The following is a 71,251-nucleotide window of genomic DNA, read 5'->3' as shown; positions in this document are numbered from 1 at the left end:
TTCCAGGTCAGCCTGAGCCAGAGTGAGACCCTAACTCGAAAAACCAAAAAAAAAAAAAAAAAAAAAAAAAGTCTAAGTGAGAAGCAAAAAGGCAAGCCATTGCTCCCCACAAATAACAGCCTACAGACCCTGTAGGAAACAAAGACTATGAACAGGTGAGCTGTAGAATAAAACCAGTGGCTAATGCATATGTTCAAGATGCCCAAGATGGCTGCGAAGGTGGCTCAGCGGCTAAAGGTGTGTGTTTGCAAAATGTGCCTCCCAACTTGTAAATAAGACAGAAGAAGAGAGGATAAAACAAGCAAAGAGTGAGCTTCCCTTTCTCAGGCAGGAGCACAGTGGGCATCAGCTCTGGGCTTGTCAGGGGGGTGCGCCTTGCTTGGCACAGCATGGAAAGCATCAGGCATCTTGTCAGTGGGCAGACCCGAGCCTAGAGCTAAGGTATCCCACTTCCAGAGACATCTTCTGGTGACGTCTGCACACACAGACAGCAGCTCTGTCACAGTGTGGAGCAAGGGACTTCCACGTGGCAGATGAGAGGACAACCAGACCTATGTCTGTGTTGCCTCATCTGAAAAGCAAGTTGTGGAATGATACAAAACTGAGATAGTTTATACCACTTTTTTTTTTTTTTTTTTTTTTTTTTTTTTTTTTTGAGATTGGGTTTCACTCTAGCTCAGGCTGACCTGGAATTTACTATGTAATCTCAGGGTGGCCTCGAACTCATAGCGATCTCCTACCTCTGCCTCCCAAGTGCTGGGATTAAAGAGTGCGCCACCATGCCTGGCAGTTTATACCAATTTTTTGTTTTTGTTTTTGTTTTTCGAGGTAGGGTCTCACTCTAGCTCAGGCTGACCGGGAATTCACTATGTAGTGTCAGGGTGGCCGCGAACTCATGTCGATCCTCCTACCTCTGCCTCCCCAGTGCTCGTATTAAAGGTGTGTGCCACCATGCCCGGCTTAGTTTATACCACTTTTGATAATCCAAATAAATATTGTTATTTATACATCTGTAAGTGGGCTCTGAGTTCCTGTGGGGTATGGAGAGTAGCTGAGGTGTCCAACCCTACTGTTTTAAAGTTTTATTTACTTATTACTATTATCATTATCACTTTGAGACAGGGCCTTATGTAGCTCAGGCTGGTGTCAAATTTATAGCATTCCTACTGCCTGTGTGTTTTACTTCCTTCCCCCCTCCTGTCTGGTATATTTATTTAAACAGTAAACTTGTGAAAAACTGTAAGGCATCTAACTGAAACAAAGCCAACCACATCCACACTATAAAAGTTTACAAGTAGCAAGGTGTGGTGGTGCATGCCTTTCATCCCAGTACTTGGGAGGCAGAAGCAGGAGGAGCACCATGAATTGGAGGCTAGCTGGATTACAGAATGAGTTCCTGGTCAACCTGGGCTAGAGTGAGACCCTACCTCGAAAACACACGCACACGCACACACACACACACACACACACAAACAAAACTATGATTAAGCTGGACATTGGCCCATGTGCCTATCTAGAGCTGAGCAGGGCAGAGAGAGGAAGATTGGCAGGGCTCGCTGCTCAGCCATCCTAACCAAAAAATGGCAAGTTCCAGGTTCAGTTTCAGTGAGACACTATGTCTCAAGGAGATAAGGCAGAGAACTGGCAAAAGAGGACACCACACCCTCCTCTGGCCTCCACAGCTGTGTGCACAAGCATGTGCACGTATACACACGTGTGCACCGCATGCACATACACACCAAACATACACACGGAAAACCACACAATCATTAATAGGAATAAGGAACATAAGTAGCTAGGCAACACTGATAATTTAAGACATATTCCATTATATTCTTTTTTGTTGTTGTCTGTTTTTTTCAAGGCAAGGTCTTGTTCTAGCTCAGGCTGACCTAAAATTCACTATGTAGTCTCAGGGTGGCCTTGAACTCATGGCGGTCCTCCTACCTCTGACTCCCGAGTGTTGGGATTAAAGTCGTGTGCCACCACACCCAGCTTTAAGTTGGTTTTAAAAGAAAACATTTATGGTTTAAAAAAATAATTTATTTATTTATTTATTTATTTATTTATTTATTAGAGCAAGAAAGAGGCAGAGAGAGAGGGGGAGGGGGGACAATGGGCTCACGGCAGGGCCTACAGCCACTGAAAACAAACTCCAAACACATGTGCCACCTTGTGCATCTGGCTTATGTGGGTCCTGGGGAATCAAACTGAGGTCCTTTGGCTGTGCAGGCAACTGCCTTAACCACTAAGCCATTTCTCCAGCCCCTATGGTTATATTTTTAACAAGAGTCCAGCCAAGCATGAAGGCTCACACCTTTAATCCCAGCACTCAGGAGGCAGAGGTGGGAAGATTGCAGTGAGTCTGAGGCCAGCATGAGGATAGAGTGAGCTTCAGGTCAGCTGGATTAAAGAGAGACCCTAACTCAAAACAATAAAACAATAACCAAAAGAAAATAAAAGCCAAAATACAATCAATTACCAAAGTTTGCTTTAATTTCAAATTTTTAATTTTTTTGTTTATTTTTATTTATTTCAGAGTGACAGAGAGAAGGAGGGAGGGGTAGAGAGAGAGAGAGAGAGAGAGAATGGGTGCACCAGGGCCTCCAGCCACTGCAAATGAACTCCGGACGCGTGCGCCCCCTTGTGCATCTGGCTAACATGGGTCCTGGAGAATCAACCCTCAAACTGGCGTCCTTAAGCTTCATAGGCAAGTGCTTAACCACTAAGCCATCTCTTCAGCCCTCAAAATTTTAATTTTAAGATGAATAATGAAATTAGTTTGGAGCTTTTCTTTTTTTCTTGAAAGGTTCCCAGAATGAGTCCGCACTGTGGAGCAATCTACTGTATTCTGTTGGGTCCAATGCCACGGGAAGTTCACCATGCAAGACAGTGAAGACACATGTGATTTTATTGTTTTTCTTTTTCTTTCCTTCCTTCCTTTTCCCCTCCCTTCCTTCTTCCCTTCTTCCTTTTTTTAAAAATTTTTATTTATTTGAGAGTGACAGACACAGAGAGAAAGACAGAGGGAGAGAGAGAGAGTGGGCGCGCCAGGGCTTCCAGCCTCTGCAAACGAACTCCAGACGCGTGCGCCCCCTTGTGCATCTGGCTAACGTGGGACCTGGGGAACCACAGCCTCGAACCGGGGTCCTTAGGCTTCACAGGCAAGCGCTTAACCGCTAAGCCATCTCTCCAGCCCCCTTCCTCCTTTTTTTTTATCTGTTACTTAGCCCTGGCTGACCTGATACTATGTAGTCTAGACTGGCCTTGAACTCATGACAGTCCTACTGCCTCAACCCTTCAATGCTGGGATTAGAGACACATACCACCAAACATAGCTCTTCAGAGGCCTTAACTTTTTTTATTTACTTATTTTTTATTGACAACTTCCATAATTGTAAACAATATCCTATGGTAATTCCCTCCCCAACTTTCCCCGTGAAACTCCACTGTCCATCATATCTCCTCCCCCTCTCAATCAGTCTCTTTTATTTTGATGTCATGATCTTTTCTTCCTATTACGATGGTCTTGTGTAGGTAGTGTTAGGCACTGTGAGGTCATGGATATCCAGGCCATTTTGTGTCTGTAGGAGCATGTGGTAAGGAGTCTTACCCTTTCTTTGGCTCTTAAATTCTTTCTGCCACCTCTTTCACAATGGACCCTGAGCCATGGAAGGTGTGATAGAGATATTTCAGTGCTGAGCACTCCTCTGTCACTTCTTAGCACTGTGGTGCCTTCTGAATCATTCCAAGGTCACTGCCATCTGAAAAGAGAAGGTTCTCTAACCAAAAGTGAGAGTAGCATTACTATATGGGTATGAATGTTAAGAGAAGTGCTTACTGGGCAGTTTAGGGAGCATAATATATACTTTTAGCCAGACACCATCAGATGTTACACCCCTAGGGCTCATGACTACTCCTGTTGTAGGTTTTCAGTATCAGGGATGTATTCCCTCCCATGGAGCGGGCCTCCAGTCAAATTAGAGGACAGTTGGTTTCCTTCATAACAGGCATGCCACTATTGCACCTGTTGGTTCATTTGGCCTGGCTGGTCAAATATAAGGCTTGCAATGTCCACTGTTGTGTATCTTCACTGATGATTTTTCTCTCTCCTATTGAACTGCATGCAGCGTGGCTTTTTCCAGCTTTCTGTCAGCTGGTCTACATAGAGGAGGTTTTCAGCTCAGATCCAGCAGGGCTTCTCAGTGGCCTTGCAGCCCAAGTATGTGGAGTCTTCAGCAATAGGGTCTTACCTATTCCTGGTGGGAAACTAAGGGCCTCAGCAATGGCCTATAATATTTTGGAGGCATCAGGGACCTCCCTGGTCAACAAATCACTGATCCCATCCATGGCACTGAAAATTTTCTAGTAACAATCTATGGCTCCTGTGTGTTACATTGTCCAAAAAAGTTGGTTTCCATATGACTTTTTTTTTCTTTTTAAAATTTTATCTCTTTATTTATTTGACAGAGAAAGAGGGAGAGAGAGAGAGAATGGGCATGCCAGGTCCTCCAGCCACTGTAAATGAACTCTAGACACATGCACCCCTTGTGCATCTGGCTAATGTGGGTCCTGGGAATTGAACCTGAGTCCTTTGGCTTTGCAGGCTCCATATGACTTATTTATATCCTCTTAGATTTTGATTAGCTCTCCTTCCACCTTTCCTTTACTCAATCTCTTCCCCTGACCTCATTTAGGCCTTTTCATCCCCATTAATCTATTCTTCTACTTACATATACATATATAATACCATCCTATTAAGTCCCCCTCCCTCCCTTTCTATTCCCTTTATATCTCCTTTCTAGTTTTCTGGCCTCTGCTACTGAGTTTTCTTCCTACTCACACAGAAGTCCAATCATCTGTAGCTAGGATCCACATATGAGAGAGAACATGTGACGTTTGGCTTTCTGGGCCTGGGTTACCTCACTTAGTATAATCCTTTCCAGGTCCATCCATTTTCCTGCAAATTTCATAACTTCATTTTTCTTTACTACTAAGTAGAACTCCATTGTGTAAATGTGCCACATCTTCATTATCCACTCATCAGTTGAGGGACATCTAGGCTGGTTCCATTTCACAGGTATTGTGAATTGAGCAGCAATAAACATGATTGAGCAAGTATCTCTAAGGTAATGAGATGTGTTCTTAGGATATATGCCTAGGAATGCTATAGCTGGGTCATATGGTAGATCTACTTTTAGCTGTCTTAGGAACCTCCACTGTGATTTCCACAATGGCTGGACCAGATTGCATTCCCACCAACAGTGTAGAAGGGTTTCTCTTTTTCTGCATCCTCACCAGCATCTATGGTCATTTGTTTTCATGACGGTAGTCAATCTGACAGGAGTGAGATGGAATCTCAACGTAGTTTTAATCTGCATTTCCCTGACGACTAGGGATGTAGAACTTTTTTTTTAGATGTTTATATGCCATCTGTGCTTCTTCTTTTGAGAACTCTCTATTTAGTTCCATAGCCCATTTTTTAATTGGGTTGTTTGATTTCTCATTAGTTTTTTGAGTTCTTTGTATATCCTAGATATTAATCCTCTATCAGATGTATAGCTGGCAAAGATTTTCTCCCATTCTGTAGGTTGTCTCTTTGCTCTATTAACAGTGTCTTTTGCCATAGAAAAGCTTTGTAATTTCATGAGGTCCCAGAGGTTAATCTGCGGTTTTATTGCCTGAGCAATTGGAGTTATATTCAGAAAGTCTTTGCCAAGACCAATATGTTAAAGGGTTTCTCCTACTTTTTCCTCTAGCAGTTTCAGAGTCTCAGGTCTGATGTTAAGGTCTTTGATCCATTTGGACTTAATTCTTGTGCATGGAGAGAGAAGGATCTATTCAGGGGCTTTTGTCTGAACAGACTTCCCGGCAGTCTTCTCACACATACACTTGAGCAATCTTCTAAGTAAAACATTCACATGGGGTGTTGAGTGTGCACTGTCTTTCATATTATTGCCTGCAATTCTCCCCTCGGTGCTCAGCATGTAATATTTCACTTCTGGTTTAGAAAAAGAGTTCATTATTCCCTTAGCCAACTCTTGACCAATTCTGCTCTTACAAAGACACAGAGCCACATGAAACTCTCTCAAAAACAAATAAGGCAGGCATGGTGGTGTGCACTTTTAATCCCAGCACTCGGGAGACAGAGGTAGGAGGATCACTGTGAGTTTGAGGCCACTGAGACTACAGAGTGAATTCCATGTCAGCCTGGGCTAGAGTGAGAGACCCTACCTTGAAGAAAAAAAAAAAAGACCTCAAAACCCCCCAATGGTATGCATGTTAGCACTGCCTTGCATGACATCTTCCTGGATGGTTGAACTCAGTTAACAACAGTAAAGTCTGCTTCATAGCAGCATCTCACTGTGTGAATACTCCTTTCAAGAAAAAAAAAAATGGGGCTGGAGAGATGGCTTAGTGGTTAAGGTGCTTGCCTGTGAAGCCTAAGGACCCAGGTTCAACTCTTCATATCCCACGTAAGCCAGATGCACAAGGTGATGCAAGCATGCATGGTTGCACATGCGCACAAGGTGGCACACATGTCTAGAGTTCTATTGCAGTGGTTGGAGGCCCTGGCATGCTGCCAACTCTCTCTCTCATAAAAAAGCCAGTCTATTGGGCTTGCCTTAAAAAAAAAAGTAAACCAGGCGTGGTGGCACATGCCTTTAATCCCAGCACTCATGAGGCTGGATTAAAGGATTAAAGGAGGATCCCCGAGAGTTTGAGGCCACCCTGAGACTACATAATAAATTCCAGGTCAACCTGGAATAGTGTGAAGCCCTTCCTTGAAAAAATAACAACAAAAGAAAAGAAAAGAAAAAAAAATGGGTGGGAGAGATGGCTCAGCAGTTATGAGCACTTCCCGTACAATATGAGTGCCTGAGGAGGCCCAAGAGACCGCTTGAGTTCATCCCCAAGACCCACATAAACAGCTGGGCATGTCTGTAACCCCAGTCCTATAGGGAAGCAGGGATCTGACGGTCGCCAGAACTCATGAGAAGCAGCAAGCTCTAGGAGAGAACTTACTGGCTCAAATAAGAAGGGGCAGCAGAGCAATGGAAGGGAACCTCGAGGTCAGCCCCTGCCCACAGCAGGCAGATGCACCCTGCCACAGACAGGGCATGGGGTGTCACATGGACACATATATCACATTACACACACACACAGCCACACACACACACACACACCAAACCCAAACTCCTTTCAAGACACTTACCATCCTTTCCCCATCAGAAGGTGAAGATGGCCTCAAGAATGCTCTGTCACAAACTCACCTGTGCCTCTGCGTCATAACAAAGTCTGGGTTTCCCTTTTTTTAAAATCACCTTTTTATATTTTACGTATGTATTTATTTATTAGAGAGGTAGATAGAAAGAGGTAGATAGAGGTAGAGATAGATAGATGATAGATAGATAGATAGATAGATAGATAGATAGATAGATAGATAGACAGAATGGTGCACCAGGGTCTCTAGACATGGCAAACGAACTCCAGGCACATGTGCCACCTTCTGCATCTGGCTTCTGTGGGTATTGGGGAATCAAACCTGGGTACTTAAGCTTCACAGGCAACTACCTTAATTGCTGAGCCATCTCTCCAGCCTCCTGGGTTTCTCTTCCTTAAAATGACCACTAACTAACAAAGCATGAGCCTCCCAGTTAGTAAACATGGATGGGGAGGAGACTCAAGAGTTACCACGTTCTTCTGTTCCCCCACAATGTTTAAAATGTCTTCTCTCTCTCTCTCTCTACCTCTCCCTCCCTCTTTCTCTGATAAATAAATAAATAAATAAATAAATAAATAAATAAATAAATAAAAATTTAAAAAAAGGGCTGGGATGGCTTAAGTGCTTAAGGTATCTGCCTGCATAGCCAAAGGACCCAGGTTCGATTCCCCAGGTCCCACATTAGCCAGATGCACAAGGTGGCACATGCGTCTGGAGTTTGTTTGCAGTGGCTAGAGACCCTGGCGCGCCCATTCTCTCTCTACCTCTCCCTCTCTCTGTCAAATAAATAAATAGATAAATAAAAATAAAACATTTTAAAATGTCTTAAAGATTGCTTGTGCTCCACATGGGCCACTCTTGCTGTTCTGGGACAGAGGAGCTGGTTGTCCATATGCAGAATGTACGCAGCCCTGGGGGCGCTCTATGGACCCTACCAGCTGAGTAGCTGAGAGATCCTTAATAACTCTCTTGAGCTTCCCCTAATGCTGTTCGGGCCACCACTGGCTGCTGGAGACCTGGAGCAGCTGACATCGGAAAGAAAACTTCTGAAACCAGAACTGTGTTGTGGATGGACCTGTGTGTGCATGTGAGGTTTTTATTTTAATTTAAAAAACTTTATTGACAACCTTCATACATATACACAATGTACCTTAATCATAATTTCCTCCCCCCATCTTCCTTTGTCTCCCTTCCTCTACCCCCCTCCACGGAATCCTTTCCAAGTAGTTCTCTCTCTATTTTGATGTCATTCCCTCCATCATATTACTTAAGTCTTGTGCAGCCACAGTGAGGTCGTAAATGTAGCCGCTACTTTGTGTCTGTAACACAGTATTGTAAGCATTCCTCTCCTTCCTTTGGCTCTTGTGTTCCTTCTACCACTTCTTTTGCAATGGTTCCTGAGCTTTTGGAGGATGTGATCAGCGGTCTCATTTCTCAGCACTTTGATGAATTTTGAGTCTCTCTAGCAGTCACTACTATCTGAAAATAGAAGCTTTCTACCAAAAGTGAGAGTAGCATTTATATATGGGCATAACCTAAATATTTAGAGGTCAATTTGGTGGTCGTAGATATATACATTTAGCCAAACAGTAGTAATAGTTTATCTTCCTAGGGCTTATGACTTCCTCAGCCACAGACTAGGTTTTCAGTATCAGGCATGAATTCCTTCTGATGGGAGTGGACCTCACATCCAATCAGAGAGCAGCTGGTTACCTGTAACAGGCAAGCCTCTAGTAGGCACATTTTTCCTGGCTAGCAAATTGCGTAGCTTGCAGGGTCCACTGCTGGTTAAGACTGTTGATGACTTCTCCCCCAATAGGCTGCAGAGCTCTTTCCAGCATCATGGTAGCTAGTCAACGGGGAGGGGATCTTCCAGCTCAACTCTAGCTTGATTTTGTAGTATCCTGTTACTAAAGCATGTGGAGTCTTCAGCAACAGGGTCTTGCCATCTAGTTCTGATAGGCAACCAATTGTCTTGGTAATAGAGCCAGGCGTGGTGGCGCATGTCTTTAATCCCAGCACTTGGGAGGCGGAGGTGGGAGGATCATCATGAGTTCAAGGCCACCCTGAGACTATGTAGTAAATTCCAGGTCAGCCTGGGCTAAAGTGAGACCCTACCTCAAAAACAAAACAAAATACCCCCCCCCGAAAAAAAAGAGTCTTGGTAATAGCCTGTATTTTGGGGAGAAGCTCCCTGACCATCAGCATCCCTGGCACTGGGAAGTTTCGATAAGCTTCTGGGCACATGTGAGTTTTTGTGTGTATGTGAGCGGGTGAGTGCAGGCGTATGTCTGTACGTTTATATGTGTGTGCACAGCCCATCAGAGCAGGTGCCACGGGGATGTGGCTAAGGCACTGTCAGTGCGAGGGCTGACTTACCTGATGCTCCAGGCGGGGAGCTGGCAGGCTGGGATGAGGGACATCGATGGCTTTGACCTTTAACCCTTGCAGAGAACTTAATGGTTGTGTTCAGATAATCAGACGGTCACGGGGGACATGCTCTGCAAGCTGATGACAAGGAAGCTGATGGGTGGAATCCACCTTGTGCCTCAGAAGGGGGCAGGGCAAAGGTCATTAAAATGGAATCTGCAGATGTGTCCAAGCCACCTGAGCCTGGCCTGGAGCTGCCACCTGAACATTCCTCTAACACGCCCACCCCAATAGCCCACAGGTACGCTCCTTCCGAAAGCCTGAACACAACCCAGTCACGTGGTGCGACATGTACACATTGGGTCTCTAGTCCTACCTATACATAGCTAGCTTGCCCACTTCCTTCCTTCTTTCCCTCCTTCCTTCCTTCCTCTTTCTCTCTCTTTCTTTCCTCCTGGTTCATAGATTTCACTCTGTAGTCTCAGGGTGGCCTTACACACACAGTGATCCTCTTGCCTCTGCCTCCAGAGTGCTGGGATTAAAGGTGCGTGCCACCACACCTGGCTCTGAATGGCCCTTTTGATCAGCTCTGTCCTTAGTGGGTGCAGGGGGAGGAAGCAGAGGCAGTCAGGAATAGCTTACAGGGTAGGTCTCAGCATCCAATTGCACTTTCAGCTCTCAAGGGCCACCTGAACTTCCATTTGGCCTGTGCGGTACTTGTATGGACAGGGTGCTAGAGACCTTGTTCACTGGGAACTGAGGACTGAGAAGGACACTTTCTTCCAAGCCTGAAGCCTGGCTGTGAGATAGACTGGAACCTTCTGGAATTCCATTTTTTCCCCCAAATCCTTTGCACATCCTTAGAGAGGCTATATGACTTGTTGAGTGGTGGGATGGCCTGGTGAGGCGGAATGAGGCACCTGTCCTCTCAGGCCCCAGTGGTAACATGTGCTTGGCATAAATGTCACATCTGGGGAGACATCGGAAGGAAGGGAGCCCTGGCAAGGATGAAGGTGCTGACTGGTGAAGGACAGAAGTTGGACTTGGGTGTTGGCACAGCTCAGTAGGGCCAGGATGACATTCTGGACAGTAAACAGTTGTGCCCACCTGGGAGACCCCACCCTCAATACTCTGCTCTTGCCACCAAATGCTGCCATTGGTCCCCCCTGGGCCTAGCTGTGACAGTCTTCTCTCAGTGGGCATTCTGTGTGTTCTCACAGGAATTGAAGGCAGGAAGGACTCTTAGTCACCAGCAAACTTGAGCTGTGGAGGAAGCGGCTGTGAGGAGGGGACAGAGCAATCACCCAGGCCCCATGCGAGGACAAAGGATGCTTGGACAGCTCCCAAGAGACCCCCCGAGGAGCTAGCAGGCCTCCCCTCACTGCTCCAGCACAGGGGGAATGTGGATGAGGCTGTGGAAATTGTCCCTGTCTTAGTGGCTTACAACAGCAACATCTGTCCACTCTGGAGCCCAGTGTTCAGATGGGCCTCACTGATCTGACTGACAGCCACGTGTGGGCAGGCCTGCTTCCTTCCAGCAGCTCCGGGTGAGTCCCCACGGTAGCCTTCATCCATCCCACTGTTTCCGTGCCTGCTTCCCTCTTCCACTTTCAGGGACCCTGTGATGATACTGGGGTCACCTGGGGAAGCCAGACATCCTTAGCCTTTTTTATTTTTTTGATTTAGGGTCTTACTCAGGCTGACCTGAAATTCACTATGGAGTCTCAGGGTGGCCTTGAACTCATGGCGATCCTCCTACCTCTGCCTCCCTAGTGCTGGGATCATAGGCAGTGTCACCATACCTGGTCCATATTTTAAATTTTTTCTTTTACTGATGTGTGTACTATTTGTGGTATGTGATATATGCGCATGTATGTGCAGATACATGCACCCCACGTGTGCTTGTGCCGGGGTCAGAGGAGGGCATCGGGCGTCCTTCTCTATTGCTGTCTTATTTCCGTGAGATGCAGTCTCTCACGGAGCCTGACTGGTGAGCTGATGGGCATCCTCCTGTCTCACTTGCCCCAGTGCTGGGGTTACAGGCGAGCATGGTCATGCCTGGCTTTGTACATGGGTTCTAGGATCACATTGAGGTCTTCATGCTTACTGAGCTGTCTCCTCAACTCCCAATCTTCCTATTCTTAAGAAAGTGTACCTTGGGTCCCCACTGCAAGGCAAGGTGACTCACTCACAGGTTGTAAGAAGGAACAGATGGACATCTTTGGGGCCACTATTCTGCTGATGACAGCAGCAACCAGCTCCCAGGGTGACGGAGAACCAGGAGTTGGCTGAGGGTGGCCCAGCCCATCTGGCTCCTAGTTCATGGCTTCTAAACTGGATGGGGTGGGGTGGGCCTATAATCCCAGCATATGGGAGCTGGCTGGCTCGCGTGACTCGTCCAACCCCCAACACACCTGCGCTGTGGGTTTTGCCTGCTGGCTGGACCTACCACCTTTCTCCCTGCTAGGCCACCCAACACGGTCCAGTCTCCTAGACAGTTCATCTCAGTGGCAGAGCACTTACCTAGCATGTGCAAGGCCCTGGGGTGTCAGCCCTGCACTAACCAAGCTTCCAGAGACTGCTTCAAGACTTCTTCCTCCGTGGCGCTCCAGTGAAGGGAGCTACCATCTGTGACTCAGTCCCAGTCTAGCCGGGCTAGTTGTTTGTGCATCTGATCTCGGCAAAGGTTGAAGGCCAAGGGCTTTGTAGTCCAGTAATGAGGTCACCTCAGTTCTCCCTCTCCCAGGCCCAGGTAGCTACTCACCACTAACCCTTAGTTGCTTCATCTGTAAAATGGGCTAGAGGTGCTCCCCTCGGATGTAAGAAGCTCCTGCAGACAGGGTCTTCAGCACATGTGCACGGGCAGGACCCAGTGCCCATCTCTGAGAGAAGGCCTGGGTCACAGACAGCCTGCTTTGTGTTCTGCCCATGTGAGGCAGGGCTCTGTGCCCGACCTGCAACTATCTCTCACCGTGGTTGACAGTGCTTTCCTGGGATTTATTAATGGCTGTATCAACAGCTGGTGTGGGACACTGCAACTGTCTCAAGTGATAGATCACAAAGGGCTTTTGTGACTATTTATTTTCCAGTGACCCTGTCTTCTTCCACTGTCGCTTGCTTAAGAGTTATGAAGGTGAGACGGGATAATTCGGTATCGATTTATCTAGTGAACTAAAATTGACCGTGTGGGTTAGTTAGCAAGGATGCTCTGCTCTTCCCGGGCAGACTGCTTTGACTGCTGCTCTATGGCCGTAATGGGGAAATGACCCCAGGGACTGGCATTGAGGGGGCTTAGATCCCAGGTACTGGGAAGGCGAGACTGCTCTGCCTCAGGAAGTTTTCACAAGGGCCACCAGGAAAGCACCCACATGATGACAGGGACAGTGGGCACTTCCCACTCTGGCCAGAAGTGCCATGTCCAGAAGACAGAGCCCAACCACAGCAGCTTCAGGGCACCACACAGACAGCAGCCAAAGGGACCGCATGTACTTATGTGTATATGAGATGCACATGCATACACACACACACACACACACACACACACACACACACACACACACGTCCACAGGCCTTCCTTGGCTGGAGGGTGAGTTGACCTTATTCTCCTTTTGGTGCTGCCATCTGGGCTGGTACAGGTACCAGCTGCAGGTCTGTGTGATGGTTCCATTATATACTGTGATATGCTGGCCCATGTGGGGGCTCCAAACACCCATGTTACCCATGAGGAGGTAGAGGGCCTGCATGGTACCAGCACCCTCTGGCATTTTGCCCAAACCACCTTCTCCAGCTCTGAGCTGCCTATGTGCCTTGGGCATGGCTGCTTCCCCAGGGGAATGCCTGGCTGGCCCCTCATCCTGTGGGTCCTGCTCCCAGGCCAACTATGCAGGGCCTCCCTGCCCTAAAGCATCATTGGTGCTGGCTAGGAGCCAGGACATCACTGGGGGCACCTCTAACTTGGAGTCTGTGGTGCTTGTGCTTTCTCAGTCTTGGGGGACATGAGGACTGAAGAATGGGCTGTGACTGCTCTGTTCTGGGCAGGAGACTCCCTCTGGAGGAGATGCTACAGGTGACCTGGCAGGCTGGGAGTCTGGGGGGAAGGTAAAAGAGGAAGCTCTTGCCGGGCGTGGTGGTGCACGCCTTTAATCCCAGCACTCGGGAGGCAGAGGTAGGAGGATCACCGAGAGTTCGAGACCACCCTGAGACTTCAGAGTGAATTCCAGGTCAGCCTGGGCTAGAGCGAGATCCTACATCCCAAAACAAAAACATTAAAAAAAAGAAGGAGGGCTGGAGAGATAGCTTAGCGGTTAAACGCTTGCCTGAGAAGCCTAAGGACCCCGGTTCGAGGCTCGGTTCCCCAGGTCCCACGCTAGACAGATGCACAAGGGGGCGCACGCATCTGGAGTTCGTTTGCAGAGGCTGGAAGCCCTGGCGTGCCCATTCTCTCTCTCCCTCTATCTGTCCTTCTCTCTGTGTCTCTCACTCTCAAATAAAAATTAAAAAAAAATTAAAAAAAAGAAGAAAAAAAAAAGAGGAAGCTCTTGGAGATTGGGGAGATGGCTTGGTGGTTAAGGCGCTTGCCTGCAAAGCCCAAGGACCCAGGTCTGATTCCTTAGTACCCACATAAGCCAGATTCACATGGTGGTACATGTGTCTGAAATTCATGTAGTGACTAGAGGTCCTAGCATGCCCATTCTCTCTCTCTACTAAATGAAAATGAAATATTTTAGGCCGGGCATGGTGGCGCATGCTTTTAATCCAGCACTTGGGAGGCAGAGGTAGGAGGATCACTGGGAGTTCAAGGCCACCCTAGTGAATTCCAGGTCAGCCTGGGCTACAGTGAGACCCTACTTCGAATAACAAGAAAAAAAAAAAAAAAAGAAAGAAAATGAAATATTTTTAAAAAGGGCTGGAGAAGCCAGGCGTGGTGGCTCATGCTTTCAATTTCAGCACTTGGAAGGAGGATCGCCATGAGTTCGAGGCCCTTCTGAGAATAAAGAGTGAATTCCAGGTCAGCCTGGGCCAGAGTGAGAACCTACCTTGAAAAAAAGGTGGTGGTGGTGGTGGGGGGGCTGGAGAGATGGCTTAGTGGTTAAGGCGCTTGCCCATGAAGCCTAAGGACCCAGGTTTGATTCCCTAGTACCTGCACAAGGTACTACAGCTGCACAGGGTGGCACATGCTTCTGGAGTTGGTTTGCAGTGGCTAAGGCTCTGGAGTGCCCATTCTGTCTCTTTCAAATAAATAAATAAAAATAGTTTAAAAAAAAGAGGGCCGGCTGTAGTGACACATGCTATTAATAACCCTGGGAGGCAGAGGCAGGAGGATTGCCATGAGTTTGAGGCCACCCTGAGAGAATTCCAGGTCAGCCTGGGCTAGAGTGAAACCCTACCTAAAAAAAAGAGAGTAAGGGGTTAGTGGCTAGTGTCTTGTGGCTTGAGAGAGGCTGTGACCTCTGACCATGGGGAGCCTTATATTTGCTACAGACAGCCCAGTCCTCCTGTGCACTGGGTCTGGACACTAGGAAGAAAGGTGGTGCAGAAAGCCACTGAGGCCCGATGGTTTGCCTCCTTATGCTATTCCTGACCATGACCCTAGGGTCTTGAGGCTGGAGACTCAGTCCCTAACTGATACCGAATGAAGCCAGTAGCAGCTGTGATATTTTATTTTACTTATTTATTACAGAGAGGGCCTCTAGCCACTGTAAATGAATTCCAGATGCACGTGCCACCATGTGCATCTGGCTTATGTGGGTCCTAAGGCTTCGCAGGCAAGCGCCTTAACCACTAAGCCATTTCTCCAGCTCAGCTGAGATGTTTTCTGCAGGGTAATGGCAGGTTAGAGCACTACAGAGTGGCTCCCACAGTCTGTGCTGGGGTTCCCTGAGAGTCTTCATACCTCTCCTGAGCAACAGCACAGCTTCTGGGAGCCCCAGTTCTCTGGCAGCTCCCCAAGTACTCTGGACTCTGAGCCCCACCAGGCTGGGCGGGTGCCCGTCACCATGTCTGAGACCTTGCTCGCTTTTGGCCCTCACTTGATGACTGCAGTTTGCTCACTGTGGCCTGTGTGTGCGTGCAGGGCAGGCATGGGCATTTCTAGCTAAGTGAGGACTTTCTGAAAGCCACAGGCATCCAGTCTTTTGGCACACGGGCCTGTTTCCAGAGAGATGTGCAGAAAGGAAAAACTGGCCTTTTGCTGGGAGGCAGTTGTGCTCCATCCTTGACTGGCCTGTGCAGGGACTGTGACCAATTGGCAGAGTCCCGTATGGCTGAGCCTTGGTACCAGACATGGCCACCAACACAGATGACTGTATGTCACACAGTGACATGAGCATGCTGGCAGTTCGGGATTTCGAGGACAAAGAGGGTCAAAGCTGTAAAGCAAAGGCCGCAGCATATTTGTAGCAAGGGCACTAATGTTATCACCATGGCATCTGATACATGAAATGGCATCAGATAAATGTGTTGGTACTTTTAGGAAGCAGAAACTTCCAGACTCAAGTAATGCAAGAGCAAAATCAATGGACCACACTCCTGCAGGATGAATTTGGATTTCATTTTCCTAGTAGAGACTGGCCTCGGAGTGACTTTCTCTGCAAAGGCACTGGCTCCTAGGGTTACAGCAGATGCTCAGGGTCCAAGGACAGCACCGGTGACAGCACTGGGACGTGGGAGGCTGGTAACTGTGCACAGTGTGAGCTCAGCGGGGCGGGAGGCCTGGTGTTCCCTCTGCATACTGCCCCGCTGAAAGGCAGAGCTGCCTGCTGCTCTGGCGCCTCTGCCTGGTTGACAGAGTCGATGCTGTTGCCCGAGCGGAGTGAATGCTCCATACAGGCCAAGGCCACAGCTGTGACCGCCCTTCCTGGAGGCTGTGGTGGGAGGGGTGAGGCTCTCCAGGAGCTTCTGCTTTCCCACATGGCCTGAGTGCACAGGGCAAGTGGACTCCACACAGGTGGGCCAGTTATGTGACCAAGTATGACCTAGATGGCCGGGCAGCTGGGAACTGACCATGCCGTGGGCTTGGAGAGTTAGGAAGGCTACAAGATGTGGACACAGCAGGCAGAGGAGACAGGTGTTTGGGAAGGTGGCAAAGAAGGCATTACACAGAGAAGGCTTAGAAGGACCCCCAGGCTGGGGGCAGGGCAGGGTCAAGGAAAAGAATTTGGGGACAGCCTACAGTGGCTTTGAGGACTTTCAGTGTTTGCTGGCACATGCAGTAGACAGGGTGACAGATCAGAGTACCCCGGGCCCAGAGCCCTGGCCTAGGTAATTGTGACCTGTAGACCATGGCTACACACACAGGACAGACACTTGTCTTCTGTCTTTATTTCATCTTTTTTCTCAGCAACACCTCTGGGACCTGCCCTGAAGATAGCCAGGAGCCCCGGGCATGGGGCACTGTCCACCACGGCCATGCCCTCACTGCACTTGTGAAGTTGGCACACCCAGCGAACAGTGGACCACTGAGGCCATGGCCGTGCCTGGGACGACTTGAGCTTCAATGGTCAACCTGGAGTGGGGGGCACTTCCCTCCAAACAGAACCAGGCTGCTCTTGATTCTGCTCAACATGATTTGGGGAATTCCACTGTAAAGCCCAAGGGTTGTGCTTGAGGGGGACGCTTGTCCTCTGGCTTCAGTCCAGCTGGCTGCCCGGTCACGAGGGGTAGAACTGCTTGACCAGGTCCTTCTTGTTTACCTTGCCCATCTGATTCCGCGGGATCTCCTCTACCAGCAGCAGCTCAGAGGGTATAGCGTAGGGGGCCATAACGCCTCTGCAGAGACAGGCACAGTCTGAGGTGCACGTGGCCCCAGCCCTGGGAAACATGGGCAACCCCACATCCAGCAGCCACTGTGCAAATGCACCCCAACTTTGCTGGTAGCCAGGAATACCGACTGCAGGAAGGGCGTTACTCTCCAGGAACACAGCCCCCACGCTTCTAACAACTTAAGAGGCAGCCCAGTGCCTCACACACTTCTCAACTTCAGCCATGATTTCTGGACTTTCTGCAACCCACACCCCTCCATGTCACACTGTTCTTGCCTGAAATCCTGCCCAGCACTTATGCTACCAACCCCACGGCTCACACACCACCAGATGACACGAGACAACACTCCTGAAGTCATCTGCAATGTCTGCGCTCAGCCTCCATGTGCTGTCACTGTCAGCACAGACTGTGGCAGAGCTGTAGTCACCTGGTGCACACTGGCACTCGGCTCTTGGCTCTTCAGATCTCCAGCAGTTATTCTCCCTAGTGATTTTCTCCCATGTCATCTTCTAGAAAATCCACAAAGGAGGGCTGGAGAGATGGCTTAGTGGTTAAGGCACATGCCTGCAAAGTCCAAGGACCCAGGTTCGATTCTCCAGGTCCCATGTAAGCCAGAGGCACATGGTGGTGCATGCATCTGGACTGCATACCCATCCTCTCTCACTCCCTCCCTCCCTCTCTCTCTAGCATGGAGTTCATTTGCAGTAGCTGGAAGCCCTGGCATGCCTATTCTCACTCAAATAAATAAATAAATAAATATGTAAAAATCTTAAACCAAAAGAAAACCCACAAAGGAGCCTGGGCTCCATGGGGACATTTCCCCTCACCATGCAGCTTTATGTCTCTGCTCTGCCTCCTGGTGCCCTGACCCTTTCCTTCCAACCTTTCTGGCAGGTTTACTTGGCCTGGACATTTTTAGTCTTTTTACAGGGAGGTGCATCTCTCTTCAATACAGTGTGATAGGGAGTCTGTATGTCAGCCTCCACAATCTGCTGACGCGATGGCCTGGCAACCAGCACCAGATGTAGGTACTCATGGCCAGTGCCCATCACTGGATAGAGATGGGCGGTGGGGGGGGGCGGGCGGGAGGAGAGGGCAACTTGCTCCTGACCATAAAGGAAATGTCCAATTACTCCAGGTCCTTAGATCTCCTCCCTCAGCAGGAATGTCCCTTCTCCAAGATTAAGAATTCTTGCCAGGCGTGGTGGTGCATGACTTTAATCCCGGCATCCCAGTACTCAGGAAGCAGAGGTAGGAGGATCGCTGTGAGTTCGAGGCCACCCTGAGACTATATAGTGAATTCCAGGTCAGCCTGGACTAGAGTGAGAGCCTACCTTGAAAAAACAAAAAACAAAACAAAACAAAAAGTATCTATTGAAATGACTTCATGGCTTTAATATTGTAAGCATGGTAAACTATACTGACTGATTTTCAACACTTAGCCTAGTCACAATGCTACATTGTCCATGATGACTAAGGCTTTTTTATTATTTACTTCTTGGTTTTTTGAGGTAGGGTTTCACTCTAGCCCAGGCTGACCTAGAATTCACTATGTAGTCTCAGGGTGGCCTCGAACTCAGAGCAATCCTCCTACCTCTGCCTCCTGAGTGCTGGGGTTTAAGGCGCATGCCATCATGCCCAGCTTAACCATGGCTTTTTTTTCCCTTCCTTCCTTCCCTCCTTTCTTTCTGAACATGACTTCATTTGGTAGTGTTTTGTTAAGCATTAGTGTGCCTGCCTATCATGAAATGGCCTGCCTTTTTAAAAAAATTTGTTTTTATTTATTTATTTGAGAGAGGAAAAAAAGGCAGAGAGAGGGAGAGGAGAGAGAGAGAGACAGAATGGGCATACCAGGGCATCCAGCCACTGCAAACAAACTCCAGACCCATACACCACCTTGTGCATCTGGCTTACATGGGTCCTGGGGAATTGAACATGGGTCCTTTGGCTTTGCAGACAAGCATCTTAACGACTAAGCCATCTCTCCAGCCCTGGCCTGGCTTTTTTGTTGTTTTGGTAGCAGGAGTCTGCTGTCCCATGAAATGAATCAGAAAGTGTTCCTTTGTACTCTACTAGAGATGTGTATGTGCTTATTTGGAGTGTCCCACAAATTCAACTGGATAATATGCTACTAGAGTCTTCTGACATTTACTTCATTACAGAACTCTGGGCTGCAGAGATAGCTCAGTGGTCAAAGCACACCTGCAAAGTCTAAGGATCCCCATTTAATTCTCACATAAAGGAAGATGCACTAGGTAGCACATGCACTTCGAGTTCATTCATGGAAGGGGCTAGAGGCCCTGGTGCACCCATTCGCTCTCTCCCTTTCTCTCTCTCTCTCTCTCTCTGTGTGTGTATACCTTTTCTCTCTCTCAAAAAAAATACAGTTTAAAAAACAAACAAACATAGAATTCTTCAGCCTCTGGCTTTTGTGTCGGTTTTGGTAATTTATCCATGTTACCAGCACTGTCAGCTATAATGGGGATACACTTAAGGCTGCAGGGCACCTGCTGGGGACTGTTGGGCTGCTGTCATGTCATTCCTGTCACACTTGGGTTCTCAGTATGCCTCCTTTCTCCTTCTCTTTCCCAGGGTGTCATGTAGCCAGGCTAGCCTTGAACTTACTATATAGCTCAGGGTCTTCCTGTCTCGCCACTCAAATGCTAGGATTACAAGGGGGTGTCAGCAGGCAGGCCTAGCTTTCTTTCCCTTTGAGTTTCAGAATCAGAATCTTCAGTGCGGAGAAAAGTTAGCTTCCTTCCAGACCCTGTCTGCAACGTTTGGATAAATGTTCTAATTTACCTCCTCCCTCCCTGTCTTCCAGATCGAGGGTCTCCTCACACCTACAATGAACCCAGCTCAAGCCCTGTGAAGGACTGGCAAAGAGGCAGACGGACGTGAAGCACTGAGTGTACAAGGGCCATAAGCCCAGCACTGTGGGCACAGGCCACCACCTGAGAAACCAGGGCTGCTACATGACCTCGATCCAACAGTGACTGCAGCTCAGCATAGGAGGCTTGAAGGCTTTTCTTCTCAACAAAGTAATTGTTTAATCAAAGCAGCAACTGGCCAACCAGACTCTTGTTGCCTTTGCTAAGCTGCAGAGCTCCAACTGTGATTTTGCAAATCCAGGGGAATCTTTAATTGGCCAGCTGTGCTGCCCCTGATGAAACAAGGGTTCCTACTGTTTGCGAAGTCGTGAGCCAAAAATATGCCTACGCTAAGTCGGGGAGGGGGGTGGGGGGGGGAGTGTGGGGAGATGCATCAGTCAGGATGGGACTTCTAAGATGTAAGAGAAAGGCGCCTGAAGTTACCATTGTGGTCTAGAGGGGAAGCTGAAACTGGCTCTGTTTCAAAGGTCTCAGTGGGCCCCCTTCTGTCCTGCGGTGACCACAGGTACTAAGGAGGGTCTGTACCCTGGGGAGATAACAGAAACCACTAGGGGCTGAGACAGGGGAAAGATGAAGGTTAAGGCGAAGAGGGTAGGGCAGGGTAGGATGGAGAAGGTCCAGCAACTGGGCCCAAGGTAGAAGCTGTGGCCATGGGCCCCAGGAGCTGAGGGCCAGGGGTGCAGTAGGCTCTGTGGGGCCCAAAGAAGGGTGCGAGGCACCTAAGCCATTCTCAGGGCAAGAAGGGAAGAGGCTACTGGGCCAGGAGGCTGGGCAGGTCTAGCAGGAGAGGAAGGGGCAGCTATGTAGCCCAGTGCCCATGGCCAGCTCTGGATCAGGAGGGCACTTTGCTGGCGGTATGTAGCCTGGCCACATTTTGGGATTCATCTTGAAGCCGAGATAGGACATATTTGCTTCTGTCCCAGGAATGTAATTTTCTGCCACCAAGACTACTGCCTCCAAAGCAGATCTGTAGCCAGCAGCCCTTCCTGTTCCCAGGCCTGCACAAACCAGGGGCTATGGAGCTGACCCTTCCAAACTTCTTCCTCCCTCCTCCCCAGAAGGACAATGTCAAGACCCAGAACAGTCCACTCCTGTTCCCCAAGACAGTCCCTTCAGAACCTATACATATCTCACAGCTCCCACACCTCAAGGAGCATCCACCCCTGTTCCCAGGCCTACCTGGCCCATTCCTTGAGCTCTCTGTGGGACAGTGAGCATCCTTCTTGAAGGGTCACCACAGCTGTGATCCGTTGGCCCCATGTCACATCTGGAACTCCAATCACCGCCACATCTGAGGACAGGAGGACAGGTTGGGGATGCCTAGGAAAGCCCTGATGACCACGATGGCTGAACGGCACTGGGAAGTGGGCAGCAGTGCCTGGCAGTGGTCTGAATGAGGTTCTCATGGGAGTTGGGGCGGGCTCCCCAATGTCTCTGGGCAGCAGGGTCTCCTGTTTGGCTTTGTGTCCTGGTTAAGCCTGTCGGCCACTCAGGTGTAGTGGACAGCAACTCCGAGTTGTCATCAGGGCCCCTCCTGCCAGTGACCAGGTGGGAACAGAACCTAATTTTAAAGGGTCACTACTGGCATAGAGAAGTGGGTCCCTGTCTGACAGTCTAAAGCTTGGCTCAGCAGATAAGTTAGCACTGAGGACTCCCCCAGGACTCCATCCACTCACCCATGATGCTAGGGTGGGACAGCAGATGCCACTCAATTTCCAGGGCGCTGACTTTATAGCCTCCAGTCTTGATGATGTCCACTGATGTGCGGCCTCGGATCCAGTACCTGCCGTCCTTGAACACAGCAGTATCCCCTGGAAAATGAGGCTCTGTGATAGCCCTAGACAATATGGGTGCATCTGGCCCCCAGGTAACCCTGGTGGCCACCATCATAGTCCTGGGAGGTCATGTGCATCCGTGTGGGCCCTGACTGCCCATGGGATCTATACTCGTTTCCTGTGGGGCCTGGGTCTAGTCCCATGTGTCCTTCCCCACTCTCCATCCACTGACTCTGCCCCACCCATGGCTGGCAGTGGGCTGGAAGCATAGAAGGCCCCATGGCATGTCAGGAACTGGTTGGGTCCCTGTGGTCTGTGAACACGCTGAACTCAACAGCCAGTGAGGTCATGCTTCTATCACAGCAGCCCAGGACAGCAGGCAGAGGTTTGAAAACGTAGCAGCAGCAGTTCAGCGGCTTGATGGTGACGCAAGGTGAGTTATGCTAAGGAGGTGTGAGGGGCAGCTCTGACACGATCCCTTCATGTCCTCACGCAGACAAGACCCAGCCTGGCCACCACCAAGTGTCTTTCTGTGGTATCCAAGGCCCATGAAAATACTCCCACCCCACGCTGAGTAAAAACAAGCGAAGCGCACACCTTCTGACATACCATCAGTGGGGCTCTGGGGTGAGCAGGCAGTCACTGTTAGCCCCTTCCCCAGTATGGGGGTGCCCCCTTAGCCACCCCCTACTGCATGTTCTCCTGTCCTTCTGCACCTGAAGCCCACCATCTCCAAACGGCGTCTGTTTTCTCCCAGAGCAAAGTGGCCACTCTCACCTGCTCCTTGGACGTGAGGCCTGGGGCCTGCAGAGCTTGTGGTGAGCTCCATAGAAATACCAGCAGCACAGGAGGAGCCGGCCAGAGCACAGGGCTGCGGTCCTAGCCCAAGGCATCCTCTGGCAAAGGCGTTGTGCACGTGTGTATGTCTGTGTGTGAGTGTGCACTCACCAGCGCACATGCACTCGCCTGTGTGCGCATGTCCTCGCATGCATGCATTTGCGTGATCGTGACCGTGTGTCGGTATGTCGATGGGTGCCGCAGCCTCTGATGGCAGTGCTGCGGCCTCACTGTCTCCTCACATGTTCCAAGTGCTCTCTGCGGGGCATTAGCTACAATCAATCATAAATATTTCATTATACATCATGCTGTCCAGCATGGGAACGCATCATCCATCACCTTGCCGCTCCTGGGGACCTGTGGTGTGGGGTTTGCTCCAGTCTATTAAACAAGATGGATGGGTACCCTGGACAGGCACTGAGCTTACTTATGGTGCAGAGGGAAGGCCAGCCCCAGGAGCAATGGCGGGTGCTGGGCAGTTTTCTCTAGTCTGGCAGCTCTGAACTGACAGGTGGCAGAAGAGCTGGCCAGGTGGCCTCAGCTTAGGCTAAGGGCAGCCTGTTGGGTAGGTGCTAATGGGAGGGAAAGGACACAGGTGTGGGCTGTGAGGTAGACATGGCCTGCCCTGAGTCCCAAGGGACCCTCTGTGGGCCTCTCCCATTCCCGCCATGGCTCCTGATCCAGCTGGAGTACTCAGACTGTACAGTGTCAGTCTGAAGACTCTTATCCCATGGGCATCAGGCTGCTCGCTGTCCAAGTGAGGTGGCACCTGGCATATGAGGGTCCCTTCAGGAAGCTGACACTGCTCCCCTCGGGCTCCCAGGACACAGCAGCGGGTGTGTGTGTGTGCAGGCACTGTCGCAGGAACCCCAAGTGTGTACTTGGGCTGGAGCTCTGCAAAGCAACCTCTCTACACAGTGATAGCAATGGTTGTAAGCAACAGGGACTGGCAAGTGATGGTTCAGGAACACCACAGGATGCTGGATGCCTGCCTCAGTGTCCCTCTGTGCCTAGAAGGTATCTGGGAGGAAGGAGTCAGAGCTCAATTCTCACCGCCTCCCAAGGGTCATAAAGCAGATAGCAGTGAAACACAACTGAAGATGCAAGGGAGCTGCAAGGTTAAGTCCTGAGGGCTTACATTCCACATGATTGATGGTTTCAGGCCCAGGAGGAGGCTGAGCTGTGGGGAGGCTCCAGCTGGCAGCACCCTGGCATTCACAAAGATGGAGACACTTCTAGTGTCAGTGATCTGCACCCCAGTGACACAGTGCTAGTCCTACCCAGCCAGGGGGTGGGGTCACCATGCCTTCCCGTCTCCCTCCGGACAGGGCAACTCACGATGCTTTGGTCCGTGTTTGGGGATACCTATGTCTTGGCTAGAACATATTTTTGAACTTCCTTGACTTGACTTTCCTTGCTAAGACATAAGGTTATTTCCTCATGGTCAATCGCAGAAGTGCCTCTGAGGTGCAACCAGAGGGTCATGCCTGGGGCCTTTCTTCTGTGTCCCGAAGCCATGCTGCTCACAACTTGCCACAGCTGCAGGCCCTCACACAACAGCCTTCTCTTGCGGCTCCGACGATGCTGATGTCTAAGCCACGGGGATGTACTTGGCCTTAACCGACCTCAGCCTCAGAGACTTAGCCTGAACCTCCGTGGTTGAGGTCTCTGGCCCAGGTGACGGGCTGAGAAGAAACGGCTTGTGCAGCGCTGCGCAGGCCATTATCTCTGCTGAGATGATCTGATCCCATTCCGCTAGAGCAGCACTTGCTGTGGGGTCTGAAGCAGGGTAGGGAGCCCGCACCAGGGCCCTCGTCATTCCCTCATTAGAGCAAGGCCCGAGCTTTCTGTAGTGTGGCCAAGTGGCAGCTCAGTGGCTTTGGGCCATGTGCTTGTTCTCGGCACTGAGTGCCTGGGAAGGCTGCTGTCTTCAGTCCATTGTGTTCTTGGCCTCCAGATGCTGAAGGCCTGCACCCTCCAATGGTACAGTGAATGTCCTGAAAGTGAGGACTGGGAATTCACAGCATGTGGGGAGGAGGCGAGGTGGCCCATGATGATCCTTCTCCACTGGAAGCAGAAGCCGGAGGCAGAGGCAACATGTACCTTTTCCTGTTGCCACTGCTCCAGGGCACCCTCCCTGGGTCCTTCTTCACATGTGGCTGAGCACTAGGGGCCTTCACATAAGCGCCAGTCCAGATGTGCCCTAGGGCTTCAGTGATCCATCCCGTGCTGTCTTTAGGGTCCAAAAGAAAGTGGCCACCACATCGGCTCCCTTTCATGGGTTGGAGTGTGGACTGGTCTGCCCATGGAAAAAGAGTGTGGCACTGCTCCCAAGACCACAAGCAAGAGGGCAGAGTCATGAACATCCATGCCCTTCTTAGCATCGAGATGTCTGTGAGGGAGGTGGTGGCTGCCCATAAGAAGGTCGTGCCTGGCATTGCCTGCCACAGCAGCGGGAGGCTAGGCAGGTTGGAGAGGGCCTGCGGTCCTGTCGGGAGCCCCAGTGGTGGGCGCTGGCAGGAGCGGTGCGGTTCCAGGATTCTGGGAGGCTGTGAGCCGGCTATGCACCCCATGGCACAATCATCGTTCTGCTGGTGGCCTTGAGCAGAAGCCTCCCATTGTCCCAAAAGAAACCCCGGGTCTCTCTCAGGTCCCTCCTGCCTGGAGACCGCCAGCCAGGGCTCTCCAGTACAGTTGCCCTTTAGCTGTGCATGAACACCATGTTCTTTCCATTCTACATATGGGGTGTCTCTGCCCTGTGTTCCTCCTTTTCCCTCCCTTGCTGGTGCCTTCTCTGGAAGTCCCCTGGATGCTGCAGTCTCAAGGGACTTGTGTTATTTTCCTCCCAGTCTTGAGTCTGTCCTTAAAGAGTTACACTTTAATTTGTGACTTCTGACTTCTCAGTGTAGAGCTGCCTTGGGCCCCCCATTTATCTTGACCTGCCATGTTTCTGGTGTAGAGGGCAAACCTACCGACCCCCCGTCCTGTCCTGGCCACAGAGTAAGGATGGTGGGTTTATCTCTCTGGTTCCAACCTCATTATCAAGGGCCAGAGATAGAAAGGCCAGGATGGAGGCCAAGGGATGAGGCTCCATCCAGGGCAACAGATTGTCAGGTGGGAAGTTAAAGACAAGTCTTCATTTTGAAATGCACATCAAACAAGTTAAATAACTTTTACTTTTTATAACAACATATTTATCAAAATGCATTGATTCTAGATTCAGCCTCCTGCCAATGTATCTCCTCAGTCTGGCCTGTTGTGCATATTAAAGGAGTTTTGCTCTGACAGGAACAATATGGCAATCAATAAAATCTTATTACATGAATTTATGTACTGCTTTCAAACCCAGTGTTAGTTCATGTCTTCCTTAAACTGTAATTGAAATAAATCTCTGTGATGCTCAGATTCTGATTTCTGATATACGGATGGAGTTGGGCAGTGCCTTTCCCTAGGGGCCTTGCCAGGGAAGTCATATTCTGTGGCCTAAAGTTAGAATGCATTCCTGGCTGGGATGGTCCTGATCTTACACATGACAAAACAGTTTCCATTCTGTTGAGGATGGGGCCACTAGTCAGTTGCAACAGCAGACGCCTGCAGGCAGCCACAGAATACATCTTACACTTGGACTTTTGGTCATCAAATCTCTGGGGACACTGCCTGCCATAACCCCTCCTGTCCTTCAACCCTACCTGGGCTCTTCTTGTCTGAAGGAGAGGCAGCTGAGGCTGGCTAGGGAAGGTACCATGACCCTGTCCTTCTTGTGGGGCTCAATAAAGGGTCACCCACCCAGCAACTGTTTCATAGCTCCAGTGAATAGGGGAGTGTTCATGACAGAGGGGAGCCAGCTGTCACTGCCACCACAGAAGGAAGCCTCTGAGACCCAAGACTGGGAGGCTAAAAGTCCAAGAAAGTGCTAGAAGGAATAGGAAATTAAAGCAAAACAGACCCTCTGATAAACAGAGCAGTGATAACTTCTCAGGTCTGCAAGCCTTACCAAAACTTGCCTGAGACAATGGCAGACCAGACACAAGGAGAATTCCTAGACATAGCTTTGTTTTTGTTATTTGTTGTTCATTTGTTTTTTTAAAACCTAAAACCAGGAGGAAGTAGGAGACTGTTTGTGGAAGTGGATTCACACCAAGCTCCAGATGCTCTGGTCAGGAGGGTGGGACCTCGAGGAGGGACTGCAGGTCCACTTATCCAGACAGCGCCCACAGCCCTGGTCCCAGCAAGGTGGGTGCAGCAGACCGTAGACACAGTCTTCAGGAGCAGGGCCAGAACAGGACAGCAGAGCCCAGGTTCCCAAGTAGCCTTGACTAGGGATCAAAAATTACCAACAGGGCTGGAGAGATGGCTTAGCGGTTAAACGCTTGCCTGTGAAGCCTAAGGACCCCGGTTCGAGGCTCGGTTCCCCAGGTCCCACGTTAGCCAGATGCACAAGGGGGCGCACGCGTCTGGAGTTCGTTTGCAGAGGCTGGAAGCCCTGGCGCGCCCATTCTCTCTCTCTCCCTCTATCTGTCCTTCTCTCTGTGTCTGTCACTCTCAAATAAACAAATAAATAAAAATTAAAAAAAAAATTACCAACAAGGCAGGGGTGGTGGTGGGGCTGCGGGCTCTTGCTCCTACACTGATAAAGCCCCTGGAATCTTGAGTCTTTTGGGATATAGTGGAACTGGCCAGGCCAGTGGACTCTAGGTCACGGATAGATAACTATGACACAGCAGTTTGCAAATACCCTCGCTCAGAGTCCACATGCTTTCTAGGAAACCAGGTTCAGACATAGCCTACAAAGTTAGACGCAAACCAGGAAGAGCCATTGTTGGCACTTGTACCAGCCCAGCACCAGGAGTGTGAGGCCCATGCACTGCAGTATTGGCCCCATCTGCGTGGACATGCACTTTCTGCAGTTTCAAAATCAGGGACTCGCCCTCAGAAGTCAAGCATGTTGGAACCGGGCACTTTCCCTTTTCTTGTTTCCGAGTCAGGAAGGTCCTGGTGTTTTCTCATCCTCCCAGGCAAAAGTGGTGTGGCAGTTCAGGTGTCCCCCATAAACTTGGGTGTTCTGAATGCCAGGTTCCCAGCTGATGGAGATTTGGGAATAAACACCTCCTGGAGGCTGTGTATTATTGAGGGCAGGCTTATATATGGGTGTTAAAGCCAGTTTCCCCATGCCAGTGTTTGGCACACTCTCCTACTGCTGCTGTCCACCTGATGTTGGTGAGGAGGAGATGTCCACCCTCTTCTCATGCCATTGTTTTCCCCTGCCGTCATGGAGCTTCCCTCAAGCCTATAAGCCAAATAAACCCTTCTTTTTTCCCACAAGCTGCTCTTGGTCAGGTGATTTCTGCCAACAATGAGAACTTGACTGCAACAGATAGTTATTTGTTTATGGGGCCAGGGGAGAAATGTGGTGGTTTGATTTAGGTGTCCCCCATAAACTTATGCATTCTAGATGCTAGGTTCCCAGCTGGAGATTTGGGGATTAACGCCTCCTAGAGGTAGTGTATTGATGGGGACAGGTTTGTGGGTATTACAGCCAGTATCTAAATGCCAGTGTTTGGCGCACTCTCCTGTTCCCATTGTCCACCTGATGTTGGCCAGGAGGTGATGTCCACCCTCTGCTCATGCAATTGCTTTCCCCTGCCATCATGGAGCTTCCCCTTGAGTCTGTAAGCCAAAATAAACCTATTTCCTACAAGCTGCTCTTGGTAGGGTGATTTATGCCAGCAATGTGAACCTGACTGCAACAAGCAGGAAACTCAAGTGTCAGAGATTAACATTCACACTGGTGGGCTGGAGAGATGGCTCAGTCGTTAAAGGTATTTGCTTGCAAAACCTAATGACCTGGGTTTGATTTCTCCGTACCCACATAAACCCATATGCACAAAGTGGCACATGTGTCTGGAGTATGTGAGCAGTGGCAGGAGGCCCTGGTGTGCCCATTCTCTCTCTCTTTGTTTGCTTCTTTCTCTGTCTCTCTGTCACAAAGTTTGTAGCTGTGAGGGGAGCAACCACCAACACCCCCTCGGGCCTTAAGAGGCGCTCCCCTGCACATTCTCTAGGCAGGAATGGCTGTGGAGAGAAGAGTGGAAAAAGTAGGAGCACAGGGTGTTCAGTGGGTGACCCTTTCTCTCACCTCAATCCACAGGGTCAGCAGGGAAAGAGGTGGTGGTCTGGGACCTTCCCATTTGCCAGCGATAGCCACTCTCCAGTTTATGCCAGAATCTACATGGCAGGAGGGCCAGCCAGGGAAAGGGTTAAGTTTAATTTATCCTGATTTCTACTTAATATCATGCTCTCCCCGTAGGAGTAGCAGCTGTGAGCTGATTGCACGCTCTCATTATGCAGTCTGTATTGCTAATGGCCTGTGACAAAGGCTTGCCGGCTCCCCGGCCTTACCCCCGAGAGCCAATTAAACACACACACTCCCTTCCTGTTTGTAGCACGTTACAATGAAATTAAACTGAATTTCAAAATCATTTTCTCCTGAAGACATCTCTTTACAATAATTAATGCATGCTACTCCTTTTCAGCTGAAAGGCCCACCAGGAGTGCCCACTGCCCACGTGGCTCCTGCTGCCACTCCAGGGTTCTGTGAGTCCCGACATCAGTGAAACCCACAGGGTTCAGTTCCTGTGCTTTTAAAGCAAAGATCCACAGCTTTTGATCCCAACTTAAACATAAAAGAAGGTGACCACAAAGCAAGTCAGGATTCCCATGGGGACTGCAGAGGGAGCTGCTGAAAGCAAGATTCACTCAAAAGCAGTGTTTCCTAAATACCACACCAGAGGGACAATAGCAGGAGGTTTGTTTCCTCCAGATAGCTGGCATTAAACGGATGTTTACAGAGGGAATGCTGGGTGGCCGTGTGTTAATATACTCAACACCTCCTGTCACAGACCCAGGAGACACAAACCCATCACTGGACACCAAGGTCCCCAGCCCTGACCCTGTGATACCCATCCATGATAGTGCCTATGCAGCCTTCAGGGCACACTTAGGGCACTGCCTCACCTCTGGAGCTCATCCAATCTGCAACCCTCCCATACTCTATGCACCTGCCTCCCAGCCCTCTGTCCTATGCGGTGACTTCCCTTGGCCACCTGGCGATTCTTTGTGGTCTCCTCCGCCCTCCTTTATAGCCTCATGGCCCCATTTGGTGAGACACACAACTTCCTGGATGGCTGGGTCTCCCAGTACCTTGAGCTTGCAGGTCTTTACTTGGGGACCTCAAACTCTCCCTGGAGATCTGGAGAGAGGGACACCTCTGCCCACCTAGAGAATGTACTGGCCTACACTGGCTGGGACAAAACACACTTCCAAGGCCTATTGGGGCCACCAGCAGAGGGTCACATTTGTTGAGCCCATAGGCCACCCCTTCCCAACAGACCCCACCCACTTGGATACACCAGGACCAGTACGCTGTCCACCCAGGGCACACGACCTCCTCTCCTCTTTACCTGTCAGCATGGACCAGCGTATCACATGTGTGAAAATAGGCCTTTCTTTCTAGAAAGTATTACCTTAAGAATTAGAAAAGAGCATGTTCACATAAAACTTTTATAAATAGAGAGGGCTAGAAAGATGGCTTAGCTGTTAAGGCACTTGCCTGTGAAGCCTAAGGACCCATGTTCCATTCTCCAGGACCCACATAAGCACAAGGTGGTGCATGTGTCTGGAGCCCTGGCATGTCCATTCTCTCTCTCTCTCTCTCTCTCTCTCTGTTCTCCCCTCCCTCAAACAAATAAAATGTTAAAAAAAAAAAAAAAGAAGAAAAGAAACGGGGCTAGAGGGATGGCTTAGCAGTTAAGGGACTTGCCTGCAAAGCCAAAGGACCCAGGTTCAATTCCCCAGGAACCATGTAAGCCAGATGCATAAGGTGGCGCATGTGTCTGGAGGCCCTGGCATACCCATTCTTTCTTGCTCTATCTGCCTCTTTCTCTCTCTCAAATAAATAAATAAAAATAAAAAAAATTAAAAAAAAAATAAAGAGGAGCAAAAATGAAAATGAAAAACTACACAGAATCCCTCCATCTTGATATCAGGAACTCATGTACATGATGCCATTCGTGGGGAAAACATGGCAGTAAATAAACACAACTGTATACCATGTCTCCAGTACCCACTGGCACAGCGTTCTAGCCAGGCTAGCCTCCCACAGAAAGGGCAAGATGGGGTGGGAAACAATGCCCAGGTCGGGGACTCACAGTACATGCCAGGCATTGCCCAGCTGGCCTGGATCCTGTTGAATGTTTACACTTGCCCACAGGCCCCAGAGAGCAGACCTACTGTGGAACAATACAAATTAATGACCAAACCAAAACAAACCTCATTAGGTCAAAATGACTTCTGACCTCACGGTGGGGAGGGGAGCTATTAAGAGAAGGATGTAGCTGGTGTGATCATTGCGGGCAGAGCATGGTGGCGCACCTGGGAGGAAGAAGAGCTCCTGATTCTCAGGACAGTGGGACCAGGAAGATGTGACATCAATAGGGCTGTGGCAGTGCAGGCAGCTGGCAGCCACTACCTTCAGTGGAAGGTTTTGGAGTCCACAGGCTTAGCAGCACCAGCGTGGACTGGGCCCACTCCTGCCGTGGTTCTCTCTGCCCCTGCACAGCTGGGTCCTACCTGTTTTAAACCAGCCATCCGAAGTGAAAGCATTTTTAGTTTCTTCTGGTTTATCCCAGTATTCTTGAAACACAGAGGGTCCTCTGACAAGCAGCTCCCCTTCCTTTTCCTCGAACCCTGGGGTCACCTGCAAAAGGTGAGAGAGACATATGGGTCAGAATGGGGCACATTCCTCCCAGCATTAGGGTTTCCACTGTCCCCACACTCCAGGACTGGGAAGGCAGCGTCTACGCATCCCACAGGACAAACATGTTTTGAAATTAGATGGTTGGGATCTTTGAAAAAGTTTAGCCTTTGGGGCCGAAGAGATGACTCAGTGGTTAAAGGTGCTGGTTTGCAAAGCCTGCCAGCCTGGGTTCCGTTCCCCAGCACCCCTGTAAAGCTCGATGCAAAGTGGCACATGCATCTATGAAACCAACGTGCCTATGACAATGAGAGGCAGGCCAGCTGGTCTGATGTTCTTTTGCAGTCTTACAGTTCATTTGTAGTGGCAAGAGACCCTGTCTCCACAGAGGAGTACTGACACCTCACTGTTGTCTTCTGACCTTCGTGTGTGTGTGTGTGTGTGTGTGTGTGTGTGTGTGTGTGTGTATGTGTGTGTGTGTGTACACATACACATGCACACAGCCTTCAGTGAAGGAGAGTCCATCATTCCTGAGCCAAGGGCCCCTCCTCCATCTTTGGCCCAAGGTTCACAGCCCAGGGCCTAAGGTAGAGGTGAATGTCTGCCCACTTCTAAAAGCAGTACCCGGATCCTACCTCTGCACACTTCCCAGAAGCTGTGAAATACTTGCTGAGGCTGCCCAAGCACCTGGGGCACCAGCTCCCTGCAAGGCTTTCAGACAGTGACGGCTGCTCTCAATAACCAGCGAAGGGGAATGCCTGGCTGCTGAGCACAAGTGTAGCTACCTGGCATTGTCACAGACACAATGTGTCTTTGTCACAAAGCCCCTGTCCTGTTGGTGGTCATGCTGGGTAACGAGGTTATATGCTGCTGGTTAAGGCACTTACCTAACTTCTCATTGTAACTGCAGAGCATATACCTTCCACTCATTTAGTAATTTATTTATTTATTTATTTATTTTTGAGACAGTCTCACTCTGTGGCCCAGGTTGGCTACATAGTCCCAGCTAGCCTCAAACTTATGACAGTTCTCCTCTTTCAGCCTCCCACTTGCCGAGATTACAGGTGTGAACCACCACTTCTGGCTTTCCTATCACTTATGTAAAGAACAAAGTCCTTGGATGGTGCTCAGAAAGGTGTTCCCACAGGAGGTGACAAGCTCACTTGACTTACTGCCCTAAAGACCTTTGGGTGGAAAAGGTGTACAGAGGCAAGTGTCCATGATCTTGTCCCTGTGCAGACCTCAGTAATATATATATATATATATATATATATATATATATATATATATATATATATATATTTGCATCTTGGATTTTTTTAACAAAAACATTTTGAAAGTTTTTAAAATGGAAAAAATGGTTATATTTGTACAGCTGTACAATGCATTTGTATCTTAACTGCTACAGAAGGCTTAAAAAGTTAAAGCTTATAAAACTTGGCTGGGGGTTGGAGAGATGGCTTAGTGGTTAAGGTGCTTGGCTGCGAAGCCTAAGGACCCATGTTCGACTCTTCAGATCCCATGTAAGCAAGACACACAAAGGTGAGGCAAGCACAAGGTCTCACATGCCCACTAGGTGGTGCAAGCATCTGGAGTTTGATTGCAGTGGCTAAGGCCCTGGCACACCAATTTTCTCTCTCTATCTCTCTCTGTTGCTTTCTCTAAAAAAAAAAAATTAGCTGGGCATGGTGGGCAAGCCTTTAATCTAGCACCTGGAAGGCTGAGGTACGAGGAGCACTGTGAGTTCAAGGCCAGCCTGAGGCTATATAGTGATTTTCAGGTCAGCCTGGGCTAGAGAAAGACCCTACTTCTTGCTCAATAACAAGGCAACCAGGCAAGTTAATAAAGAAAGGCAGAAGAGTCAGGCATGGTGGTGCATGGTTTTAATCTCAGCCCTCGGGAAGCAGAGGTAGGAGGATTGCCATGAGTTTGAGGCCACCCTGAAATTACATAGTAAATTCCAGGCTAGCCTGAGCCAGAGTGAGACACTACCTTGAAAACCAAAAAAAAAAAAAAAAAAAAAAAGAGAGAGAGAGAGAGAGAGAGAGAGAGAGAAAAGAAAGAAAGGCAGAGAGCGGGAAAGGGAGAGAGATAGTAAGTACGGGTATGTGGCTATGCCAAGGCCTCCTGCCACTGCAAACTAATTCCAGATGCTTGCACCACTTTGTGTATATGGCTTTAGGTGTGTACTAGGAAATCAAACCCAGGCCATCAGGTTTTGCAAGCCTTTTCTCCAGCCCTTGTTTTTTTCTTTTTCTTCCTTAAGGTAGGGTCTCACTCTTGCCCAGGCTGACCTGGAATTCACTATTTAGTCTCAGGGTGGCCTCAAACTCATGGTGATCCTCCTACCTCTGCCTCCCGAGTGCTGGGATTAAAGGTGTGTGCCACCACACCCGGGTTTTGTTTTTTAAAACGGGATCTCATGTAACTTAGGCTGGACTTGAACATGCAATGTAGACAAGGATGACCTTGAACTGCTGATCCTCCTATCTCCATCTACCAAGTGCTAGGATTACAGACATGTGCTACCATGCCTGATTAACTTACTATTGAAGAGAGACTGTTTTTATACATTGAGTGCAGCATAAGTGTCCAGTGTTTAGGAAGTCTACAGACCAGGAGAAAATACTGGCAGACTGTGTATCCAACAAAGAACTCAGTGGCAAGAAAACAACCCTATAAGGATGATCTGAAGCACAGAACTGGCATTTGAGAGAAGAGTGCAGATGACAAAGGGACCCTGTGAAGATGGTAGGCACTGTTAGCCGCTGAGGATAAACACTTGCTAGAGCCACAACCAATATATAGTCATTAGAAAAATTCTAAACAATACCAAGTGATGGGAGGCACTGAGCAGGCAGAACCTCATGCCCCGTTGATGAGAATGCAAAACAGCACAGCTTTTCTGCAAGGGCAGATTGGGTGGCTTTTAAACAAACATGTACTAAAAGGACCAGCATCCTACTGCCAGGCATTTACCTTACAAAAATAAAAAACTTGCAAAAGACAACTCCACAATTAATGTTTATCACAGCTGTATTCATCTCAGCCTAAATCTGGAACAATCTGCATTAGGGCTTTGGTCACTGTGACAAATTTCCAAGCAAACAACCTAAAAGGCCAAGGCTTTCTTTGGCTAATAGCTTAGAGGCTTTGGTCCACTGGTACTGGGCTCCTTGCTCCCGGGCCATGACTAAGCAGAGTATCATGGTGGAGGGCTGTGGTAGAACAGGGCTGCTCAGCTCATGGTGAGAGAAAGAAGAAGCAGGATGAGAAAAGGGCTTGGGACAAGGTTTACCTTTCTAGGGTATGCCCCCATTATTCATCCCCCCACAAAGTTATCTCCACCTCCCAATGCCATCACATTACAACCCCATTGAGAAATGCATCAAGTACAACTCTGAGCATAGGGGATCCATTCACTTCCCAAAAGTCCATCAACTAGTGACCAGTCAGCCTTCCAGGGACACCTCAAATATCACAAGACCACATCACAAGACCCAAATGTCTTCCTACTACTGACTACAAAAGTGTCCACACATGGAACACTATTTGGCAGGAAAAAGGGACAAATTATAGGCACACTGCCACTTCTGGATGCACACGAGGCACCATCCCTGGAATGTGATGCTGTAGGATTCCACCCCGTGACACTGAGGAGACACACCTTGAAGGTGCAGCAGGCTGAGGCTGCTCAAGTGGAGCGCTGGAGGAAACCTCGTGGTGGGTCACAGCAGCTTGGGGTGGTGACTGCTCTGGATCCTAACCGTGGTGAGCAGTGTCAAGACTCATGACACTGTATGCCAAGAAGGTCACATTTATTGTGTTTTATAGAATATTGCTTCTCAGTTCCAAATTCTCTCTTAGCCCCGCTCAGCTTTGTACGTGTCTGCGTGACTCCTCACCCCGAGCATGATGGTGGTTCTCTGCATGGGCGCAGAAGAGCTCAGCAGTGTCAGTTGTAGGTATGGGCATCTGGTGTCCTGTTCTAGTCCTGCCAGCCTCCTGTCCCTGTGGTGAAGCCATGTTCTTTCCATAGCCAGATACAGGCTAAGACCAAGACGAGCCTCTTCCTTCCCCCACCCCCCCCAGCAGATGTGTGCCTGGCCCATGTGAGAGGGAGAGGAACCTCCAGTCAGACAGGGTGTCACTTTGCTTCAGATACTTATTCCCAGGCAAATTGAATTGCATGAGCTGGAGGCATACAGTTTAGTGGCTCTGAAATGCACATTCTCTTCCACATGTTACATTTCTGAAATCTGGATGAGTCTTGCCATGCGTGATAACTTGGATGCTCTGGGCTCCCAAGGATGTGTGGCACTAGCCCACCTATGACACATTAGCCACCCATTATTATACAGATGTGGGGATTGAACTCAGGTCCTCATGCGTATAAAGCAGACACATTACCCTTTTGGTAATAGCATTCCAGCAGGCATGAGGTGACATCTTGTCTTGGTGCTCACTCTATTCCCTTGAGGATTAGTCATGTTGAGTACTTTTCATACACCTGCTGTACAGTTGTGTATCTTTTTCTGAGAAACATCTATTGAAGTATTTTGCCCATTTTTCAGCAGAGCTGCTCACTTCCTTTCTGGTGAGCTGAGCACCCTTTATATTTTAGATATAATCCCTTATCAGATGCATGCAAATATTTTCTCTCAGTCTGTAGGAGGTCTTTTCATTGATAATTGTTTTCCTTTGCTATGCAGAGGCTTCTTAACTTAATGTAATCCAGCATCAAGTTTTGCTTTTGTGGCTGCTTCTGAGGTCCTATCTAAAACATCCCTGTCCCAGTGTCGTGAAGCATTCCCTTGTGTCTTCTTTTAGTTCCATAGCTTCTGATGTGACATTTAAGAATCTGTGAAGTTGGATCATGCTGTGCCCAGAAACTATAGGTTATTATCACAAAAATTTTCCATGCCAGGGGTAGGATACTTCCCAGCAAGTTACTGGCCAGGGAAGCTCCTCATACACCCAAAACATTACAGGCTATTGACAAGGCTCCTTGGTTGGCCACAAGAACTAGATGGTAAGACTCTACTGCTAAAGACCCCTCATGCTTGGGCTGCATGCAGGTCACTAAGAAATCAAGCTGGAGCATAACTGGAAGCCTCGTTCCTATTAACCAGCTGTCAGGATGCTGGAAAGACCTATGTAGCCTGTGTGGGGAGAAAAGTCATCAATGGTCTTAACTAGCAGTGGACCTTGCAAGTTTTGTGGCTGGCCAGCAAGGCAAAATGCACCAACTGGTGCAATGGTGGCATGTCTGTTTTGGGGGAAACCAGTTGCTCTCTGATTAGATTTGAGGCCTGACCCATAGGAGGGAATTCATGCCTGGTACTGAAAACCTCAATATAAGCCTATGGCTGGAGAGATCATAAGCCCTAAGGGGGAAACTATGACTGTTGTCTGGCTAAGTGGATATATTATGACCTCCAAACTTCCCTCTAAATACTTATGGTTATGTTCACATATCAATGCTACTCTCACTTTGGGTTACAGAAGCTTCTCTTTTCATATGGCAGTGACCACTGGGGTGACTCAAAAATGGTCAAAGTGCTGAGAAGTGACAGTCAAATGTTCAGCACTGAGACGTCTTTATAACACCCTCTAAGGCTCAGGGACCATTGCAAAAGAGGTGGCTGGAAGGATGTTAAGAGCCAAAGGTGAGGGAAGACTGTTCACAATGCTGTAGTCCAGACACAGAGTGGCCTTGATCTTCATGACCTCACAGTGAGCAGTCAGTGCTACATACACAAGACCTGCACCATAGGAGGGGACAAAGGATGGCATCAAAGTAGAAGAGAGACTAATTGGAAAGAAGACATTCAGTGGAGGGAAGCATGGAGAGTATTGGCAGGGGATTATGATCACGGTATATTGTCTGTATTTATGGAAGTTGTCAATAAAAGGTTTGTTTTTTTTTTTTTAAAGAAAATTAAACAGCAGAGCTAAATAGAAAAAAGAATTTTTACTCCACTTTGAGTTGAATTTTATATATAGTGAGAATTGGTCATCTGATTTTGAATTAGGGTCTCAACAAGAGACCCTAACCCAAACAATTCAAGACCCAGACTGGCCTTGAATTCACTGTGTAGTGTAGGCTGGACTCCCAATTTATGAGCCTCCTGCCTCAGTCTCCTGAGTACGGAGGTGGAAGGTATATAGCACCACTACCCCAGGTCGGACTTTCTTATTCTGTAGATGGACATCCAGCTTTCCTCAAACACTTACTGATGAGACTGGCCTTTCCCCAAAATATGTTCTTGCTACTTTTTTCTATCAACTAAAAAATATGAGGATTTATTTCTTGGGTCTTTATTCTGTTCTGTTGGTCCACATGTGTCTTCTTATTTCCCTTCTTCCTTTTCTTCCCTTCCGCCTATTACCCCCCCCCCCCTACCCTTTTTAAAATCTCAGTACCATGCTCTTTTGGTCACAGCAGCTCTATAGCATATTTTGAGGTCAGGTATGATGCCTATAGCTTTGTTCATTTTGCTCAGATTGCTTTGGCCATTTTGGGTCTTTATTTATTTCTCGAGTCCCTTAACATTGGCTATTTTCCCATTTATCTGTGTATTCTTCAATTTCTTTTTTTAAAAAAAGATTGTGTGTATGTGCGTGTGTATCATGTGCACACATATAGGTATGAAAGCCCCAGAATACATGTGGAGGTCAGAGGATAATTTCAAGTGCCTGTGTTCCACTCTCTTTGAGGCAGGGTCTCTTACTGCAGCAAATGAACTGCCAGACTGCAAACAAATGTCAGGCTAGCTGGCCTGTAGGCTGTGGATTCTCCTGGCTCTGCCTCCCATTGCTGTAGGTGTGTTGGGATCACAGATGCATACACCACTTTACATGTGTGCTGGGGGATTGAACCCAGGTTTACAGGCTTCATGAGCAAGCACCTTTAACCACTGAGCAATCTTCCTAGCACTTTTTCAATTTCCTAACAATACTGTATAGGTTTTAATGAAGAGATCTTTTAACTCCTCAGTTAAGTTTAATCCTAAGTATTTTATTATTTTTTGGAGGCTATTATAAATGGGGTTGTTTTCTTGATAATTTTTCAGATAGTGCACTATTAGTGTATAGAAACGGTACTGATTTGTATATGTTGATTTTGTGTCCTACAACATTATTGACTTTGTTTAGACCAAATGGTGCTTTTTACTGGTAGATTCTTTAGGGTACAAAGATAATTTGACTGTCTCCTTTCTAATTTTGATAACTTTTTACTCCTTTTTTTTCACCTAAGTTCTTGGCTGCTTTTAGTATGACACTGAACAGAGTGGCCATGTCTGTCTTGTTCTAGATCTCAAAGGAAATTTTTTTTAAATTATTTAATCATTTGCAAGCAGAGAGATACAAAGACAGAGACAGACAGAGATAGAGAAAGGGAAAGAGAGAGAGAGAGAGGGAATGAAAATGAGCATGGCAGAGCCTCCAGCCACTGCAAACGAACTCCACATGTATGTGCCACTTTGTGCTGACTTATGTGGGCACTGGAGAACCAAACTTGGGTCCTTAGGCTTCACAGGCTAGTGCCTCAACCACTAAGCCATCTGTCCAACCCCTCAAAGGAAAAGGTTTTCACTTTTTGTCCATTAAGTATAATGTTTGCTGTGAATTTGTTTGAAATGACTTAAAAATAATAGGCAAAGCAGAATGTGGTGCACGCCTTTAATCCCAGCACCTGGGAGGCAGAGGTAGGAGGATCACTGTGAGTTCAAGGCTACTAGAATTCTAGGTCACCTGAGCTAGAGCAAGACCCTACCTTGAAAAAGAAACAAAACAAAACAAAAAGGAAAGAAAGAAAAAGGAAAACAGGGGGGAGCAAATATATAGAGAACAAGGGAGAGCAGATGGGTGGTTGCTTGGGTGAGCGACGTGGGTGGGATAAAGATGACCAGCAGTTGTAGTCCAAGGTGATGAAGTACTCTAAAATCAATAGTGAGGACAGACGTATGGCTGTGAAAACACTGAGCACTGCCGGGCTGTTCACTCACAGGGTACACTGTATGACCTATGATTCATATGTTAATATAGCTCTTTTAAACAAAAACCCCGACAATGATAAACAATGTAATTTTGTTTTCTGAGTTATCCCTGAGAATACCCTGAGCTCCTGGGAGAAAAATGTAATCCCCAAGGATCATAGAGGGCTAGAGGCTGCTGGTCAGCACTGGGACAGCAGGACAGAGGGTCAAGGCAACAGGAGAAATGCTGGCAGGGATGGCGGGATGGAGGGTTTCCTGCATTTCCTGAGTGTTCTCTTAAAGAGCACCTGGGGAAGCAGGCCTTGTACATGGGAAGGAAGAGACTCTGAGAAGCTAAGCCACATGCAGCTTTCCATAGCCAGCTGGGTACAGGTGACCTGCTTTACTTTCTTTTATGCAAGTGTCTTATATCTGTGTTATGCTTGTGTGTTGAGGCCAGAGGTGGGCAATGAGTGTCTTCCTCAATAACTCGCCACCTTATAGTCTCCAAAAAATATTTTTAAAAATATTTTTATTTATTTATTTGACAGAGAGAAAGAGAGAGAGAGAGAGACAGACAGACAGACAGACAGACAGACAGAATGGGTGCACCAGGGCCTCTACTAGCCACTGTAAACAAACTCCAGACGCATGCACTCCCTTATGCATCTGGTTTATGTGGGTCCTTGGGGATCAAACCTGGGTCTTTTGGCTTTGCAGGCAAACACCTTAACTACTAAGCCATCCATCCAGCCTTCAAAAAATATTTATTATTATTTATTTATTTATGAGAGACAGAATGGGCCCACCAGGGCCTCTTGTCACTGCACACAAACTCTAGACACATGTACTACTTTGTGCATCTGGCTTTATATCAGTACTGGGGAACTGAACTTGGACCAGCAGGCTTGCAAATAAGTGCCTTTAACCACTAAGTCATGGCTCCAGCCCCTTTCTACCTTATTTTTGCACTCACTGAACCTGCAGCTCATTGATTCATTTAGACTAGCTAGCCAGCCAGCCCCAAGGATCCTCCTGACTCGACCTCCCTGGTGCTGGGATTATAGACACACATTACATTATCCAGCATTTTACATGGTTCTAGGGATTCAAACCAGGACCTCAAGCTTGAGTAGCAAACACTTGACCAACTTAGCCATCTCCCCAGCCCTTGCCCTACTTTTCTACTTAAAGATTCCCTAGCTGGGGGTCATGCTGTCTTCTAACTGTCCCTTTACAGACAGGATGAATCCTCACCCCACAAGAGGGACATATAGCCTCATGAGGGTCTACTTTGTCTGAAGTAAGTGCTGTTAGGTGAGGAACATGGAAGTCCAGTGATGAAGTGTGGGAAAAGAAAGTACAGTGGGGTCTGGAGAGATGGCTCAGCACTTAAGGAACCTGCCTGCAAAGCTTAATGACCCGTTTGATTCCCGAGTGCCCAAGCAAGATGTACAAAATGGCACATACATGTATCTGGAATTTGTTTGCAGTGACTAGAGGCCCTGGTGTGCCTATTCTCTCCCTCCCTGCCCTGTCTCCCTCCCTGAATATGTGTGTGTGTGTGTGTGTGTGTATGTGTCTGCTTGCAAGTAAGTAAATAAATAAACAATATGAAGGAAAGCAGAGTGGGAGGATGGAGAGGCTAGTGAACATGGGGAGGGAAGGCCATGATGGAGCTGGCTGCTGTCCAGGATGATGGCTTGCATATGGGGAAATGACGAGGTAATTAATTTCTTTAAGGGGGAAATAAAAAGAAGTGAGCTGGCTACAGTGGTAGCTGGCTGCCCTGGCCCACGCTCACAGTGGCTGCAATCTCAGCAAGAGAAGCAGCTCTGTGTGAAGGCCCTGGCTCCAGGGTGGCATTATCCACAGCTGTGCAACATTTATCTGTTGATAGACCCCTATTGTCACTGGGTAGTGTTTGGCTTTCATGTAAGCGAGCAATTGGAAAAAATTAAAAAATAAATAAATAGACAATGCCTGGTGTGCTCACAGGCAGGCCTAACAGTGGGAGCCAGCTGGAAAGCCGAGGTACATGCAATGTGTCGCAGCCAGCAGAGCGGGCCGAGTGCACAGGAGCGAGGGGCGCTTAGCCCTCCAGCCCCGGGAGGAGACAGGCCAGGAGCTCCCTGTGTGTCTCTGTGTGCAGAACACTGTGCAGGCGGAGCAACTTCAGAGGGAGGCCCATCTACAGGACTTGTGCGCCTGACCTCCTGCCAGAGCTGTGACTCCGGAAGCCTGGCCATAGAGCAGCACACACTTGGAACATGGTGCCATGAGACTAACGAGGCTCCAGGACAGGAGAGGACTTGGCGGGTCCTGCACAGAAAGCCCAGTCTCAGGAACCCCTGCCAGGTGGTGAGGGTTTTTACCCAGCTTCCATGCTGGGTTTCTTCTGAAAGACCCAGGAGGCCCCTCCCTGCACTGGTGCATGGAGCTGCTTTCCAGAAGACAGCCTCAACTTGCAGCTCTGACTGACAACACCCCCTCAACCCAGAGTGCTCCTGGGATTTTATTTATTTATTGAAGACAGAGAGAGAGAGAGAGAGAGAGGGGTGGGGGGAGGAAGGAGGGAGGGAGGGAATGAGAGAGAGAAAGAGAGAGAGAAATGGGTGCTCCAGGGCCTCCAGCCACTGCAAATAAACTCCAGACATATGTGCCACCTTGTTCATCTGGCTTACGTGGTACTGGGGAATTGAACCTCGGTCCTTAGGCTTCATAGGCAAGTGCCTTAATTGCTAAGCCATCTCTTCAGCCTGACAGTATTATTATTATTTCTCTTTATGATTATAAAAGGCTGTCAGGCTGGTGATAAAACATGCTCTTGAGGATTCGAGGACCCAAGTCAGCTGTTGTGTGGGGGCCCTACTTCCCTGAGGCTCGAGCTTAGAAAGACTGAGGCGCCAAGGACAAGTCATGGATGGCCTTCCCCGTGAACATGTGTGCTCCAAAGCTATAGGGAAGGGGAGCCTAGCCCAGGTCCCAGGGGCTTCAGTAGGCTCATAGGAATGGATCCAGGAATGATAAGGGCAATGGCCACAGAAGACACATCTGTCCTGCTGTACCCCAGATGGATTAATGCGGAGTGGGAAATTTCTGACTATCCCCATATAAGCACACAGGTGATTTCCCACAAACAAGGCAGGATCATTAAAAGATTCTGGGGTGGTGGTCAAATAATAAGTTCTGGCCTTTCTTTTGTGTGTGTGTGGGGGGGCGGGGGGAGAGGGCTGTTGAGGATGGGACTCAATGCCTCATGTATATAGGCAAGCATTCTACCACTGAATTCCACCCCAGCCCAAAGTCCTAAAATGCCTCACACTCAAAGGCATACACTCAAAGGAAACAGCACCTCTCCTTTGGAGTGTGCGCAGGGTCCAGCACATCAGAGCAGCATGAGCATAAGAACTCTGTTCCCACGCCAGCCACTGCTGACTCAAAGAAGATGGTGCAAGGTCATCTCAGAAGTGATGCAGGGTCAGAGGGATCAGGTAGTGATACTCCGCAAAGGTAGGGTCTGGCTGGGCCCCACGTGCTAGGAAGAATCTGGGTAAAAGACCCCAGGGCCTGTGCGGATGGATGCATGCCACAGTCTGTGCACAGGTGGACGTGTCCTCCAGATGATGGTGAGGCTGCACCTTGGATGTTCCCCAGGCAGGGCATCTGATGACAAGGATACCCCACCTGTGAACTTGGTACCTCAAGGCTGCCTATAGCAGTCCCACAGGTCTGTCCCCTATGCTACACACACGGGTGCTGAGCATAGTAGCCACTGCCCACGACCAACTAGAAATGGACTCTTGTCAGGAGGACATGTCAACATTTAAAGTTATGCTCTCAAGATTCAAGGGTAAATGCTTTGGGATTTACCAGTAAGTATGAAAACACCAAGTAGAGATCCCTACACACTCAGCTCAAAGGGTTTGTGTCACACACACACATACACACGCCCTTCCTCCCTCCCCCCCCTCCATAGTCACCATCACTAGCAAAGAGGCCAGCCTCCCTGATGGTGGACCCGGACACTAGAGGCAGGCAGCCCATCAGCAAGGGGATGAGGGAGGTAGAACTGACAGCACTGAGGCTGACGAAGGTGTCCTCATGGCAAGTGGGCAGTGGCCTGGAAGGATTCAGACATCTGAGACCTAGGGGATCTCAGCACAGACACCTTCCTGCCCCCATGACCACATTTCTCTCCATGGCCGCTTTCTGTTTACTGAGAGGTGCCACAGGTGGGGCACTATGCTTCTTGCTTCAACCAAGGCCTGGTAACCACCTGCTAGCAAAGTCTTGAAGCACAGTTTGAGAACCGTCCTCTTGTAACAACTAAAAGCCAGCCTGACCCAGCTGGGATCCAGCATCAAGGGAGAAGGAACACACACCATTGATGTTATAGGGTCTAGAGACAACTGTGCATCAGGTTAAACTTGACATGGTATCTCTGAGCCCACACTGACTGTGGCTGTGCAGGAGGACCACCTTGGGCCCTGGTCAGCTAGGAGCCCTGTCATCAGATGAATGTCCAGGCACAGTGGTGGGGTGAAGGGCCACCATGCCTGTCTGGGGTAATATGTGGAGTGTCAGTCCGTTGGCCACCCTTTGCATGGGACTTTAGAAAGAAGGGTAGGTACTTTTTTGGCTCAGGCAGTGTTTGCTGCCTTTGGGGACCCTGGAGCAACTCAGGCCTTCAGTTCTGGGTAGTGCTTTCTCCAGGAAGGGAGGGTACAATCCTGATCCAGTCTATGGCTGAGCTGGGCAGGTTCTGCAATAGATCTCAGCTCCACACTAACACCAGACTGGCCTTATGACCCTCATGCTACTCAGTGTCTTTCTGAGCCTCCCCACTCCAGTCACTGGAGCCCTGGGTGCAGGCTGCCCTCTCTCCCAGGTGCCCTGAGTTGGGCTGCTGATCCTTTCTATTCTAAGGGTGTCTCAGGAAGGAGCCCTGTGCGGCTGAAGAAGTATGGGCAGTGATGACCAGGTGGGCAACAGCTTCCAGTGCAGGTGCTGAGCAGCTATGTTCCATGTTGACAAGATGGAAGGTTCCCGCTCCCCACCCCCCTATCCTAGGCAAGAGTTTGGCTTCTTTCTGAAGAACAGGTGCTCCTGCACCAGCTGAGAACGTCTGAGTGGGCAGTGCTACCGTGAGGTGTTGGCCTCCCATGGACCTCTCCTTTCTCTGCTGACAGAAGAGTCCCTGACCCAAAAGCCCTCTGGTAATGTTCCATCACTGCAAAAAGGCCTGAACTAGCCAAGTCTGGGGAGGCAGGTAGCCTGAGTGTGCAGTGGTGCCCCTAAGCTGAGGGTGTAGCAGGTAGGGCACACAGCCAGGAGTCAGTAAAGATGGGTGATTACAGACACCCAACATGCAAGGTGGCAGAAGCAGGGCCAGGCCAGGGTGGTCAGAGGAATATGACTAAGGCGTAGGGTCTTGAGCTTGCCTTAGGGCACCGGGGAGGCAAGAGGCATTCTGCCAAGAGCTGGGCGATGAGAGTGGTCATCTGGGGAAGGCTGCCCCACAGGACTGCTTAGGTAAGAGCTCAGTGGGACTCACAGGCAGCCCAGGGCATAAGATAGGCAATGCTGACCCTGCCTGTAGGGGGAGGGGAGAAATTGTTCTGGGTATAATGGAATATCTACTTTGTGCAGTCACTGAGACGTTCCATAGTCTTACACTCAGAGCCACTGTATCTCACTGGCTTGCTTGCTGGAGCATGAGCAACTATCTGTTCCTTGGTGGAGACCAAGGTCACTGAGGGTGGGGACTGTCTGAAGTGCACTTGGAACAGGCCCACAGGGCAAGCATGGTCACCTGTGCAGGGAGTCTTGGGAGAGCTGGGAACCAACCCCCTGCCTACTCCCCAGCAAGACAGCATCATGTTGGCAAAGGAATGGACTCAAGGAAGAACTCAAGACTCATCATTAATGGTTCTCAGGATGACAGGATTGGTCACATGTAACACCCAGCACCAACATCAACCTTAGTCATTTCCTTCCAGGTGAAAAGTACATTTCTCATAAATCCTAAACTCTCCATGGCTGAGGAGGGCCTTTACTATCCCTTTGGCTTTTCAAAAAATATTTTTATTTATTTGTTTGCAAACAGAGAGAGAGAAGAGACACAGATAGAGAGAATGGGTGCACCAGGGCCTCCAGTCACTGCAAATAAACCCAGATGCATGTACCACTTTGTGCATCTGGGTTTACATGGGTACTGGGGAATAAAACCTGGGTTGTTAACCTTTGTAGGCAAGCGCCTTAACCACTGAGCCATTTCTCCAGCCCCTATCAGTGAGTTCTTAGCTCTTAAAATCCTTAGTGAAATCAAACAACATCCTCCTCTTGTCCACCATGAAAAGAGTCACGAAGCCTCCTGCTGCCAAGGGACCACCTAAGCACAGTGCTCCATCCAGGAGGCACCAACACCTGCCTGTGAGGACCCCTGCTGTGCTGCCTAAGGCTTCTCTTTAGCAAGGCCATGTGACCCCTGAGATTCCCCCAGGAACAGAGCCACAGGCAAAAGCTGGACTGAGCAACTAGGGGCAGGGCACCCTGAATTCCCCTCCTGGCCACGGGAGGAGATGGAAGACCCCCATGGGTGAGGCCTAGACACAAGAGCATGTACCCCACCCCCACCACATCTACTCCCAGTGCAGGGGCAGCAACCCCCAAGAGAAAGAGGTGACTTCACACGCAGTACTACCTTTGTCTCCCTCTCGTTTCCCTCTGCGTGGATGTCGTAAGAGGAGCCCTTCTGCAGGCTTTCGGAGATGATGCGTACTTCCACTCCAGGCAGTGGGATCCCCACAGAACCTGCAGAAACATGAGGAAAGAGGTGGAAGTTGGAAGGATCTGGAGGAGAGAACTATGTACACTGTGTGGCTGGGGCTGGGTTTTGTGTGAATGGCTCGCCAGAGTCAGCATTGGGAGACGATCCATGTGCGCTGTGACCCTGAGAGATGTGGATGCAAACCCTGTGCACAAAACCTCCACTTAGAACTGTGCCTGGGTCCTGCTGTCACTACGGTGGTGGCCCCGGGTCAGCTCACGAGTCATGTGGCTGTCCAAGCCATGCCAGGAGGCTTCACAACCACCATGATGGGTCTTTTACTTTCCCCTACCTGACAAGGAAAAAGCTGGCACCCCAGCTGGATGACTCAGAAGCTGTCTTCTATGAGGAGATCGGTATGTGTAGAAATAGGCTAAAATCAGCTACTGGAGTCCCCCAGAAAGGGCTGAGGTTCAAAGTGAGTGATATCCACAGGGCAGGGGCATCTTGCATTGGTAATGTATCAGGCACCTATGGTTTGCTTTGTGTGCTGGGCTGACCCCGTGTCATTGGAACAACACTTCCACCTTCGACGACAAGGCAGAACCCAGGTCGGGATGCATCCAAGAAGTCCCCCGTGCACCTGGGCAGCAATGCCCTGCCCAGCACGGGAGGTGATGTTGGATCACTCTGCTGTCTGCTTGGGACCCTGGTAGGTTAGCAAAGTCTGGGTTTAGAGAGTGACTCTGGTTAGGGTTAGTGCCTTGGGACCCACACATGAACAGCAGGAGCAGAGTGGAGGGCAAAAGAGTCTCCACACATAGGTGCAAGGACCCTGTTCACCTGCTTAACTCCTGAGAGTTTACTTTACAGTTCCAGAACCTTTATTTTAACTACCACAGTGATGGGGGTCTGTGACAAGACAGAAGTCTCCCAGGATGGCAGCTTGAAGGACCACCACAGACAGTGCCCTGGCTTGGGCTCCTGGTAAGGTATGTCTGTACCAGCTTTGTTTTAGGGAAGGTGCATGTGGTCCTTCCCACTGTGGAAGGCCAGGAGGCATGTGTAGAGTGGGTCACCACCCTTGGAAATTACTGGCTACTTACTACAGGTGTGTGGAGGCCTCACACCTCACCTCCAGGTGGAAATGTGTCACCACCCAGGGGGATGCAGCTAAGCAGAGTCTTTCCCCCCCATCTGCTTTTTTGCCTTCTGAAACTTTAAAAACCAGAGTGACCTTGTATGATATGATTAAATGTTTCAAAGAGCATGGATCGTGGCAGTAAGGAGTCACGATGCTGTGTGGCCCCCACCTCTTATTACCTGGGGAACACCTGCCAGCAATGTCAGCCCCATTCCCCAGTGGTACCAATGGATCCTGTCATTCTTTGAGACAGGTTGGACGACTTCCCGAGATCCCCACCAGACACACAGGGCTCCATGAGTGTGACTTCAGCATAGTACAGGTGTGAACAAGGCTGCCACCTCCCTCAGAGGCAGAAAGAGTGCGTGGTTCTCATTCCTGCTGAACGCCTATCTAGCAGCTGCATGACCCCCTGGGGCTCCAAGCCCTCTCTGACAACAGCGCTACTTCCAGAGAGCCGAGCTGAGTGTCAGCAGGCAGCGAGCTGTTCTCAGGCCTCAGGGCACAAAGGAGGAGTCTGTGGATGGACCTGAGGCCCAGGGCCACCTCTGGGTGGGCAGGTACGGCACTGAAGTCTCCAGGATGCATCTAGAATCAGCACTCTCAGGGGCAGGGCCCCTCGTGGGCCAGAATTAACAGCGGTACAATCATTCTTCCAACAGCCAGCCATTCTTTAGGATGGTGCCAGTTCTTCCCAGATAATGAACTGGCCTTTGGCATCCATCTCAGGGTCTGGGGACGTGCTGCCTCTTTGCAGCCTGGGTCCTGAGAAGCAAAATGGTGACAAGGTCCCAGAGCCCCTGTCAACGCTGGAGCTGTGCCCTGCAGGAGCTCTTCGCACCTCTGATCTCAGCCCCAATTAGAGTGTGATTAAGCCCAGTGAGAGAGAACTCAGTCATGAATTATTCATCACCCTGCCCAGCCATGGAGAGGACCAGAGGAGCGGACAAGCCAGCACACAGCAGTGCTCACCCTTCATGGCTGTGCTTAGGGCAGACTGTGCCCTCTGTCTGGTAGGTTTCAGATTTCAAAAGAATCCCCATGGTAGCCTGGCCCTGCCCACTGCAGGAGTAAGCCTCGGAGGTTCTTCAGGCAGGAAGAAGGGATGGTCAGGTAGGAGTCCTAGCTACGAGCAGCATAGGGGACACAGTACGGAGGGGGAAGGATCTAGGCTATAAGTTCAAAGCCTTTAGTGGAAATAAACTATTGGCCCAAGATCAGTGTTGCATAGGGCCTGGATGCAGCAGGGCTATGCCGATGCTGTGGGAAGAGCCTTTCCAGCTTATAACTCACTAATGTCACTAGACTTGCATGGCACACTTCTGAAGTTCACGCTGGGGAGGCCACTGTTTGCTTTTTCCAAACTGGAGAACTCTGGCCACACAGGGCTACTGGGGCTGACTCAACCCCGTGGTGATTTAGAGGCCAGAACCGAGCCACAGGTATTTGACCCTGTCCTAAAGAACAGCAATAGGGCCCAGGCTCCTAGGCTCTGTCTATGAGTCTAAGCAAGGCCTGTAGCCAGTTATTTAAGACTCATGAGTTTCTGCCCAGTGAACCCTGACTTTCTATTTCCTAGTCAGAAGGCTGACCAAAGCAGGAGAGAAGGGACTTCAGGGAACTCTTGGTTTGCTTAGGAATTCTGTCCTTCTGGAGGCAAGCCTGCATTTCACACTCTTTGGTGTGGATGGCCCCTGCAAGCACCATATGGACAGTTCTCCGTGGCCTCCTGTGGGCAGTCGGGTGCTGACTGTACTTGTTCCTTCCTATCCTGCTCCTGGCCCCACTCTTCACATTTGTATTTGCTGTCATTATTGAGGCTAGAGAGGACACTGTTCCTCTCTCTTCTTCCTTTTATTCCTTCCTTCCAAATTTAGGTTCTGTCCAGCCACTGTGCTCCCAAGAGCATAGCACATCTATGGGAACCTGTGAGAGTATGCTCCCAAGCTGAATGACTGTGGACAGCTAGTGGCTTCCTAAGCTGTCTCCTCATGCATAACGGGGTGAGGTGCTCGGAGAGGACACAAACTCTGCTGTGTGACGCTCTCACACATTCCACACTGCCAGCTCTGACAGAGCTTGGAGCCTGCTGCTGCCTGCCCTCTGCACTCGGGGAATCGGTCCTGCCGCAGCTCTAGTTTTGATCACTAGCTAGTGTCAAGAATTGAGTGGAGACATGGCTTTTGAGTGGGGCCATCACAGCTACCAGTAAGGACTACAGATGAGATGGTGTAGACCCAAGGCACTCCTCCGGTCTAGGATCAAGCTCCCACCCCCTGTCTGTCAGTTGGCTGTGGCTGCAGAGGAGTCCAGGTATCCGAGACTGCCATCATTCTTACCACTCACACTGCCTTTGCACAATCAGTCCAACTCTACTCTGCTAACGCCATCTCCTATAGGAGGTCCTGCTGCCTGCCCAATCCACAGCAGCTGGGGGTCTCAGGGCTCTGAGCCATGTCATTCTGCTCAAGACACTCTTCAAACAGTCACCTCTACGCATACTCAAAATAGAACCAACAGGGGCTGGAGAGACGGCTTGGTGGTTAAGGCACTTGCTTGCAAAGCCTAAGGACACAGGTTCAATTCCCTAGTACCCACATAAGGCAGATGCACAAGGTGGTGTGTGCATCTGGAGTTTGTTTACAGTGGCTGGGGGCCCTGGTGTGCCCTTTCTCTCTCTCTCTCTTTCTTATTCTGCCTCTCTCTCTCTCAGGATAAAGAAATAAGTAAAATAATTTAAAAATAGAGCCAACAGCCTCTGATGGCCTCTGACGCCTTGCTGCCTGTGCCTAGCCCTGTCGTCCTCTGGCCACAGACCTCTGCTCACCCCCAGCTTAACCCTCACCCCAGAGTATACCGTCCCACAGACTCACATATTAAGATAAAGGAAGTAGAAGAACCAGGACACCTTTGAGGAGGACAAAGCTGGACCACCTGCCTTCAGGACAGACAAGGATAGGAATAAGAACACGAGCTGACACCTGACACGACTAGTCACTAGTGGACGGTGACTAAACAAGATGCCACTGTGGCCCTACTAGCATGAAAGGGGCTGACAGTGACCTGCGCTTCAGAGGACACAAGCGAGAGTGCAGGAGTGTGAGGGCGTGGGAGAGCATACCTCCTCTGCTACCAGGCAAAGCAGAGTGGAGGAATGCGGCCTCTCTAGAACACAGGAGCAGTTTCAAACCACCCAGTGAGCCCGTGCCTGAGGATGTGTGGAAGACCTGTGTGCAGTGCTCCTCACACTATCACTGTCCCAAGCTACAAAGGAACCGAGGTGGTTGGGCTGGTGGCTAGGCTCACTGTGGTGACACACCTTCACCGCAGTCACTGAGCAATGGAGGGGACTAAGCTGCTGAACTGCAAACACAAGTGACACATATACGCACAGTGCTAAGAGAGCAGGGCCCGCATGACAGTGGGAAAAACAAAGGTACTGGAACCCAGGACAATGGAAGAAGCCCTGACTACGGGCAGTCACCTAACCCTGGAAGACTGGTGACCCATCCAAGAGCACCTGCCGTTCACCTGAGTTCCCAAGGAGAGCCAGTAGGGCTGGGGTAAAGTGTCCCTCCACCATCACAGACAGGTGGCAGGTGGCTGGCACCCTGGGAAGCTATTCCTGGCCTTGCGGTCTGCAATGGACAGCATTCCCTACACCCGTCTCATCCAGGGGAGGGTGGACTGAAGGCCTTTGTGGGGGCTCTGAGAAAGAAGAGGTGAAGTGCCTGTGGGGCTGCTGGTACCTGGCAGGCGAGTCCCCGTCAGGGGGTTAGACAAGGCCATTCCGATCTCTGTCATGCCATAGCGCTCCAGCAGTGTGTGGCCTGTGACACTCTTCCACTTCTCCAGCAGCGGGACAGGCAAGGCAGCTGAGCCTGACACCATCAGTCTAGGCAGCACAAACACAGGGACTTAGCTCTGAAGGAGATGGTGTCAGATGTAAAATGCTTCCTTACGTGTTCAGCAGAACACACATTTCTCTTGAGCCGGGCGTGGTGGCACATGCCTTTAATCCCAGCACTCGGGGGGGGGGGGAGCAGAGGCAGGAGGATAGCCATGAGTTCAAGGTCACCCTGAGACTATACAGTGAATTCTAGGTCAGCCTGAACTAGAGAGAGACCCTAACTTGAAAACCAAAATAAATAAATAAATTAATAAAATTTTCTTTCATTACTACATTTTATGTTCATTTTTTATTTATTTGTTTGAGAGTGACAGAGAGAGAGAGAGAGAGAGAGAGAGAGAGGTTGAGAACGGGCATGCCAGGGCTTCCAGCCACTGCGAATGAACTCCAGATGCATGTGCCCCCTTGTGCATCTGGCTAACGTGGGTCCTGGGGAACCGAGCCTTGAACCGGGGTCCTTAGGCTTCACAGGCAAGTGCTTAACTGCTAAGCCTTCTCTCCAGCCCCCATTACTGTATTTTAAATTCTTGATAAAAGTGAGTTTTGCGTGGTGGCACACGCCTTTAATTCCAGCACTCAGGAGGCAGAGATAGGAGGATCGCCATGAGTTCGAGGCCACCCTGAGACTACATAGTGAATCCCAGGTCAGCCTGGGCTACAGCAAGAACCTACTTCAAAAAGAAGTGAGTTTTGGCTAAAAATAAAAATATAACTTAAAAAAATAATTTGGGGCTGGAGGGATAGCTTAGCAGTTAAGGAGCTTCCCTGCAAAGCCAAAGGACCCAGGTTTGATTCCCTAGGATCCACATTAGCCAGATGCACAAGGAGGCACATGTGTCTGGAGTTTGTTTGCAGTGGCTGGAGGTGTTGGTGTGCCAATTCTCACTCTTTCCCTTTCTCTGTCAAATAAAAAAATAAAATTAAATTTAAAAAAATTGTTGGTCTGACATGGTGGCACACGCCTTTAATCCCAGCACGCAAGAGGCAGAGGCAGGAGGATCACTGAGTGTTCTAGGCCAGCCTGAGACTACACAGTGAATTCCAGGTCAGCCTGGAGTACAGTGAGACCCTGCCTCAAAAAACAAAACAGGATTTATTCCATATGTTTCAATGTAAGCAGGTCTTCCAAGGGAGGAATGGTTGCTAAGATAAAGCAGTCTCTCTGGGGCCATCGATGGTGCTCTCTGCAAGTAATCATGATGCTGTTCACCAACAGTCCTAATAGTGATTGCCCCAGGGTGGTGGCAAAGGGGAGTCTACATGGATGAAAAGCCATGATGCCTGGGGAGCAGAGGGCAGAGGCAGTACTGGCAGAGCTGCCACAGCTAGAAGACACAAACAGGGGTTGGCAACAGGAGACTCATGGGTTACAATGCCAAGGACAGTGTGAATACTGTCCAAGAGCTCCCGTGCTGTTCTTGGCTGCAGCAGTCCACGGGGTGCCTCACGTGGGGGGCGGGTGCTTTATGTGCCATCTGAGCGGGGAGCGGGAAGCAGCCTACTGTCCTCCGGGGCTGCAGAGCCAGTAAGAGTCCCAACAGACTAATCATCTCTGCTGAAGAGTCTGTCTTTCACAGATGGCAACCTGTGCCTGCGGCTTTGGTGGGGCCTACTGATCCTGTGCTTGGCCCAGTGCCTGAGCACTGGACACCTTTGGGTGCTTCAGATGCCAGGCCTGAATAGGCAAAAACAAACAAGCAAAAAAAAAAAAAACCCACAACAAAAACAAACAAATAAAAACCCCCCAGGGCTCTTGTTTCCTCAAAGTGTCTTTACAGAAAGGGAGCAAGGGAATGGCAAACAGCAAAATATAATGGCATCACAAATCAGTCTTCGATCACCCAGGATTCTCTTGGGGAGACAAAGTGTTGCTTCTTGTAATCTTCCTGAAGTCTAGGAGCCCAGATGTGGGGCATGCTGCGAGGCGCGTGCACAAGTCACACTTGCACTTTTAAATCTGTGTTGATCCTGCAGCTCCATCAGCCAGCCTGGGTCCACTTCTCATGTGCCACGTCACTGTCTCCCCAGCAGAAAAGGAGAAACATTCCAACCACAGCCGCTGGAAATGTGGATCAGCTGTGTGTGTGAAGATCTACTAAGCCACACTGTGGTCATTTCCTAGCTAGTGAGTCACATGTCAACTTAAAGGTGGGACCGAAACCATGTCAATGTTCACCAGAAAATACAGAGCAAACTTTATGCCAGGGAATGAAATGGCCCGCAGGCGTCAGTTCACCACTAAGGAAAATCTGCCTAGGCAAGGAGCCTAGTGGGGGAGCAGGGCAACTGGCAGGCTGTAGCAGGCAGAGGATGGATACAAGGACTTGGAGAGCTACAATGATCAGAGCCGTCTAAGAGACTCCCTTCATAGCCCTGCCCTCTGTTCCCTCCTGGAGGGTGAATCCTTGGGCTCAGAAGTGTCAGGAAGCTCCTGAAACAAGACACACAGGACGGCCCTCCCCTCCCCTTCCCCAGGTTATACAAACGGTAACAAGCTGGGGAGAGACTGACTAGAAGGGCTGTGTGCAGGAAGCTCCAGGGAGGCAGCTGGCTCATTAAACTAGACTTGGTGGAACGGATTCTCTGGTCAGTGCCTATCTGGGGTAAATAGACACTTTTTCCCATTGTCACACAACACTTACATCCTTCAGCCTTCCACAGGCTGAGAGAAGACAGACAGAGCAATGTGTGGGCACTGGTGAGAAAGAGAACGGGGGCAGTGGATAGGACAGAGAAGCAGGCAGATCCATCATTTCAAGGGCAGGGAAATGCTGTGCCTGCCGAGCTGAGTGGATCCTCTAGGAATGAGATATACCTGTTGACGTCTTCGCCTTATGCATTTAAGGTGGGCTCTTCCACTCACCTAATTTTTTCTTCACAAACTGCACGCACGAAGTCTTGGACGTGAGGCTGGGTGAAATGCCTGTCATAATAATCCAGTAGTTTGCTGTATATCGTGGGCACTGCCATAAACACATTAATTCGTGGAGTGTCAGAACTTAAGAACTTTTCCCAAACCTAGAGGGTGAAAAGAAAGCAGAGTTAGAGGCTAGATGACAGCAGAGCTGCCAGCCGCATGCCGCCTCACTGCTGCTTCAGGCTGGCACTCCTGACAAGTCTTTCCCTGTATCAAGGTGAACAGGCCCATCAGCAGATCCAGCTCGGAGAGGGGCCCTGAGCCTCTGACCCATTCCCATGGCAGTCCCCCCACATGGAGGTACTGCTGTCTGGCCTGAGAGAAGGAACAATCCAGCAAGAGGAGTCAGGACGAGGCTTCCTCCTGTGGCCGGGAGTGGTGACGAGGCTCAAGTTCTGCAGTTACTCAGGAAGGGAGGCTGGGGAGCAGCACCCCACTGGCCCTGCAGCCTGCAGTTCTCACAGTGCTTAGCATGGGCAGAAGACAGCCCTGTTTCACTGAAGCTCTTCAAGACAGCTGGTGATCACTCAGCGGCCATGACTCCCAGGCTGGATGCAAGGCATAGCAATATCCACAGTGCTACAGCCCTGGGCCCTGGGGCCACCCTACACACACAGCAGATCTGAGCTACCAGACACTGGAAATTAGCGTAGACTGAGATGGATCCCAGTGCCCTCTAGCTTGTCTCTGTACTCCAGTAAGGAGCCCTCTTCTCAGCTGCCAAAAGAGGCAAGGCGTATCTCCTGGGGATGGGGGGGGAGAACAATAGCACCTGGCATCCTAACAACAGAGCGCAAGTGCAAATGCAAGAGGAAATGAGAACACCAGCAGAGGCAGAGCTCAGATGGCCCAGGTGCTAAAGCACATGCCAGGGAGTGAAGATGACAAGATGAACAGGGTCACACACTGCAACAGCCACGGTCAAACCAGAAGACGCACTGCTGGAGACAGGGATGCTCTGAGTAGACTTAGCAACAGACTACGTCACAGAAGAAACGGTGGAATGACACAGCTGAAGAGAGGCAAAGAAACAAGTCGACAGAGGGAGGTGTGCTTGACAGGATGGAAGAGCCTCGCTGGGGGAGAGCAGAGCTAAGTAAACACAAAGTCACTGTTCAGGAGTTGAAGACGCCAGACCGTCGAATGGCGATTCACCCAAACTGAGAGCAGTTTCTACAGAAAGTCTTGCAAGCAGAAACAATCCAGCAGACCCAGCATTTCACATGTGAGTTCAGAGGTCCCAAAATGTCAGAAACAAACCTGGGAAGGTGCACAAAGCTGGAAGACCCCTACCTTCTAGTTCTGAAAGTTCTGTTCTGAAAGCCACTAAAGTGGAAGCCATCGCCCTGTCATTCTGTCAAACACTAGGACAGATGGGGAGTCCAGACATAAGCCAGTACAAGTGGACAACTGGTGTCTGACAAGTCACCAAGAAGGGAAAGAAGGTCACTGGTGTTTCACTTGCAAATAAGAAAAAAAAAAAAAAAAAGAATTTTAGGTCCTACTTACACAATACTCAAAAAACAACACAAAATAGATTATACAAAACATACAAAATGCTAAAACTATAAACTATTAGAAAGCAGCCTAGTGGAATATCCTTATGGCCTGTAGCTTAGTAAAGGCGTTTTTGCACAGGATACCAAAAACATGATGTATAAAAGTTTTAAAATTAGAGCCAGGCATAGTGGCACATGCCTTTAATTCGAGCACTTGGGAGGCAGAGGTCAGGGGAGTGCTGTGAGTTTGAGGCCAGTTGAGACTACATAGTGAATCCAGGCCCACCTGGGCTACAGCAAGACCCTACCTCACGAAAAAAGAAAAGAAAAAGAAATTGAAAACATGTGATGGTTTGAATGTAAGTCCCCCACAGACTCAGGTTGTTATTGTTGTTGTTTTTTTAAAAAATAATTTTACTTATTTGCAAGCAGAGAGACAATAGCAAAGAGAAAAACAGAATTGGTGCACCAGGGCCTCCAGCCACTGCAAACTCACTCCAGATACATGTGCCACTTTGTGCATCTGGCATTACGTGGGTACACAGTTTGTTAGGCTTTGCAGGTAAGTGCCTTAACCACTAAGCCATCTTTCCAGCCCCGACTCAGGTGTTTTATTAAAGCTTGACTCCAGCAGCCTGGCTGGAGGAGGTGTCACTGGGGGCTGGATGCTGGGGTCCAGACCTCAGGTGTGTTGAAGGCAGATGTGAATTCCATCAAAAACCTATGCAGAGCAGTCTGAGCTCTGATGGGGTCCCTGCTGCTTGCTGCCAGTGTTGTGCTTGTTGCTTTTGGGGTTTGCTGGCTGGCGATGTTTGTTCTTTGAGATGGGTGGAGGCAGCTTCCCCTGCCGCTGCTGGAACTTCCCCAGATCTGAGAGCTTGAAATAAACCCCTTCCTCCCCTAAACCATGCCAGGTTTGGAAATATATCCCAGCAACATGAAGCCGACTATAACACATGTGCTTCAAAAAATATGGCTGTTGTGCATGAAAGCTCACGCCTTTTATCCCAGTGCTAGGGAGGCAGAGGTAGGAGGATCACCATGAGTTCAAGGCCAGCCTGAAACTGTATAGTGAATTTCAGGTCAGCCTGCACTAGAGTGAGACCCTACTGTGAAAAACATACATATGTATCATTAAGGAGATTTCTTGGTGGTTAAAGGTGCTTGCTCTGCAGGCCTGCCAACCAAAGTTTGGATTGCCAGTGCCCACATAAAGCTGGATGCAAAGTGGCACATATGTCTGTAATCCCAACATGTGCCCATGGCACTGGGAGGTGATCAGAAGAACCCTGAAGCACGAGGGCTGGCCAGCCTGTCCTTCCAAGTGACGAACAACCAGAGTCTGTCTCAAACAAGGTGGAAAGAGACAAACACACCGTGGCCATTTCTGACCTCCGCAAATGTGCAGTGTCATGTGTGTGAGCATGTGCGCACATACACACACTAAAAAAATGATTAAGGGGCTAGGGAGATGGCTTAGCGGTTAAGGCACTTGCCTGCAAAGCCAAAGGACCTAGGGTTCAATTTCCCAGGACCCATAGAAGCCAGATGCACAAGGTGGTGCATGCGTCTGGAATTTGTTTGCAATGGCTGGATGCCCTGGTATATCCATTCTCATTCTCTCTCTCTTTCTCTCTGCCTCTTTCTTTCTCTCTCTCAATAGATGATATTTTTAAAAAAAATGATTAAGAAAATGAAAAGACAAGCCAAAGCAGGTAAAATGTCTTCAGCACAAAGCATCAAATGACATGAGCTGGCAAAGCAGTGAGAGCAGGGCATGCAGTGTGGTCTCCATGTGCCCAAGAGCTCAGACATGGTGACTCTTTACACACAAAGCAGTAGCCCAACACTGTGGACCAGAGGAACATGACAATTCCTGCTGAGCCCTCGACACATGGACCAAGGAAGTTCATCACAGGAGCACTACCCCACCATCGCTGTGGAGTACACAGGAGGTGTGCAGAGGTGAGAAGTGGGTAACACACATGAACATAACATGCAATGGCCTTTCCTGCTGTACACCACCCATGAGGGGGGAAATAAGCCTACAGCTCTGATCATGCTGCACCTACGCAGCAAGTCCAGAGGTGAGAACTAGAACCCTGGAAAGCTGGCAGTGCCCGGGTTGCTCGAGGAGCCCCCAACTGCTGCCCACACAGCCTCTAACCAAGCCCTCCACCTCCCTCTTCTCTCTCATTACTGCTGCCCTGAGCCCATCTTAACTTTTCCTATATTGCTCTGGCTCCTTCCTGAAGGACAAACTCACTGGACAAGTGTGGCCCCATTCCCACTGACTTTGCAAAGGGACTCAGGCCTGCCAATCAACCCCTGTCCCGTGCAGGTTGCATCTGACTCAGCCACACACAGTGCTCAGGGTTACTGAGGTGCAGCACCGGGCCTTAGTGGCTGCAAGGAGCCCAGGTGAGCCAGCTGAGTGGCCACACTGGACACATCAGAGCCACCTGGCACTTCAACTCCCAGATCTGTCCATCAAACACATGGGCACCCTTGTGCCCCTTCCTTCTCACAGACATTCGAGGGCTGTGGCTTTTCCAGGTATGTGTGGCATGGTGACCCTGCCTACTAATGGGTGATGAATGTGTTTCCATACCCAGCATGACCTGTCCCCTTGGGCACAGGTGGCCTGACACCTGCTTCCTGGCTTGGCATCATACCCTAAGCTGGGCAGTGTTAACGCCCAACACAGCAGGGCACTCAGGATGACCACCCTGAGGCAGAGCTGTTTTCACAAGGCTGACCCTGGCTGCAAAGGGTCTGGCTAGGCTGACGGAGGAAATACTGCTGCCCTAAATAAAACACAAGATTGACAGCAGCTCATTCTCCCCATCTCTGGATGTGATCTCTTCCAAAAACTGTGGCAACATATTACTTCTGAAAATAACCCTGAGACACCAGCACAGACACCACTGTGTTAGCAAGAGTTGTCTCAGCAGTCCAGAGTGTGACTCCTGGTCAACCACACACAGATGAGCTAGAAAACACGGAAACCTGCTGGTCAGGTGTTTCCCGCCTTACTGCCATTTTGTGGCAGTTCTGCGTCCCTGAGAAGTGAGCCAGGGTGACAAGTGAAACACAGAGGATCCTTGGCCCTGGGCTACCAGCCCAGCAACGTGCATCCAGGTCCCCACATCCTCCACTGTCACCTCACAGACACCAAGCAGGGTGGCCCCTTGAGTTGGTGTGATCAACAGGCTCTGTCACCCTGTGCCTCTGCCCCACACAAACCACCTCTAAGCAGACCCTATGGTTTAGCAATACTGAGCTCAATCTCGCTAATACAAACTGGCAAGAGCCTCGCCTCAGGGCTGACAGCTCTAGCCCTGTTAGCCACAACACCAAGTTTATTTCGTTAAGTTTTGGTTGGGTACTTCTGGGAAGGTCAAGTGACTTTCCCAGAACTGCAAAAATCTGAGATTTTTTGTTTTCAAGGTAGGGTCTTGCTGTAGCCCAGGCTGACCTGAAATTCACTATGAGGTCTCAGGGTGGCCTCGAACTCACAGCGATCCTCCAACCTCTGCCTCTGCTGGGATTAAAGGTGTACACTACCATCACCCCTGGCAAAGGTCTGCACTTTCATCTCCACTCATGAGTTGGGCTGTAACGTCATGAGACACCAGAACAGAAACCCAGGAAACAGACCGCAGTGCACAGACCTTAGGACAAGGACCGGGGGCAGAGACCTTGGGGCAACAACTCCCAAGCCCCAGTACCCACAGACATGGAGAAGAGACAGGAGGGGAAGGGGAAGAACTATGATGGGGACGCTGAGGGGGGCATCTAGATGGAAGCCCACATAGTACTGGGGAGCAGCCTGGGCTGAGGTGTCTACCTGACCTTTACTCTGGAGGACTAAACTATGTACAGGCCCTCTGTGCGAACACACTGGCCACGCATGCTCTGGTACAGTCCCACAGTCCAGAACAACATAGAGTTGCTGCTTGTGTGGCCATAGCAGTTCACCCATGGGAGTACCCAGCTTCAGAGGACAGAAGCGCCAGCAGTTGGAGGAATGGAAGACCGATTAGCCCTGACTGAGCCCAAGGCAAGGCAGCCAACAGCACATATGGGAAGGGCAGGCAGGGTCCAGCCAACAATGGACAGCACCACTCCCCAAAGAGCTGAAGGCCAAGAAAAAGGAGAGAACCAAGTCCAGCCGCCTGTAGGGAAGGACTCTACTGAGCTCCAAGGGAACAGTCTACATTCTGAAGGTCCTCACAGAGCTGATGATCCTTGCCCTCCTCAATTCTGGCCAGGGTGTTTCTAAGTTTGTTTCAACCCCCAATATCCACACGACTGACAGGTAAAGAAATGGAGCTGGGGAGGTTTTGCCATACATGGGTCACCAAGCAGCAGGGCCAGGCTTAACATAGCTTTTCTCCCTGCAATGAACTGTCCATGAGCTACCACCACCCTGAAGACACTGCCCTGCACAGGTGATGCCACAGGGATGTTGGTCTTACTGCCACCTCCCCTCCTTAGGGCCCACACCCCGTCCCTGCTTCTAGTCTGCTGGAAGAGGAGAGGACAATGAGGACGGGAGAGCCTCTGGCTGGGCATCACCTGCAGAACTCTGAACCAGAAGCAGGTGTGGCCGCTGATGGGGGCTGCTGCTTAAGCCCTCCTCCCGAGGCTGTAGGTGGGATTAAGTTATGGGTCTAGGCACAAGGAGAGGACCCTGTTACTCCTATGGACCTTAGGAGGGGACACAGTGGGAGAGCTGGCTACAGAGGAGGTCATGAGATCCTGAAGTGAGGCTGGGTAGATGCAGCCACAGGCCTAGGAGCACAGGCACCTCCAGAAGCTGTACGAGGCCAGAGGCAGAGCTCCCCAGGGAGCTTCCAGATAGAACTCTCACCAACACTTTGATTTTGACTCCATCAGCCCTCCAGAGGGGTAAGAGAATAAATGTATGCTAGTCTAACCCTCCAAGCCCATGGTCATTTGTCACAGAGGACACAGGAACTCACAGGGCCTGTAAAGTCTGTCCACAGGTGACACCAAGACCTTATCCCTGACTCACCTGTTGAGCACTGAACTCAGGCAGCATCACGCACGTGGCTCCCACCCAGAGTGGACAGAGTAGCTTGTTGACCACGCCATGGACGTGGTGCAGTGGGAGGACATGGAGGATTACGTCGTCTTTTGTCCATGCCCATGTGTGGACCAGCCCGGTCACCTGTGGGAACAAAGCACTGCCTGAGAACAGAGGTGAGGGGCTTTGGGCACAGAACAAGTGAACAAAGGGATCTAAGGAGAGCCGAGAAGGAAGAAAGTTGGCTCTTTGGATGGCCCGCCCTTGAGCAGCTTCTGACAAGAATGATGTAACTAAGGACCATGGGTCTGCCCACTTATCTAGGTGACAGGAAACACAGTCACGTAATCAGGGGTTCTAGAGATCCTGGGTAGCGGCTCCTCAAATGCTGAGGAAGGCAGAGGTGGGGTACTGGCACTGTCTCTTAAAGCTCAGTCCCATGCCGAGGCCAGGGGTGTGGATGCAACAGAACCTGGACCAGCTTGGTACTGCTGCCTGCCTGTGCTAAGCTTCCTGTGGCCCTTGCACAGTGGTCACAAGGCAGGTTTCTAGGCAGATGCTCAGCTTTTACTGAGAAGCCATGTGAACAAGGCCCCTTTGTGATCCTCATACCACCATGGTCAAGATGATCTCCACTGTACACTGCCATGGTGTCTGTGTGTCTCCACTGGGAAAGGATATAGTCTCCAGCAGTGCTGCTGAGCAGGATCTATGGTGTCTGTGTGCCTGGCAGACAGAGCCAAGCTTATGACTTACAGCCGCACCATTGGCTGAGGAGTCGGTGGGGTCTATTTTGGCCTTCCTCTTTGTGTGTTGGTTTTCATCTTTGTTTTATTGCTCCTGCTATACAAGAGGCTTCACAGCACACGCTGATACTTTCTGGAAGTGAGTAGGACATGACTCACATACATGGGTGAGCGACAGGGCTGCGGAGGTGACAGAACATGAAGACAACACAAGAGGCAGGAGTAGACACAGAAACAGCCCCTGCTTCCAGGTTGCTTTAAGAAATCCCAACCAATAAGTCCCAATCACGCATCCTGATTTGTGTGGCTGGCGTTTGTCTGTCCTCCATGTCCCTAGTCCTGTTACTCCGTGGCTGTCTAAATCTCCTCCACCTGAATGCCTCACTGTCCTGTCCTGTGAGTGAAGCGATGGGGTCACATGAGCCTGTGACCCTTTGTCATGGAGTATTTCACACAAAGTTGGCCAGGTTGTGAAAGCTGTGAGTAACCCTAAAGAAAAGCAGTGCACACCAGAAAGGCACCTCCAGATCCAGCCCAGCACTGGCTATCAGTGGTGTTGTGACGGCCTGGGAGGGATATGGCAGCCTAGCACTCACCACAGCCGTGATGTTGCGATGGGTGCTCAGTGCACCCTTGGGCCTCCCTGTGGTCCCGCTGGTGTAGAAGATCATGGCACCCCGGTCATGCCACTTCCTCTCATGCACTGGTTGCTCTGTGGGCCCTTCTGCTCCTCCCTGGTAGACAGCAGGCGTGAGAGGCAGAAGAGGGACCCCGAGCCTTTGGACCACTGGACGCAACAGCGCCACGTATTCCTGGCCAGCCACAACAACAGAGCTCTGGGAGTCTTGGATGAAGTACTCCAGTTGGGCCTCAGGGTGCTTCCAGTAGAGCGGGACGGCGATGCCACCACTCATCCAGGAGGCCCACTGGGCCACGACATAGGAGACATCATTGGAGCACAGGAAGGAGATTCTCTCCTCCTGAAGGTCCCCTTCCTGGCAGCCCCGGAGCCTGCAGATCTCCTGGGACAGGCGAAGACTCCGTTCATAAAGCTCTCTGTAGGTATGACGGCCATGTCGGTCAATGAGGGCAACCCTGTCCCCAAAGGTCAGAGCTCGCATGAACACTGGGGCAGTCCCATCCCTGGGCACCTCGGGGGCAGTGTGCAAGAGACTATGTCCTCTGTGTCTCTTAGGAGCTGGCCAGCGAGAGGCCAAGGACCAGACCAGGCGACGGAAGGGCAGTGTCATATGGGGCGGCATCACATCAAGTCACTGGGCCGTGCTAGAGAAGAGGAGGGTGCAGTATGTAAGTCTTCAACTGGACCACCCAAGCCTTGCCCATAGCCAGGTTTAAAATGCCCCCCCCCCACACCCCGCCAGAAGGTCTGCTGAGAGTCCAACTCTAAAGTTACCCCCTTAATCCAAGAGGCCAATGCTTTCATTGTACAACATCTTTGGAAATTAAGGGTCCAGCATCCAAGGTTTTTACTCTGGTTTGCAGATTTCAAAAGCATGTAACTTTCCAAAATGATGAAATAAAGTAGGTAAGGTCAAGGAAAGTAATAAACTTCAACACATTCCAGGTAAATCTTGAGTAATGGATTTTGGAAATACAAGCCCAGAAAAGTACTAGGCAGTAGAAGCAGGTGTCACAGGGGCTCCAAAGATACCCCTGTCAGGAAAAGCTCCAAGACAGGTCCTAATCTGCTCACACCCTGGATTTCTGCTTCTACAGAGAAACTGCAAGTGCAAGGAAACAGCAGGGCTTGGTCAGGGAAGCCAAGAATAAGTTTAAAACAAACCGGTGCAGCTTAACCATGTTTCCTTTCTTACTGCAACAAATTCTTCTCTATTTGCTTTGCAGGCAGGGGAGCCAAAAATAAGAGAAACTCAAACAGAAGGCCTGTTGCGTGGGATTTCTGACTTAATAGTCTCAAGGCGGGATTCCTGCTGGTGAAAATGTGAGATGTTCTGCGTTGCTCTGGGGAAGAGACGGGTAAATGGGCAGGAGGAAGCATCTGACACGCCTCTACTTGTTTTGCACAGGCAAACTAAAAACAGATCTACTGTGTGAAAAGGCACCTGGAATGTCCAATGTACTGCCACAACTGTAGCCACCAAAAGGGTACAATTCTCTTTCTGGAACACTAGGGAAACAGCACCTGTCACCTAGGACCCATGGTGGGGACTTGGCAACATCAGAAAGCCCAGAGCCCTGCTTCCAGCTGTACAAAAGGCCCAGTTCAGACCTGTACAGTGCCGATACCTAAAGGCCAGGTCCCTGACGAGGAACTGCCCCAAGACTACGTCACATGGGAAGAGCAATCATAGGCCATGGGAGAGCAGCGCCTACATGGGCCTCACGGAGTAGCCAAGGACTTGAGTCAGCCATGGGAGAGGCTCCGCTTCACAGTAGTGGCACAAGTAGCAGAGGCCTTCCCAGGGTCTTATCTTAAGACTATGTCCTGAGGGCGTATCAGGGAGACAAGAGAGGATATGCATACCAGGGCTGGGGAGATGGCTCAGTCAGTAAAGTGCTTGCCATGCAGGCATGAGGACTTGAGCTCAGATCCTTTGCACTCATGTAAAATAAGGGCATGCTGGCAAGCATCTGCACTCCCAGCACTGGGTAGGAGAAGGAAAAGAAAAGAGTTTTAGGGCTTGCTGGTTAACTAATATAGCTAAAACAGTAGGTTCTAGGTCCAGTGAGAGACCTTGCTTAAAAAAGTAAGGTGGATTGGGAAAACTGGATATATATCTGCAAAAGGATGAAAATAGATTCTTCTCTCTCACCATGCACAAGAATTAAGTCCAAATGGATTAAAGACCTTAACATCAGACCTGAAACTCTGAAACTGCTAGAGGAAAAAGTAGGGGAAACCCTTCAACATATTGGTCTTGGCAAAGACTTTCTGAATACAACCCCAATTGCTCAGGCAATAAAACCACAGATTAATCACTGGGACCTCATGAAATTACAAAGATTTTGCACTGCAAAGGACACAGTGAAAAAAGCAAAGAGGCAACCTACAGAATAGGAAAAAATCTTCGCCAGCTATATATCTGATAGAGGATTAATATCTAGGATATACAAAGAACTCAAAAAGTTAAATAATAAGGAATCAAACAAGCCAATCAAAAAATGGGCTATGGAGCTAAATAGAGAGTTCTCAAAGGAAGAAATACGAATGGCATATAAGCATCTAAAAAAATGTTCTACATCACTAGTCATCAGGGAAATGCAGATTAAACCTACATTGAGATTCCATCTCACTCCTGTCAGATTGGCCACCATCATGAAAACAAATGATCATAAATGTTGGCGGGGATGTGGAAAAAAAGGAACCCTTCTACACTGCTGGTGGGAATGCAATCTGGTCCAGCCATTGTGGAAATCAGTGTGGAGGTTCCTAAAACAGCTAGAGATTGATCTACCATATGACCCAGCTATAGCACTCCTAGGCATATATCTAAAGGACTCATCTCATTTCCTTAGAAGTACATGCTCAACCATGTTTATTGCTGCTCAATTTATAATAGCTGGGAAATGGAACCAGCCTAGATGTCCCTCAACAGATGAGTGGATAATGAAGATGTGGCACATTTATACAATGGAGTTCTACTCAGTGGTAAAGAAAAATGAAGTTATGAAATTTGCAGAAAAATGGATGGACCTGGAAAGTATTATACTAAGTGAGGTAACCCAGGCCCAGAAAGCCAAGCACCATATGTTCTCTCTCATATGTGGATCCTAGCTATAGATGATTGGGCTTCTGCGTGAGAAGGAAAATACTTAGTAGCAGAGGCCAGTAAGGTAAAAAGGAGACATAAAGGGTAGAGAAAGGAAGGGAGGAGGATACTTAATAGGTTGATATTGTATATATGTAATTACAATGATTGTAATGGGGAGGTAATATGATGGAGAATGGAATTTCAAATGGGAAAGTGTGGGGGTGGGGAGGGAGGGAATTACCATGGGATATATTTTATAATCATGGAAAATGTTAATAAAAATTAAAAATAAAAAAAAGTAAGGTGGAGCCGGGCATAGTGGTGCACCTTTGATCTCAGCACTTGGAGGCAGAGGTCAGAGGATCACCGAGAGTTTGAGGCCAGCCTGAGACTTCATAGTGAATTCCAGGTCAGTCTGGGCTACAGCGAGACCCTACCTGGCAGGGGGGTGGGGGGAAGGTGGAGAGTAACTGAGAAAGATAACTCATGCCAATCCCTGACCTCTACACACACACACACACACACTCTCTCTCTCTCTCTCTCTCTCTCAAACACACACATACATGAAGCTCATTCCATTGTTATTTATAATGTTGAAAACAAACTAACTGAATGGCCCCTAAGAACCCTAAAGAGACCATGCACAGCCATTCATGTACAAGGGCACACATGCACGCACAGTGAAAAGTGGACTTCTAGTAACTCAGCTGTGAAGGGGCACACCTCCCTTTTGGCCTTTTGGCAACTGTATACCCTGCACGGTGGATGCCAACACACCGAACCAGGCAGTAGCAGCAGAGTAGGGTGGACACAAGACTCAGCGGTGGCAATGCTGTTACAGGGCTGCTGCTTGGACCTCTCACAGCAGAGCTGGAGGAGACACTGCTGTCCTGAAGGGCAGAGTCCCAAGCCTTGAAGATCAGTAGGTTTCATCCCAGGACAGCCACTAAGCAAAGATGGGTGTCAAAACACGCTTCTTATGGGAAGACATAATTCCAACTGCTATGTATTGGTAGGAGGAATGGAGGGCCCCATGAGAAGGACTCACAGAACCCAGAGTGGAAAGTCAGGAAAGGTCATGGAGGAGGAGAGTGAAATGAGTCTCATGTGGACAGTTGTACTCATGGGAGGTGCAATGCTGGGTCCCCTTTGACTCTGATGTACCCTGTCATGTCCCTCTTGAAGCACTGACTTGCTTTCCCACACAATGTACGGAAGTGGGGCTACCTCCCTAACTGTGGTGGCTTCATTCAGGGGTCCCCCATTAACTTAGGTGTTCTGAATGCTAGGTTTCCAGCTGATGATTTGGGGATTAACGCCACCTGGAGGCAGTGTATTGTTGGGGGCGGGCTTATGGGTGTTATAGCCAGTTTCCCCATGCCAGTGTTTGGTACACTTTTCCTGTTGTCTACCTGATGTTGGCCAGGGGGTGATGTCCACCCTCTGCTCATGCCATTGTTTCCCCCCTGCCATTGTGCAGCTTCCCCACAAGCCAGTGAGCCAAAATAAACCTCTTTTTTCCACAGGCTCATCTTGGTTGAGCGATTTCTACAGCAATGTGAACCTGACTGCAACACCAACTCTCTCTGGTGCTTCAGCAGGAGCCTGGCCCATGCAGTAGCATGTCCTGTCAGTGCTGTGCTACCCCTGACCCCAGAGCTCATCTCATCAGAACCTTCCCACACAGCCAAACAAAGTCTGCTTGGAGCCGATAGCTGTGTATTGCCCTCTGACCCCTGCAGATCCGGGAAGGCCAGCAGTGCCCACAGAGAACCCTTGCCTTCCTACCATGGCTCTTTGATGGTGGGGCTCCCCATCACCAGTGACAGCACTGGTGGAGTGAGGCTGCTCACCGAACACATGCAGCCTGGGCAGGGTGTTTTCACCTCCATAGCATGCATGCACTCTCACCTGTCTAAGGTAAGCGGCATTGCCACCTTAGTAAGAAGTGAAGAGGAGGAGCCCGAGCAATGCCTGATGCCCTCACGACTCGGGAGATATCTAACATTGCTGCTCTCCTAGTGCTCCAGAAAGTGACACTCCCTTGGGGCCCAACCACCAGATTTCCATGACATGCAGATCCCTAGGAAGCCACTTCCAACATCTGGAGTATGCATGGCTTTCCTCCAATAGGCTGCTGTTGAGAACAGTTTTCATCAGCACACACTAGACTTGGATGGCTGCTCCTTCCTCCTGGAGTTTCTCACCTGCCTGGACCATCACTTCCCACCTGTAAGGTGGGCAGCAGGATCTGCCCACAGACCTGGTACTGCAGCGACTATCTTTCTACATACTGAGTAGAATCCAAATACCCACACCCCATCCTGACAAAAAATCCTTGATAAGAAGAATTCTTGCATTCAAATGAAGACAGGTGTTTCTAAATAAGTAAAATGGCACCTGGATGAGTCAACTCCACACCACACACACACACACACACACACACACACACACACAGAGAGAGAGAGAGAGAGAGAGAGAGAGAGAGAGAGAGAGAGAGAGAGGGAGAGGGAACAAATCTTGTGTATGAACATAGAACTGGCTAAGGGAAGGTGTCAGGTAGATGTGGACTCACTTTTCAGAACACTCAATTCCACGCATATATGGCATATATATATGGTTTGGGAGTGGTACAAATTAACTTTTAAGTAACATTTACATTGGATTCATAAATTAAAACAAAAAGGAAAAACAAGTTGAAACCCACTATCTGTTGTAGGAAGTAAAGTATCATTTTAAAAAGCCATCTGGTGCTAGACTGGGGGCATATGCCTTTAATCCCAGCACCTGGGAGGCAGAGGTAGGAGGATCACTGAGTCTGAGGCCAGCATGGGACTACATCATGAGTTCCAGGTCAGCCTGGGCTAGAGTGAGACCCTATATTGAAAAACCAAAAATAAAATAACATTTAAAAATTCATCTGGAAGGGTGTGCCTACAGCTATTCTAAACATAGTTCAGTCTGCTGTCAACACAAAGTCCAGAAACAACGTGACAGCAAGAGACCTGTCTCACAACAGCCTGGCCCTGGGAGAACACTGGAGGAGTCTCCTTCTCACTGACTCCTGTGCTACAAACCTCCCGAGGGGGACAGCCCACAGCTCCCCTGTCCTGCCGCATAGGCCGCTGAGAATCAACAGAACACACCGCTCTGTTTGTTCCCTCCCGCAAATTTCTAGATCCGCTTCCAAGCCAGCGTCCCTTCCCCGTACCTCATACACACACACACGCCCCCACGATCTGCTTTCAGACCCTCCAACCTGGCAGCTCGAATTTGCACCCAACGACATGCAAAGAGCAAACAGTCACAAGGGAGGGTGCCTTCCGCAAGCCAGGTGAGAACTGGCGTGAACTTATCAGACAGCTGCAAGTTTCACTCTCCCCATGGCCGACCTGGAGCCAGCCCACAGCTCCTACACCCTCCCCGGCAGCCCGGCCTTTCCCTGCACAGGGGCCCGGTCAGCAGGGGGCAGCGCCCGCGCGGCCGCCCAGCTCACCTCCTCCGGGTCCTTGGCCACACACTCGCCTGGGTCACTGGGGAGGGCGTGGGGCCGCAGAGGTCAGGCATGTGGTTGAGCCTGTCGGAACTGAGTCCGTCACCTAATAGTGTCCCCAGGCATGACGTGTACGCTGCTCTACTCGGTCCCCCCCTAGTCTCGCAAAGACAAGATGATAGAACGTTCCGGGCGTGAGCGTTCCGGCCCTTTCCAGGATCAAGATTTCCCCTAGGTCTCTCTGTTCAGGTCCGCCTGCTATTTGACCCGACATCTATTGTGCTGAGGCATGAGGGTTTGTGGGCTGTGTCCGCTTTAAGCAATTTTTAAAAAATATTTTTATTTATTTGACAGAGAAAGAGGGAGAGGGAGGGTAGGGGTAGGGAGAGGAGAGGGGAGAGACAGAGAAAGAGAGAGAGAGGGAGAGAGAGAGAGAGACACAGAGAGAGAGACAGAGAGAGATACAGAGAGAGAGAGGGAGAGAGAGAGAGAGAGAGAGAGAGAGAGAATATGAATGGGTGCACTAGGGCCTCCTGCCACTGCAGATGAATTCCAGATACATGTTTCAGCTTGTGCATCTGGCTTACGTGGGTCCTGGGGAATCGAACCTGGGTCCTTCGGCATTGCAGGCAAACACCTTAAATGCTAAACAAATTTTTTTAAAGAAAGATTTATTTTATTTTATTTATTTGAGAGTGACAGACAAAGAGGCAGAGAGAGAGAGAGAGAGAAATGGGCGTACCAGGGCCTCCGGCCACTTCAAAAGAACTCCAGATACATGTTTCAGTTTGTGCATCTGGCTTACGTGGGTCCTGAAGGAATCGAGCCTCCAACCGGGGTCCTTAGGCTTCACAGGCAAGTGCTTGACTGCTAAGTCATCTCTCCAGCCCCCAATTGTTTTTTCCATGTCAGGTCTCACTGTAGTCCAGGCAGGTCTTGAGCTCATGGCAACCCTCCTATCCCTGTCTCCCAAGTGCTGGGACCCATGCATGGCTCCAGTGTTCATTTAAAAAAATATAACCATCACTGTGACTAGAATGGACAGTGAGGCTCTTGACAACAGCTTCCTGAAACCAAAATGCAAATTTTGGGGCTCCCTCTGCCCCTGAGGAGAGGTTTCCTGGCTTGCAGCTGGGGGTGGTCGTGTTAAAATCCCTGATTTTAAAATATATGAGGGCTGGAGGGATGCCTTAGCAGTTAAAGCGTTCATCTGCAAAGACAAAGGACCCAGGTTCGATTCCCCAGGACCCATGTGCGCCAGGTGCACAGGGGGGCAGTGGGCAAACACATCTGGAGTTCGTTTGCAGTGGCTGGAGCCCTGGTGCACCCATTCTCTCTCTCCCTCTCTTCCTCCCTCTTTCTCTCTGTCAAATAAATAAATAAAAATAAAATATAAAAATATATGAGACACTGTGAGAATCCTTCCTCAGAGGAACTCATGCACTAGGGTAGGATCCTTTTTCTTGTACTTCCTCTCTCCTTCCTCCCTTGCTCTTACTCTGCAGTTTAGAGTTTAGGCTGTCCTCAAACTTTTGGTGATTCTACTGCCTCAGCCTCCTGGTATTACAAGCAAGTGCTATCACACTCAGCTTTAGGGTAGGATTTTTTCTAAAAATTATGAGAGCCCGCCAGACTCTTGTAGGTGCAAACAAACACCAGATGCTTGAACCCCCTTTTGGGGTTTTTTTTCAAGATAGGGTCTCACTCTAGCCCAGGCTGACCTGGAATTCACTATGTAGTCTCAGGGTGGCCTCGAACTCACAGCGATCCTCCTACCTCTGCCTCCCAAGTGCTGGGATTAACGGCACGCGCCACCACGCCTGGCTCAGATGCTTGCACTACTTTGTGCAGCTTACTTATATGGGTGGCTTGAGACTTGAGCCACTGGAAGGCTTTTCAAGCAAGTGCCTTTAACACCTGGCACAACAGTCCATTTGTCATCAGGACAGTAGACAGCCTCACTGTCTGAAGCAGCCTGAGTTCTTTTCAGAAACCTACACTCTGAAAATGCTATTTCTTGACTTTGCTACAGAAAAGAATTTCAGGATAAGTTAATATGAAGCAAAGCTAGAACTTATGAAGAAACAGTTTAATATAGTTTAATGCAACATGGGCATTAAAGGGTAGAAAGAGGAGCTTAGGAAAGACGCACACCCAAGCGTGAATGTGCATTTCTACAGGAAGAATCTTGCTTAGATGTCTTTACAATGTGATACAATTTGAGTGGCTTCTGAAGTTACATTGTTTTAAGAGGTACATAGTTTAAAGAGTTTCTAATGAACTTTTTGGTCTTTTTTTTTTAAATTTCATTTTATTTATTTATTTGTAAGGAGAGAGGAGATAGAGGGAGAATGGGCATGCCAGAGCCCCTAGCCACTGCAAACAAACTT

At 49.5% G+C, this 71,251-nt stretch overlaps 1 protein-coding gene across 2 annotated transcripts; it reads right to left on the bottom strand.

The window, feature by feature from the left end:
* Positions 1-16,895: 16,895 nt before the first annotated feature.
* Positions 16,896-68,991, bottom strand: Acsf3 (acyl-CoA synthetase family member 3). 2 transcript variants are annotated; one of them, XM_004666076.2, is made up of 10 exons: positions 68,865-68,980; positions 62,231-62,918; positions 60,877-61,032; positions 54,283-54,437; positions 51,259-51,404; positions 46,300-46,409; positions 31,488-31,614; positions 21,924-22,058; positions 21,427-21,538; positions 16,896-17,362 (listed from the first exon to the last, which is right to left on the bottom strand). In XM_004666076.2, exons 2-10 carry the CDS (start codon positions 62,894-62,896, stop codon positions 17,245-17,247), a joined length of 1,725 nt encoding a protein of 574 aa, XP_004666133.2. In that variant the 5' UTR covers positions 62,897-62,918; positions 68,865-68,980; the 3' UTR covers positions 16,896-17,244. The 2 variants fall into 2 exon arrangements, with proteins under 2 accessions (XP_004666133.2, XP_045007324.1); XM_045151389.1 differs by lacking the exon at positions 62,231-62,918 and having other exon boundaries at positions 68,865-68,991.
* Positions 68,992-71,251: the final 2,260 nt, after the last annotated feature.

The sequence above is a fragment of the Jaculus jaculus genome, chromosome 1 (assembly GCF_020740685.1).
Source record: "Jaculus jaculus isolate mJacJac1 chromosome 1, mJacJac1.mat.Y.cur, whole genome shotgun sequence".
In the NCBI taxonomy this organism is placed as follows: domain Eukaryota; kingdom Metazoa; phylum Chordata; class Mammalia; order Rodentia; family Dipodidae; genus Jaculus; species Jaculus jaculus.
Note: the sequence above shows the minus strand (reverse complement) of the source record. Positions and strands in the feature narration are given on the sequence as shown.

Coding starts and splice junctions, on each gene's coding strand:
- Acsf3 (XM_004666076.2), bottom strand. CDS start 62,896: ATGCCGCCCCATATGACACTGCCCTTCCGTCGCCTGGTCTGGTCCTTG. Junction 51,405..54,282: donor GTTTGTGAAGAAAAAATTAG/GTGAGTGGAAGA, acceptor TGTGCTGCCTAG/ACTGATGGTGTCAGGCTCAG. Junction 31,615..46,299: donor GAAACGAGAGGGAGACAAAG/GTAGTACTGCGT, acceptor CACCTTTTGCAG/GTGACCCCAGGGTTCGAGGA.